The 72,089-nt window shown below is 44.8% G+C and overlaps 2 protein-coding genes across 2 annotated transcripts; both read right to left on the minus strand.

Moving 5' to 3' along the window:
- Window positions 1-3,515: 3,515 nt before the first annotated feature.
- On the minus strand, window positions 3,516-20,508 carry LOC137346585 (cytochrome P450 2D17-like). Its single transcript, XM_068010104.1, has 9 exons — window positions 20,198-20,508; window positions 13,327-13,495; window positions 11,785-11,937; window positions 10,338-10,498; window positions 7,648-7,821; window positions 6,246-6,387; window positions 5,569-5,756; window positions 4,796-4,937; window positions 3,516-4,322 (listed from the first exon to the last, which is right to left on the minus strand). Exons 1-9 carry the CDS (start codon window positions 20,405-20,407, stop codon window positions 4,141-4,143), a joined length of 1,521 nt encoding a protein of 506 aa, XP_067866205.1. The 5' UTR covers window positions 20,408-20,508; the 3' UTR covers window positions 3,516-4,140.
- A 32,664-nt stretch (window positions 20,509-53,172) lies between these two features.
- On the minus strand, window positions 53,173-71,612 carry LOC137346586 (cytochrome P450 2D15-like). The gene is made up of 9 exons (XM_068010106.1): window positions 71,282-71,612; window positions 62,649-62,817; window positions 61,034-61,186; window positions 59,600-59,760; window positions 57,198-57,371; window positions 55,795-55,936; window positions 55,141-55,328; window positions 54,374-54,515; window positions 53,173-53,950 (listed from the first exon to the last, which is right to left on the minus strand). The coding sequence occupies exons 1-9, from the start codon at window positions 71,489-71,491 to the stop codon at window positions 53,769-53,771; spliced, it is 1,521 nt and encodes a 506-aa protein (XP_067866207.1). The 5' UTR covers window positions 71,492-71,612; the 3' UTR covers window positions 53,173-53,768.
- Between the last annotated feature and the right edge of the window lie 477 nt (window positions 71,613-72,089).

Raw genomic sequence — 72,089 nt, forward strand, 5'->3', positions numbered from 1 at the left:
TCAACAGGAAAAAGAAAATGCAATAGCAATAAGAAAACTTGAACTTCAGACAGTGAAAGAGAAGAGAGGGAATTTAGGCTAAAAGAGATGGAACTAAGACAAAGGGGTAGTCTTAAATCCAGGGAAAATTCGGGTCCGGAAGAATCTGAATTTAGATTAGGACCCAGTGAGAAGTTGTTTAAACTTATATAGGCTCTTCAAAGGTTCGAGGAAAGGGACGTAGAGGCATTTCTCATATGTTTTGAAAAAATAGCCAAACAGATGAAATGGTGAAAGAAAGCTAGACATTGCTCATATAGGGCAGGCTGGTAGGCAGAGCTCATGAAGTCTGCTTTCTGAAGAGGCTTCTGCAGATTATGAGATGGCAAAAAAAGCTATTCTCTGCATATGAGTTAGTCCCTGAAGCTTACCGTCAGAATTTTAGGAACTTACGGGGATTGACTGGGCCGACATATTGAGAACTTGAGAGGGTGAAGCAAATGAATTTTGACGGTTGGATAGGGGCATTAAAGATAGAAACCACAAATGAGAACCTTTGAGAATTGATTCTCTTAGAGTTTAAAAACCCCATTCCTTCAGTCGTGAGAACGCATATAGATAGCCTGAGAGTTTTGAAAGCTAGGCAAGCAGCAGAGATTGCTGATGAATTTGAGCTTGTGAATAAGCCAACTTATTTTGTCCATCACCCCCATAAACCCGAGAAGGATAGAAAGTGGGAGAGTAAAAGGAAGGCAAGTAGCTGGGGACAAGAAGGAACAGCTGGGATTGCCCCAGGATCACCTCCTGAGGCCAGAAAGGAAGGTGCTGAGGGTAGAAGTGAGGTGTGCAAGCCGAAGTGTCATCATTGCCACAAAACAGGTCATCTTCGTTCAGAGTGCTGGAAATTGCGAGGTAAACCCATAGGACTTGTTGGGGTCCGCAAAGTTAGTGCAGAGGAAAAGACTCAGAATATAGCAGACCAGGCTATCGCTTTAACAACAGCTGTGAATGTGAAACCAGATACTAAAACTAAGAGGAGTGCAGAGGCTAAGAATAAAATACCTGAGAGTTATAATGATTTTTTGTCAAAGGGGAGAGTAACTCCATATCCCGTAAGTGAGGGAGGAAAACCGATCATTATACTCAGGGATACAGGAGCGATCCAAACACTCTTGCTGGGGAAAGATAAGAAGTTTTCTCCAGAAACCGTCTTGAACGCTAAAGTTTTAGTTAATGGAATTGGCGGGGTGTGTACACCCGTACCTTTGTATTAAGTATGCCGAGAGAATGACTTAATATCTGGGGTAGTAACTGCAGGTGTTGTGCACAGTTTACCAGTAAAGGGAATTGATCTACTCCAAAGAATTGATTTAGCAGGATCAAAAATATCAGTTACTCCTATGGTTACAGAGGGACCATGTGAAATTAAGGAAACGGAGCAATTACAGGAGCAAGCTCTGAGAATATTTCCTGCGTGTGCAGTCACCCGAGCAATGGCTAAACAGGATCCATTGTCGGAAGTAAAAGGGGAACGACAAATAGATAATCAGGCATCTGAAACCTTATTTGGGGATTTAGATAATCCAAATGAGATGTTTAACAAATCATCTATCATTGCAGCACAGCAAGCTGATCCAGCGGTCTACCAAATAGCACAGACGGCTCTGAGAGAAGCTGAGATGAAAGGATTTCCGGAAGGCTATTATATGGCAAACGGGGTTTTGAGGAGGAAATGGAGACCACCTCATAGACCTGCTGACGAAGACTAGACAGTTGTTGAACAGATGGTGGTACCACCTAAATATCGCCAAGGATTAAGGTTAGCACACGACATTCCTTTTTCAGGACAAAGGGGAATTCGGAAGACCAAATCACACATAAGCAAACATTATTACTGGCCAGGTCTTGCAAAGGATGTGAGATAATTTTGTCGGGCATGCCACACTTGTCAAATGGTGGGAAAACCACAACCTACCATAAAACCAGGGGATGAGGTATTAATGTTGTTACCATCACAGGGATAACCAGTGAAAGCACGGTTCAGTCGTACATACAGAGTGATCAAAAGAGTGGGCAAGGTAGATGACTTGATTGACACCCCTGATCACTGGATGAAGAACCATTTATGTCACATTAATTTGCTCGAACCATATGACCGCAGGGAGATCGATGAACCAGTACAGGTATGTCAGGTAATCGGAACTATGGAGAAGGAAAGGGACAGTGAGGATGAGGCAGAAGTAGGCCGAGGAAATTCTCAGATTGATCCTTCAACTATCCAATCAACAAATGGAGAATGGCTAAGAAAATTAAACAGTAGGCTTTTACACCCAGAGGTGAAACAACGTGAAGTCCTAACCAGGTTTTTCACAGTGTTTCAAAAAGTTTGTAGGGATAAGCCAGGATGTACAACCTTAGCTACACATGATGTAGGTATAGGGAGAGCCATTCCTTTAAAAGGACATCCTTGTTGCTTAGGTCCAGACAAACAGGCCCAAGTGGAAGCAGAGGTACAATGCATGCTGAAGGGCAGCTTAGTTGAACCTAGTCAGGACAACTGGAGTGCGCAGATGGTCTTGATGACTAAACCTGGTGGCATAGTCCAAACTTGCATAGACTCTAGAAAAGTCACTGTGGTAAAGAAGGCAGACTCCTAACCAAATTCTCATATAAAGAACTTAAGGACAGAGTGGGCAACACAATGTGTCTTAAAGAGACAGATGTGTTGGAAGGCTACCATCAAATTCCTTTGACACCCCAGGGTAAGAAAAAAATCAGCTTCTGTTACACCGGACAGGGTTTTCCAGTATCAAGTGATGCCACATAGGTTAAGGGGTACTCAAGACACTTCTCGGAGAATAGTGAACCCAGTAGTGGTCAGTGCCCCTAGCTGTGCAGCTCATCTCGCTGAGGAGATAGATAATAGGGACACTTGGAACGAAAACACGAAACAATCGGAAGACCCCTATGCTTGTAAATTTAAAATGGGTTAATTGGAACAACCTTTTGAAAATTTAAAGCTGAAATGTTCTGGTGGAACTTGTTGCTGTAGTCTAAACATTTTTTTTTAAAGAAATGAGTATACCTGTAAAATGCGTGAAAAAAAGGTTAGCATTTTTTCAATTTGTCTTTTTTTAAAAACCCGTTGTAATGAAATGCATTACAGAAATGGCGTTTCATTCCGCTGGGGCGGATGTGTCATGGTCCTGTAGTTTTTTTTCGGAATATGCGGTTTGCCTTTCAGGCTTGCAAGGGATCAGTATTGCTTTTAGATCCGGCAAGCCTTAGGAGATATAGAAAGGTGCATTTTTGTTGCCTTCGAAACAGCCATTTGGAGACTGCGATTCAAAGGGTGCATTCTATTTACCATAGAAACAGCCACTAGGAGTGAGCCTGACACGATACATTTGTTACAATTCAGTTTTGAACCGGCTGTTAGGAAGACAGTTTGTGCGAACAGAACACACACACTGACAGATACAGAGGACACAGTTGTGATGAGCACACCTGAAAAAAAGAGTACTCAACCATTTAAACTGAAGGAATAGGAATTTAGTCTGTTTAATTATTATATCTCAAAATTCGAAAAACATCAAGCCAATACAGAGATCACTGGTAATTGAAGTTGAAGAAAGGGAAGTTAGACTGTGACAATCTTTTATCCTTCAAAAACTCTAAAGTCAGATTGCTTCTGTTGAAAGTGTTTGCAAGTCGTTAATTGTTGAAATTCACTGGAGAAGGAAAGCAACATTCTGTGAGGACTTCGAGGAACATCCTGTGAAGACTTCGAACAACATTGGACTGTAAGTTTGCAAGGACTCTAATTTTTCCTATTTTAAATGTTGCTTACATCTTCACAGTGTTCAAGAATTTAGTCCTTCTAATTAAAGAATTAATTTATTGATTTAAAGACACCTGGTTTGGTTAGCCTCATTCACGGGTTAATAGATGGTCCAATTTAGTTGGGTCTTTCTTTATTTTGGAAAGTTTTAAATGATATGTTCGGTGATCTGTGGAGCAACGGCATTGAATTATCAGTGCGTCTCTCCCACCACAATCAGAATCGTAAATTTTGAGTGGGGGCTTTGACAGGAGCGGTTAGTCGTAACAAGTGGAGAAGGTGTACCTCTGCTCATTGCTCCTGGACATGCCCCATACACCTTATCTGACTTTAACACACAGTCGATAAGGAAGTGGACTCAGGGTAATTCCATATTTGGCTTCTGTATAGCTTGGTCTTGGCTCATTTTCTGGGAGAAGGAATGTGAAATGTTGGAACATGGACGTGAAGAACAGGAAGAGTTCGGCCTTTGCCAGCTGCTCCCCCAGGCACACACGACGACCTACAGGGTGAGAACAAGATTAGTTAGTGCCCGCAGGAGAGAGGCTGGAAGGTCACTGCAGGGTCACACTGATTGAACAGCAACTGGTTCTTTCACAGTCTTAAATTCCTAATCTCACTCTGGCAGCACCTGTGGAAGAGTCTGTCGCTCTAGAATTGGCCTTTATAGCCACTCCAGGTGCTGCTCCACACACCACTGACCACCTCCAGGTGCTTACCCATTGTCTCCTGAGACAAGGAGGCCAAAGAAGAAGAAGAATATAAAATTAACTTTTTAGAAACAGGGTTCACTATAAGTGGCCTTGAGAGAGGAGTTACATTTAGATCTTAATTTATGAAATTTTACACATCCTTTTTGAGGTTGAGGAGGAGGTTCAGAACCCCACCCCTACATAGAGATGTGGCCAGACATCCATTACTAATCCACAGCTGTATATTTCAGTATATTTAATGATTCCTTTAATTCTACATTACCTGCAGAGAATGGGATGAAGGCTTCCGGTTTCACAAACTTCCCCTCTGAGTTGAGGAAGTGACCCGGATTAAACTGATGTGGAGTCGACCAAATGTTCTCATCAAACAATGTGGAGGAAAGATTCGGAATGATCATTGTTCCCTATAAGTTATTTAAAAAGAGACATATTACCAAGAATATATTTGTAATAGGCCATTAGAGCTATAAGGAGAACCCACAGTACTTTCATTCTGGGAGGAAGATATTGATCCCTCTGTGTTGAGAATCATAATCCCCAGATGCTTGTCTCCCCTGTCATGGACAGATGGCATTCAAAACACGCCCCAAGAGATCTAGACTGAATGCTGGTACCTTAGTCTTCTGGCCACACAGATATATGTTTCCAGCTCATTAGATGCAGAAGTATTTACAGATCCCCCGCCATACACCAAGGTCTCCTCTCATCATCACATCTACCTGTTCCCTGCAGTCTATGAGAACGCCATGGGAAATCAACTCATTATCAATAAAAACAACTGAGACTCTCGTGTCAGGAGATACACATCTACTCCAAAGGTCTCTGTTTTAGAGAGGTTCAACTCTTCAAACAATAGGGAGCAGTTCTGCTAACTCAGAATCTTCATATTTCCTGTTATTAAGGGCTCAGTTCAGCAGTGAATGACCCTTAAGAAACTCAACCATTATAACTGGGAAGTATTTGTGCTTTCAGAGAGGGACAGGTTTTGGTTGTGGAGGAGGAAGCTGTATATCCAAGATTCATTCCAGAATGTACCTTCGGGATTGTGTATCCCATGACCTCCGTATCTCTGTATGTTTGATGAGGAAGTGAAATTGGGACAATATTTCCGAAGCGTTGGATTTCATGGATAACAGCATTAGTGTACGGCATTTCCTCACGGTCTTCCAACATTGGCTTTCTCTCCTTCCCAACTACTCTGTCAATCTCTTCATGGACTTTAGCTGCAGAAGCAAAAGGACAAATTTTGAGTATCAGGCAAAAGAAAGAAATTATATTTATTTAGAACCTTTCTAAACCTCAAGATGTCCCAAAGAGAAAGAGCTTTATCACCAATGAAGTAATTTATCATGTGTATTCACTGTTGTAATTCAGGAAATATAGCAGCCAGTTTGTGCACAACAATGTCGCACAAGCATCAATGAGATAAATACCAAATAATCTGTTTTAGTGAATAGCAAAGGGAGGATTCAAAACCTGCCTTACTGATCATGGGATCATTTCAGTCAGTGCTGTCGGCAGAAAATGACTAATTGTTACACGACTTCCAAACGCACAAATGCTCTTCTCTTCCCTCCCTCATTTGATACTGGGGTGCTCTCCTTCCCCACTCCTCCATCTCAGTTCACAGTATCATCTCCTTCCTCCCCTCTCCCACAGTTCAGAACTGTATCTATGACCCTGCCAGCTGTTTGAGGTCTATTTATACTTACACTGCAGATCTGGATGTAGCATCATGAAGAGCAGGGCCCAGCGCAGGGTGGTGGAGGTGGTCTCTGTACCAGCTGCAAAGAGGTCAGAAACCGTCCCCATCAAATTGGATTCCAAGAAACTTGTCTTGGGGACGTGCTTCATCTAAAAAGCAGTTAACAAAATCATTGATAACATATAGAATTATAAAATGAAACAGCACAGAAATAAACCATTTGACCCATCGTGCCTGCGCCAGCTCTTTGTTGAATTACCCAATTAGTTCAAAGCCCCCACTCTTTCTCCATTGCTCTGCAATGATTTTCCCTTCAAGTCTTGATCCAATTCCCTTTTCAAACTTATCACTGAATCTGCTTCCACCGTCCATTCAGGTAGTGCCTTCCAGATCATAACAACTAGGGGCTGGATTTTACTGAGCTCTCAACATTGGGCTCCGTGGCGGGGTGGGCCAGAGCATGGTTCCAGCTGAGGCCTGCCACGGAGGCTGACACCTGGGAGGGACCGGCTGGGGAAAGCAGGTGAGACACTGGTGGGGAGGGAGGAGGATCTAAGTTTTTCTCTGTTGGGGGAGCAGGATCAAATAAGCATCATCAGTGTAGGAGATGGTGGGAAGGGGGGGTCTTTCAACACTTTATAGTCTGTGGGGGGAAGGTCAGAATTCAAAGATAAGGGCGGGGAAATGGTAAATGCCTAATGTAATTATTATTGGGCGGTTGGAAAGGGGCGTGACAAATTATTTTGTAAACTTTGGGGTGGTGATTCACTTTAAAAATTCAAATTAGCCGGTAAGGCTGGCTGTCCTTTATAAATGGTGCCAGAGCCTGTGCACAGACAGCTGACACCATTGCCGGTGACAGACAGCCCACCCCCTCCATGTGTTTGTAGGGGGAGGATTGTGGATGAGGGGCCGCGCTGGTTTTTTAAATGTGCTGTCAAGGGAGTCACCACAGGTTGTAAGAGAATCACAGAATCTTACAACATTGAAGGAGGCACATTCCATTATACTGGTGCTGTCTCTTTGAAAGAGCTAACGAGTTAGTCTCACACTCCTGCTCTTTCCACAAAGCTCTGCAATTTTTCAATATCCAATTCCCTTTTGAAAGTTTGATTCCATGTGGCTTCCAATAGCTAGTTCAAAAGCACCAATCGGCAGAGACCAGATGAACACTTGGGTGGAGAATGACAACTGGCTGTCAAAAGGGATCAGAGGAGAGCAGAAAATATCTTCAAAACAGGGACGGGGTGGCCTAACAACAAATGTAAAGGATATTGGCTTTAATATGCTCCAATTACCTTCTCCTTCTCTGCGAAGAAGGCAACACCCATTCCCGAGCACAATGGAATGTGAATTTAAAGCACATCTGTAAACACTGTCTGTAAAATACTCCAATATCCATCACATACCTTCTCCTGCTCTGCCAAGAAAGCATCAATGAAGTCCCTCGGCTCATTTGGATCCCATAATTTTTTATGCTCCGAGACTATTTCCTGGAAAAAGTGAATGGTTTTCTCTTGATTTTCAAATATCTTATTGTGTGGGCCCGGGAGGTGACGAATAAAGGGGAATGTGTTCACAAGCTTCAAAAAACACAGGGTTTGAAATTAGATACATTCTTTTACAAGACTTTTCTAATTTTGATGAAAATAGTGAACACAAAAATTTGTTGCGTTATATTTACAATGAAACCAACACAAAGAGGAATTATTTCCCCGGTATCTAAATCTGGTTTCTCAGTAAATAATAATCAATAATATCAACGAGATCAGTCTCTATCTCTGTTAATCCTCAATGTGTTTCAATGAGTTTCTTCACAAACACATTCCTTTCAGAACCCAGTGTTGGTTTGGTTTTACTGCCATTACTGTGATTAGGGAAATATTTTAATATTTTCTAACTGCAGTGAAAAAGTAGATATAAATATAACACAAATCTAGTCACTGAGTCGTATAGAGTCAGAGATATACAGCACAGAAACAGGCCCTTCAGCCCATCGTGTCTTTGCCAGCCATCAAGCACCTAACTATTCTAGTCCCATTTACCAGCACTTGTCCCGTAGCCTTGTACGCTATGCATTTCAAGTGCTCTTCTAAATACATCTTAAATGTTGTGAGGGTTCCTGCCTCTACCATCTCATCAGGCAGTGTGTTCCAGATTACAACCACCCTCTGAGTGAAGTTTGTTTTCCTCAAATCCCCTCTAAACCTCCTGCCCCTTACCTTAAATCTCTGCCCCCTGTTTATTGACCCCCCCCGCCCCACACAGGGAAAATGTTTCTTCTTACCTAACCTATCAATGCCCCTCATAATTTAGTATACCTCAATCATGTCCCCCCTCAGCCTTCTCTGCTCTAAGGAAAACATTATATTAGGGCAGGTGACGAAATGCTCAAAGAAGTAAGTTTTAAGAAGGGTCTTAAAGGAGGAGAGAGGAGTAAAGATTAGGGAGGGAATTCCAGAACTTCCAGCCTGGGCAGCTGAAGGCACGGCTGCTAATGGTGCTGCGATTGAAATGCACAAGAGGTAACAATTGGGGGAGCGCTGAGATTTCAGAGGGTTGGAGGGTTAGAGGAGGTTACAGAGATAGAGAGGGGTGAGTAGATGGAGCAATTAGAAAACAAGGATGAGAATTTTAAAATCGAGGCCTTGCCGACTGGGACCCAATGTAGGTGAGCGATCCCAGGGGTGATGAGTGAACTGGACGGTGTGAGTTCGGACAATGGCAGCAGAGTTTTGAATCACCTCAAGTTTACAGAGGGTGCAAGGTGGGAGGCCGGCCAGGAGAGCACTGGTAGAGTTGGACAATCTGAAGGCCATAGATATATCAAACAGGTGACTGAGATCTTCTGTGTCTGCATTAACAACATCACTACTTTTCCCATAGAAAACTGGCGACAGTAAAAACCGCTGTTGTAGTTTGTTCAGATAGCCTCAAAGTCCTCAGCAGTAATGATAGGCACCCATGTGACACTATACACTCCTGTACAATTGGCGGTGCATTCAGAAGTCAGATGACCAATCACTCCAGTCAGGTGAAGCTTGACAGTGACTATCAGGTCAGGATTATGCAGGTGAATTCCCTTTTCCCAGGCAGTCGTCACAAGTCTTTATTTTAAACTCATCCACAGTCCCACTTGACCCAGTTGGAAAACGGAAAAGTTATCTCCCACGGAGACCAAGGCTGACCTCTGGATCCTCAGCTTATGAATGTTCTAGGACAGCAGCATAAACCTGCTGAGCACAGGGTACAATCAGCTGCATTCATCTATCAGATCATCATCAAACATACCAGAGCAATGTTAAAGTACTGCTTCAGGTGTGTAGACAGATGAAGCCTGCTGTATGCTCCTCAACTTTGCCGTTCAGTCAGACATAAATGTGGAACATCCAGAGAAGGTGGACAATCAGCAGGAGCAGGAATACAACCAGATGAGTATTTCCAGGCTAAACGAACAACTGTGTATTTGCCAATTGCTGGAGCTGATGAGTCTTTTTGCTAAGTGCCCAATTGCTTCAACAATCCGCCTTATATCCTCATCAGTACCCTGAGAAATACCTTCATCTACATTGTGTTTATCTCCAATTCAACCACCAGAGATACCCAGGACTGAAATTCTCATTGGTCCATTCACGGCTGGAAGTGTGGTGAAAGAGGTTGTAAACACAGGTATCCACACCCAGGATAATCTATGTTATACTGTCTATGCTCATGTATGAAGATTGGTCACTTTGCTGAGGTAATGAAAGATAATCAGAGCCTGTGGAAACTGCAAGAAGTCCAAGAGCGGAGATGGTGGAGCCAAAAAATTGATGAAAAACTTTTCTTGAAAATGAAAGTCAGGAAAGAACACAGGAAGCATGGTCACGTGCAATTCTACAGAGCAAGGGAAAATCACTCATCATCTCAGTTCGAGTTAATTCCGATCACTCATCGCTTCAGCTCCAGATCATCCCAGTATTTTATTGAACCTTTCTCTTACACAGTTGAAGAATGTAACCCAGCTTTGTCTTTATTTCATTTGAGATTGATTCTGATATCCAGAACCCTACAAGACCCACACTTTCTGCTGCATTAATTATCCAATGAATTGCCTTACCTGACCCCAAAATGCTCCTTCCAAAACAAAACTTTCTTCAAGTATTTGTAAAAATCCAAGGAATTTTTTATCTTGATATTCAAAACGTTCTCCAAAGGTAATGGAACAGATAATATTTGAGGTCGCACAGTTTATAATGAAATGTGGATCAAAAGGAAGTCCTGTGTAAAAAATAACAAATGATGATATTTTTCAGAGAGATGATCTTAGTACGAATGCATATTTTGAAACTCTTCCATGAACAGATTGCAGTGAGGGATTTAGTAGCTGACTGAAGGCTGGATGTTCATTGCAGATCTAAATCCCTCCATTCTGGTGGATTCAAATCAAGCCACTCCTTCCCCTTTATGGGACAGCCAGGATCTCCATTTCTATTTATTGCAAAACAACTGTGAACAAAGCAAACAGGATTCTCAGCTTTGCAAATTCTACTATTCAAATACTCTCCTGGCCAGCCTCCCATGTTCCACCACCGCTCCCCTCCCCCACCATTAACTTCAGCTCATTCACAACTCTACTGCCCATAGCCTAAGTTCTATTCACCCATTAGTCCTGTTACTCACTGACCTACACCAGCTCCCAGTCCAACAACACCTCAATTTTATAAATCTAACTCATGTTCAAATCCATCCATCTGTGGCCTTTCCTCTCACTAACTCTGGAACTTTTTCTAGCACTATAGCCCTCTAAGAACTCTGTGTTCCTCCAACTCTGGCTCCTTGTGCATCCCTCACTTCCTCCACCCCACCACTGGTGGCCGTACATTCAGCCACCTCGGCCCTAAACTCTGGAATTCACTCACATACCTCATTGCCTCACCCATTCTCCTCCTCTGAAATACTCCTAAATTCTTAGATCATTGACTAAGCATTTGGCCACCAGTCCTAATGTCTCCTTATTTCACTGGCTGTCAGTTTTTGTCTGACTACACACCTGTGAAGCACTTTGGGACATTTTATAACATTTGAGAGGCTATATAAATACAAGTTGTTGTTGTTAGATTCTGGGATATCATCAGAAACAGCTGCCAGGTGGCCTCCAGGCCTGTAACGGAGCCCGGCTGCAATTTAGATGACAATGGGAAACCTTACCTCAGGTGCTAGCAGGTTGCCGGCAGCTCCTTTACAGACCCTCCGATCTGAGGAGACTGGCCGACCCCCTCTGGCTCCAAGCTTCCTTGGGGGTATTTCTTTTCTGTCAAACAATGGAGAGAATTCTGGAAAATTACACAGGAGTTGGTTTGAATTGAAATGACCCCATCGCAAACAGTTCAGAATGTTCTATGAAATTCCCATTAAGAGCAAAGGGGGAAAAGCTCCAAAGCTCTAACCCTCACCCAATTTTCATTCTATCAAACAGTCCAGAGTCTGCAGCACAGAGGGTGCACTGAAGGATAAAATCACCTACCATGGTCTGAAATCGAGATAAGACCTTAGAATCTGCTCACCTCTTTCATCTTCAAAAGCTTTGTTTAAAAATCCAGCCTCTTCCACAATTCGCATCTCCAGAGATTTCTTCCCGAGCCCAAACGTTCTCAGTGTCGAAAGTGAAAACTTTCTCTGCTCTCTCCACCAAGGGCCATATTTTGCTAAGACAATACCTCGAGGGGTACAACAGAAACAGTGATTTATTTATCTTATTCATTGAGATATGTCTGAGATTGCTGGGACCTGGTTACGTTTACCAAAATGTGGCAGGAGATAAATACAATAGCTCCCACATAGCTTTGTTTCTTGTTAAAATTGAACTCAATATTCATGCAGTCCCAGAATTTCCTTTCACTTTCCTGTCTAAATGATCAGGAATGGGCTGCCTACTGGATTTTCAGTGGCAAAAGATCAGAAGAATGTGCAAGGGTGGAGAGGATCACTCAGCCACCTCCTCTTGCACTCATCAAGACAATTCTCAAGAATACCAATGTAAGGGAAAGCAACAAATTTATATTGTATGAGAAGAGAGTTCTGATTGGCTGGCAGTGGGACTCTGGTAGAGGCGTTGCCATGGAGAATGCACCAGTTTATGGCGACTGATAGTTAACTGCCAAGTGGGAGCTTGTCATTAATTCAGGTATTTACAATAGGTTGCATATTGAAATTGGGCTCCCGTTGCTGAGCGGCGGAGGGGTGGGGAGTGACACTACGAGTCCTCATCGTCGAACAGTGGTGGGGGCCGTCACGGGCCTCGTTGCCGTCATCGATATGCGGCTGGCCCTTTCTGGTGTCGAAGTCTGTGACGGGCTTCTCCCGGAGGCATTTTCCAACCCACAACCCCCACCCCCCATCCCCCCTCAACCGCCACGACTCCCGATGTCAGGTCGGGTGGGGCGGGGGAACTGTAAAATGTAGCCCTTAGAGTGTGCCTTATTTCCTCATTTATCCATCGTGTCTCATGTCCCCTCTATTGTTGGGCTTTGTATGTTCTGGGTGGGATAGGAATCCTGCACACATTGTTTTCTAACTCCATATCCCTGTATCCCTCTCACTACCATTTCTTACCAGTTCAATTCTGGGCGATTAAAATCTCCCATGATTATTCCACGTCCTTTAGTCATTTTCACATATTTGTTTATGTATTTTCTTCTCCACTTCCTTTCTACTATTAGGCACTCTGCGATATACCGCTGTTAGCGGGAACAATCCCTTCCTATCTCTTATTTCAATCTCAAGGGCACACTGCCACCAATCCCCCTGGACCGCACTGATGCCAGTCCCCCTGGATTGCAGATACTGGTTCCTCTGGACACACTGAGCACCGGCTCCCCTGGACACACTGAGCACCGGCTCCCCTGGACACACTGAGCACCGGCTCCCCTCGGTCTTTACAGAATCCCCTGCAGGCTGAGAGGATGATGACGTGTGGATTATCAGCAGAAACAACTAATGTGAATCAGAATCATAGAATTAAAGCCACAGAAGGAGCCATTCAGTCCATATCATATCCCACTGCCCCTGGTTCCTGAGGCTGTCTCTGAAGCCTGGTACATAGTTACCTGCTCCTATGCGCTTTATCTGATTTTCAAATATTGGAAAGTGTGGCCGATCAGCAAAATCTTCTGATTTCTTCACCAGAGCCTCTTTTAGTGTTTCGTAGCCGTTCAGTATCACCATGTTTGTCCATCCAAACTGTACACTGACCACATTGCCGTATTTCTTCCACAGCTTAACAATAAAGAAAGGAATTAAATGGGGAATAGCATGATCCCATTATTGTGGCTTCATTCTCTTCGATCAGATACAATAGTGATCAGAGATAGTGCAGTTTGGAATGATTCCAATCAGACACATCACATCTGGTAACGCAGTATGGAATTGGTCAACACCCCTCTCCCAGTTAATGCTGGGCTCCAGGGAGATTACCATTCCAGCCCATGTGTCATTGCATGTGATGTTAAGGGTAGGGCTGGATTCTTCATGTGTATTGTTTGCTTCCATTGGTGACTCACTCATCAACCGACTGTGAATCTAATACTGATAAATGCTGCAATACCTCAGCTTGGCCGATAAAATACATGCGTGTTTAAGTAACATGCCAAATAATTGGTTGCTAGGCAGCAGTCTGTATTAAAGGCATCATTTTACTATTGATTTACATGTCAGGACTGATCTTTCTGTTCCTCACCTGTGGTGAGGTAGCAGGCCCACTGAGTGCAGATCCAGTTATGTTGTGGACCCCTGGTGCCTTGCCAAAGGGGAGGACTCTGAAAATCTATACAGTAACACACTTAGCAAAAGCTGTGCAGCGGCTTCAAGAAAACCAGCACAGCCTTTAAATAGTGACAGAGTTTCTCAATCTACCCTGAATATGGGCCCATGGCCTGTGATTACACCAACGTGAGAGTGGGACACAGGTCTGTCATTTTTAAGCTGTAGGTATATTCAACATTCTGTCATTTATAGAGCAGAAGATTGTGGGGTTTCCCCCTCATTTCTTCTGGAGAAGTTTTGGGCTATTGTATCAGTGCTGCTAAATGTTTTGTTATGTTGATTTATGATTGTCACGGTGACACAGAGGCATTCATCACCATTTCTGCATCAGTTTACAGAAGCACTCTATTTCTCCCCTTCCCCCCCAGCTCACATTGACACTCTTTACCCCTTCCTTTAGTTCACCCTTGACTCACCTAGTTCAATATTGGTGATACAGGTGCTGTTTTGGTACCAAAATAATGTTTGCGCTGAATGTCATCTTGGTCAGGGTGTTAGCACAGGTGTTAGTAGCATGCACAGAGTAGGCATATCATGACACCGGTCAGCATATAACCCGAATTGACACCAGCGCTGCCATTTTCGACCTCGCTGCTCCAGCTAATGCCCCTGTTATGACCAGGTGTGAAAGGTGTCTAGGAGTCCCTCTCAGCCTTCACCTTGTCTTACTGTAACAGGGTTTAATTTTAAACACACCACGTTTGAGCTCCCCATTGGTGAATCGTTGTTCACCACTTTCCAATTAAAGAAGAAGAAAAGTGAAATTTATTAATTCGCTGAAAGCCTTTGGATATATGACACGCCCACACTAGCATGCACACACAATATACACTCTCACAAATAGGGACAGAAAAGAGCAGAAGAAAAATAAAGTGAAAATGTTTGAGGCAATCTCTCAAGGGGGTTTGTAACTGTGCCTCAAACTCGCTGTAGAGTCCTTGATTGGAGGTAGTCTTGCTGTTCATTGGGACCCAGTATTCTTCTTAAACCTTGTCCACTATAGGAGACTTTTCTCTCTTGCCGTTCCTGTGTCTTCATTGGGCTTCAGTTCCGTGAAAAAGCTATGAGCAGGCAGGAGAAAGGCAGCTGCAAGCCAGCCACAAGAGCTCTTTTCCAGTCCAGGAGCTAATAGCTTTCTGAGTTTTAAAACTCTGTGGCAAGTTCAAATTAAAAAAAACTCCAACAACCAGTTAGTCATGTGACTAAACTGGTCTGACCACGTCTGTTTGTGTATTCGGCCATCTTAGCAGTTAACCTGGAATGCTAGGTCATCCACCTTCAACGTCTGGTAATCAAAGGTCCATTGTGGATTCAGTTGGAGCAGGGAGTAGCCCTTTTGGCCTTTCCAAGTACTCTCTGTTACTCTGCAAATGTCTTTCCAGTCAAGGGTCTGGTGTTTCTTTTTAAAAAGTTGTTTACTCCAGTAACAGTTTAAAAATCAATGTTCATGGGATCAAATTAATGTGTCTGATTCTTGGCAGGTGGGGACCTGCACGACATTCCTCTTAAACACGGGTTCAGCAACAGGGAGGAATCCTCCCCCAGCCACACAAAACCCCAGCAATATTTAAATGGTTTATCAACAACTTGCAGGTTAATCGCTGGTTAATTTCTACTGGCTCTGTTTGAGTTTGAGGAAGTGCTTGGTGGTTTGAAGGTCTGGTTAAAGTTTGTGAAGTTGACAGAGAATGATGCTACACCTGGGGAAGGCCTTGGTTGTGACTTCAAATATTCTGGTCAGACCACTTTCTCCCAGTTATGGGCTCTAGTTGCAATCCTTTGGGCTGCACCGTGAGATGGAGGTTGACAGAGACAGCAAAGGAGAAGAGAAGCTGCTCGCAGAGGGAGGGGAAGGAGGGGTAGAGGCGTTCTTAACAGGAAGCCTTATCCACCCAGGGTCTTCAGGGTGCATTTCTCTTACAGCAGATTCAATTGTGGCTTTTAAAATAAAATTGGGTAAACAATTAAAGAGAACAAATTGTAGGGCTATGGGGAAAGGGCGGGAGAGTGGGACTAGCTGAGTTACTCTTCTATAGAGTCAACATGGAAATGACGGGCCTCCTTTTGTGCTGTGATTCTATGATCCTATCATTCTAACTCCATTAAGCCAAGAGCTGTGTGTGCATCATCTGTGCTTTACAAAGGAGGAGCTCACAGAACTCTGCCACCTCTTGCAACTGGAGCTGCAACCTCAGAGCAGGGCAAGGACGGCACTGCCAGTGGCTGTGGAAATAATTGTAGCCATGAATTTCCTCACCGGGATCCTTCCAGGCTAGAGCAAGGGACATCTGTAACATCTCCCAGTTCACTGGCAATTGCTGCAACAGAGAGGTGATAGAGGCTCTTTGTGCCAGGAGAAGGGAATTCATTGTGTTCTCTCTGACCAGAGAGATCAGGCAGAGCGAGCAAATGGCTTTGCCAGGATAGCCGGTTTCTCCATGGTGCAGGGTGCCATTGATTGCACACAGGTGGCTTTGTGGATGTCACGTTTAAGTGCTGAGATAGATCATAACCTCAAAGGGTTCCACTCCCTGAATGTGCAGTTGGTGTGTGACCAAGCTCAGCACATCATGCTGGTGAATTCCTGATGCTTTCTGCACCAAGCCGCCATTCTCTCAGTATTGGAGCAACCACGTCAAACCAGAGAGTAGCTGCTGGGCGAGAAGGGCTTTATACCTGGCTTATGACTCCACTCCACAACCCAACCACATGTGGTCAGCCTATGTACAATGACAGCCATGCAGCCACATGAACTATCATGGAGCAGACCACTGGGGTACTGAAACACTGGGGTTCCGCTGCCTGGACCACTCTGGAGAAGTCCTCCAGTACTCACTGGAGCAGGTGTTCCAATTTGTGGTGGTCTACCCCACACTCTGGCCATCATGAGGGACAGCCCTTGCCACCAGACATATGGTGAGCAGCTCAGGAGCAGGAAGAGGAGGAAGAGGTGGAAGAGGAGCAGGAGGAAGGGAGGAGGCACCCGATATATCCCCTTTCCAGCCAGGCTGTCTGTGAGCGCATCATTCGACTTCGGTACCACTGAACACAATCCCAAATCCCCATTTTAAAGCAGTCACACACACCTTACCATCCCTGTTACTGCCCATCACAGTGTCTTGACTGCAATGCTGGAATAAAAGGCACTATAAATAGCCATTGCAAAGCAACTTTATCCAACAAGCTATCCAATATTCCATTCAAAAGTCAACGAATCACCCTGTGCCTCTCTAGTGGGTGCCTTTGCCTTTTCCAAATGGCTGCAGTATGGCAAGTGGAAGGCGACTGACTTCCACTGAGGGAGACTGGAGATGACCATGCAGGACACCCTCACGTAGCTCTGGGCCTGGAAGGCCCGGCTTGGGACTGCACCACCTCGGCAGGGCAGCAGCAGTCTGTGCTGACTGGCTGGAAGGAAACAGTAAGGGCATTGGTAGAGTGGCAGTGGTGGGAGCAGAAATACTGTCATCCTAAGAGAGGACAGCAGGCTCACTGAGCACAGAGCCACAGTCACTCCCCTGGGATAACTCTTCAACATTCCTAATAATCTGCTGGAGCAGAGATTGCTGGACTGCTGTGACACCCGACATGTCCCATTGACACAGGTATGTGCAGCCAGGATAGCAGTAGTTTCAGCTTGCATGGCACCAAGCTAAGATCTCATGACCTCTGTCAGAGCTTCCACTGCAACACTCATGGCCACCACTTACACACTGGCAATGACAGGCTACAAGCTCTGTGCTAAACCCTGTGCCGAGCTGGAGCTGGACTCCTCCATGCTTCTTCAGTGTGGCATCAGGCTTTCTGGCAGGCCTGCCAGTGCACCAAGTATTTCTGTGCATATGACCATCAGCCTTCTTCTGTTCGCTACCCCACTGAAGGGCTCACCTGAGTCCGCTCAGCAGAACTCCTGTGCAACTCTTGTGGAACAGTGTGTGTGAGGCTAGTGGTTTATTTGTAAGGACATGGCATTTACTGACCTTCACTGCTCAAGTCTGCTGCAAACCACCATTATTTAAATGAGCAAACAGCACAAGGTTGGTGTGCTGTGATTTGTGTCACTATGAAGAGGCAGTGGTTAATCGCACATCAAAATCCTCACATCCAATTACTGCTCTTATCCACTCGTTCCCCCACACTGTTCTCAATGCACACTCACACTATTCCCATTCCTCCCAGTTAATATTAACAGGTTTAGTTATAGAATTATGGAATGTTACTGCACACATTGAGGCCATTCAGTCCATCGTACCTATACAGGCTCTTTGAAAGAACTGTTAAATTTAATCCCATAACCCAGCTTTTTCCCCATAACTCTGCAAATTAGTCCTCCTTCAGATAAATGTCCAATTGCCTTTTGAAAGTTCCTATGGAATCCGACTCCATGACTCTTTCCGGTAGTCCATTCCCGATCTTAACAATCCTCATTGTGAAAACTTCCTCCTCATTTCCCCAGAGAGAACAGTATGGGAGCAGGAAGAGAAGCCATGGCAGGTGATTCTCTGGCTACGATGAGATAGATTAGAATGGAAGCAGGTGAGCACAGACCCACCCAGCTGGACGATGGTGGAGTGGTATTGGAGGAGGATGGTGTGCTCAACCGTGTCAAAGGCGGATTGGCATTGAAAACTCCATTAACGGTGTCACCTGGAGCAGGTGCTGGTGCCACATTTAAAAGGCCAGCAGCCCTGCCTTTACTCTCCTTGCATTGCAAGGGTAAGGTGGCAGGCCCACTTTCCAGTAATGGCAAGAAGAGTCTGGAAAGAGATTGCAGAGGAGGTTAGTAGCCACAGGTTTACCCATTGTAACTGGGTCCACTGCAGGAAGAGGGTCAATGATCTCCCACGCTCACCCAAGGTAAATTGCACAGTTCCAAATAGCTTGCTGCAATCTGCTTGCTCAAAAGTGTAGAGACGCACAGTTGACACAGCCATTCCAATGATAGCAAGTTCATAGTGTGATGATAGCAGATGACTGACTACATAAGTGACACCAGTCTCCCTCATTTCTGTGTTAGCCAATTGAGACTCATGTCAGATAGAGTCAGTAGGAGAGCAGCGATATCCCCATGTCCAAGAAAATCGGAAACCGGCATTACGGCGTTAGGTTCCGTCTTGGACGAATCCACGCCGATTCTCTGGCCCCCCTCCACCAGAAAACCTGCCTTCCAATGGAGCATAAAATCCAGCCCTATGTTCATTATAAATACTGTGACTGTAATTCAATTTAAGTTCAGAACAAAAGTATATTGAAAACAAAAGTTATACTTGATCCGATTAAAGAAAGAATACGGAAAGAAGAAATAGTCAATAAATAGGATAACATAAGAATAAGTGAAGTAAAAGGAGACAAACAAGATACAATAGAAGAAGACAGAAGAAAAAGCAACCCTGAAAATGAACAAATAGAGGGAAGAGAAATACAGGTGGGGGTGGTGAAAGGTGGTCTATGGAATGGGACCGCTCTCTTTCATTATTTAGTTCTTCACTCAGTATAAACAGGGCAGCACATTGGTGCAGTGGTTAGCACCGCAGCCTCATAGCTCCAGCGACCCGGGTTCAATTCTGGGAACTGCCTGTGTGGACTTTGCAAGTTCTCCCTGTGTCTGCGTGGGTTTCCTCCGGGTGCTCCGGTTTCCTCCCACTGCCAAAAAGACTTGCAGGTTGATAGGTAAATTGGCCATCATAAATTGCCCCTAGTATAGGTAGGGGAATGTAGGAACAGGTGAGGATGTGGTAATATGGGATTAGTGTAGGATTAGTATAAATGGGTGGTTAATGGTCGGCACAGACTCGGTGGGCTGAAGGGCCTGTTTCAGTGCTGTATCTCTAAATCTTAAAATCTAAAATCATAAACACGGAAAAGGACAACACTGAACACATAAGTTATACTTGACTCCATTAAAGAAAGAAGGACCTTAAAAAGACAGAAATAAAAAGTCAAATGAGTAATGAAAAATTGGAGCAAAAGAAGAACAGATGGAAAGAAAGTTAGACACAAGTAAAAGTACTAAAATGGAGAAAGACAGGTGAAAAAAAGCAACTCAATAACAGAAGGAAAGAGAAACTGAGAGGGTTAAAAATGATCAACAGAATTGGGCCCCTCACCTTCAGCCATTTCCATTCACTCCCTGTTATTTCACTACTTGTACTTTACCTTTGCAAATGACAGGTGAGGGTTGTTCAAGTCTACCTGAAGAACGTTCCCAATAAAAGGCAAACCCCAGGGTCCGGGAGGGTAGTTCTGACAGTTCTTCCGTCTTTTCATGAAATCAAAGACCAGAGCAAAGACTGTGCAGAACACGGCCAGCACAGTGAATCTGTCAAATGCCATAAACAGGAACTCGGGGAATGCTGAGAACTCCATGTTTCCCAGAGAGACAAATATCTATTCAGCAACCAACAAACAGAGATCAAATTTCTCCCAGTCTGTCAGCTCAGTGTGAGCACGTATTGCTGCAGAGCTTTACGGGGGCTGGCCAGCCACGTCTTTGCTGAAGTTAAAGAGATCTTCCTAAATCCATATACCTTTCAAATTAATAAGGTTTTCACATTAACCCATTGACTGCCAGACATTTGCTGAAATTCTGTGTTGGTGGAATTTGTAACTTCAACTCATACATCCAGAGGGGCCAATTTTGAACATGCCTAAATTGACGAGGGATTCTGTTTGTGACATTCACAGACCATCACTTAACTGATTCTAATGATGTTCCTTGGCTTGTTTCTATAACAGAGGCACAAACCCCTTTATTTTGAATGGATTCATGTTTTAGTTAAAAAGTGCACAGCAGAGTGTGGTACAATTGTTAAGTATTTGACTATATATTTCAAGTAGTGATTGCGATGTGAATTATTATGATCCAAGTTTTTTCCAGATCCTTTACCAACGCCCAACACAAAAGTCCACTCTCATAGGCGAGAATCCTCCCTCTCTATGATTGAAAGACACATCAGTGCAAAGTAAACTGGGATAGTGTGCCCCCAGTGAAGGGAAAGCTAAGCAGAATTAGAAAATATTCAAATCATGGGTCAGCAGGTGCCCTGATTCTTCATCTTCTCTTGTAAAGTTGTTCCCAAGTTATTTTGTTAAGCTACTTTCCAGTTTCACTCTCAGGGCTTTAAGTAAAGTACATATCAAATAATTTGTCCCAGCAATCTGACATTTTATAGTTAGAAATTGGATTGGATGAATTGAATGTGACACAGTTTTCACTTCATAATCAAATCTGTGTGGGCACCCTGGAAAAGCAAGACTGGATTTTGAAGTTCGAGCTGCTTGTTGTCGTGATGTAAAATGGCTGGTCAGGAGCTCTGCTGAATTCCACCCATTTTGAACACCAGAGTAGTTTCTGGTAGGCAGATCCTGTACATGGATTTTCAGGAGCCTGTTATGCCAATTGTAAATGATTTCCTTTCTTCTCCTCAGCACCATTACTGGAACCAATATAAATCCCACTATGAGACGTATTTGACAAATGAGGAGTTCATTTGAAGGGATTCCAAGTCGGGTTAGTTTACACAAGTTGTTCTGTGCTCACCCACCAGGACACACACACCTCCACATCTGCAGAAGGAGGTGAAATACCTTGCTTTGGGATGTGATTAGTGCCAAAGGAAGCTGAGGGCTTCCTTCATTATCATGAAATTCATGTCCTTATTGAGCCTGGCACACTGGTGAATGCCCGACTATGCAGAAAGCTGGATGCTTCCTTGGCAGTAATCCAATCACTGTGGGCTTTGATTTCCTGGCAGGCAAGTCTTCATGTTGGGAGTCTACACTTATTACAGTTATAACAAAAGCTTGGCTAACAAGGTAGATTTTAAGAAATATCTTTGAAGACAGAGAGGTAAATGGGAGAAGAGGTTTAGGGAGGAAATTCTGTTATGTTTACGCTGGGTGCTGGATATAGGATGTATATCTGATTTATCTCACAGCAATGCAGATATCACACTTGTATTAAATCACCAACTGGTTTATTTGCAGCACTTTAAAATAGAATAGTTCTTAGATGATCTGAGTACAATGTATTCGCAGAGCAGTGTGTTTTCTGTAGAAGATCTTAGCTGTGTCTGTTAGTTTCACCTTTTAACTCTTAAGATCCACCTATAGGCTTAAGCAATCAAATGTAGTGAACACAGATAAGTGGACAGACTAATACAATCAAACATAGATGAATCAAAGACCACAAATTCCAGAGATTAAGGCCTTGGCAGCTGCAGGGAAAGCAACCAATGGTGCAGTGAATAAAATCGGGGGTTGTTCAAGAGACCAGAATTGGAGAAGTGCAGATATCTCGGAGGGTTGTAGGGCTGAAGGATGTTAGAGAGATAGGTGGGAGTGAGGCCATGGAGGGTTTGTAAATAAGGATGAGAATTTTAGCAGTTAGCAGAGTTTTGGATGATCTTAAGTTTATGCAGGGTGGAAGATTGGAAGCCAGTCAGGACTGTGTTGGAATAGACAAGTCTGGAGGTGACAACAACATGGATCAGGGTTTCAGTGCTGGTGAGTGGAGGAATGGGTGGAGTTGGGCAATGTTATGTAGGTGGAAATAGGTGGTCTCAGCAATGCCATGTGTATGTGATCGAAAGCTCATCTTGGGGTCAAATATAACATCAAGGTTGCAATCAGACTGGTTCAGCCTTAGACAACTGTCAGGGCGAGGGATGGAGTCGCCAGCTAAGGAAAGGAGTTTGTGTCAGGGACTGAAGACTACAGCTGATCCCAATGATCCACTGCACTTTGAGAAACCCTGCAGAATGGAGAAATTAGGCAGTCTTGTCGTGTTGCTGTGGCTGTTCAATCCCAAAGGAGAAAAAACCATTAGCCCTGGTGAATGAGTCATCAGTCACCTGATTCATGCATTCATGAAAAGAAAATCAATCAAAACTGCTGCTGTCCTTTGAGCTTGCCTGGAAGGATCCAGAGGAATAAAGGTAGATTGCCTTGAATACATAGTATTTTACAGCAAAGGAAAAGGTCATTTGAGCCCAACTGGTCTTTGTCTGTAAAGCACTTTGGGATCTCTTGAGGATGTGAAAGATGCTATATAAATGCAAGTCTATCACTCTTCCTTTCTTCTATTCCATTCTCCCTCATGCACTTCTCTTGTTGCCCTGAAGTGCTGCCTCGATGATAGAGCTTGGCAGTGGGACACTAAGGCAGAGGGTAACATCTCTACCTCCCAAATGAAGCAGAGACAGTTCTCTGTCACTGCCAGCTAGCTGCATGTGGGTCTATGGTTGGTGAAATAAAGGTATTGGGATGCTGCCAGTTTGTTTCTGGTACCCTGATATCCCATCCATTCCTATGGGGCCAATGAGGTGGGAGCACTGACATCAGTCCTCTGAGCTTGGAAGTGTGTGAAGAAATGAGCAGTGTAGCTCAATGGGAATTTGCTGACATGCAAACACCTGGCACATGGAAAATGAATGGGATTAACACACTACACAAGCACTGTGAATGGACAGAAGTCACAGGCTCCATAACGATGAGGTGTTTAGGACAGATAATCTTTCTCCATATGAACAGCCTGCTCTGATAGTACTCTTCTGCTTACTCTGAAGAAAGACTTGCATTTGTCTAGCGCCTTTCACTGCCCCGGGCCGACCCGAAGTACTTCACAACCAATGGAGTACTTTTGAACTGTAGTACCTGTTGTAATATAGGAAAGATAGCAGCCAATTTGTGCACAGCAAGCTCCCACAAACAGCAATGTGATGATGACCAGATGATCTGTATTAGTGATGTTAGTTGAGGGATAAACATTGGTCAGGACAGATTTATGCCCATCTTACTGGTGGCTTGTGAGGCCAATTCCAGAGGGTAGTTTAGTAACACAGGCCAGACCGGGTAAGGACACCAGGTGTACTTCTCTAAAGGACATTAGTCAACCAGTTGGGTTTTTACAACATTCCAACAGCTTCCTGGTCACTTTTACCAGTATGTTGTCCAGGGGCTGTAAGAAACACAGAATCAGTTACAAACTGCTGGGATTGTTTGACCTGTAGTAACCTGGAGCTCGGACATTAGCCTGTGTTGGTAAAAACCAGTTTGAACTAATTACTTTATGGGACGACAAAGAACAGGACACAGGAAAAGGGCCTTATTTGGACACGGTGTGATACCGGGGTCTTTGGACCTGGGCCAATTAAGCGAAGCTGTGAGCGAGGTGAGCAAGCTTAAGCCAACCGGAAAGACACAGCTCAGATTTGGAGAGATAAGCAACAGGATAAGAATAGAGCTTTTTGGGCATAGAGCCAGTGAAAACTCTGGAGATCAACCATCGTGGTAGCGGAAGACCCTGCGTGAGCGACGCGGCGACGACGTAGAAGAGAGAGAGAGGGCGGTACGCCTGGCCAGCTTTAACTCTCCCTTTTTCGGGTAATATCCTTTGTATTCTGTGACTAGGTCAGGGAAAGGTCAGAGGAACCGAGTGGTTGTTCTTATGAATTCTAGCTAGTTTTGTTATTAACCGTGTAATTCAGTGGGAGTTGTATGTTTTTGTCTAACTAAGTGTATAAGCCTTATTCTTACATTGTACAACAATGTGAATAAAGTAAATTGATAGTGAAAGAAAGGACTGAGTTCCTCCTCTTTGTACTAAGCCATTAACTGTAGCTGTGGATTAAGCTGGAGGGTGGCTTTCTTGAAACCTGATATCCCAAACACTCAGCCTGAGCCTGAATTAAGTCCCACGTGACGGCCAGGATCAATTGGGTATAGGGAATAACGGGGACAAGGGGGAGTTGACTCCGCTCCACGGTTTACATAATTGGCGTCCCTGTGTGGGCTCGAGGATAAATCTCTCCGTTGAATCAGCGGGAGACTCGAGCCGATCCGAATTGGCAAAGTACAGAGAGAACAGGAACTTAGGGGTTAATTTGTAGCTACTAACATAAGATGACAAAACAAAGGGAATCTCCAAACCTTGCAGACTCAGATTGTTTTGATTGGAGGGGATTCCTCCAAAAATACATAATAGCGAAGTGGCTGCAATACGGAGCGTATGCCGGTCACAATAGCGATGAGAGAAAACCCGTAGGGGAAGTTCTTTGGAAGATTGCACAAGCAAAGATGTCAGCTAGGAAATTTAAAAAGATACAGAAGTCAGTAGCTATCGGCTGCTTACTTGAGGAATAGATAGAATGCCAACAGCAGGCTAAAAATGAGCAGAACAGACTCGAGGAGGAGATTAAAAAACTCTGTGAGGAGGCAGCCCGCCTTGGTGAAAAAGTAACTGATTTGCAGGGACAGAGAAGTGCGGATTTGATGTATATGAACCAATATCAGTTACAGTGTGAAAAACTAGTTACGGAAAAAAGTAGGCGAGAGGGAGAAGCCCAAGCAGCTAAAGCTGAGGTGGAAGGATGGAAGCAGCAATGTAGTGATTTAAAAACTGCCATGAATGTGATTCAGAGAGCAGCTCAGGAAAAGAGAAGTAATTCAGGTGACCACACAAAGTGTCAAAAATACATAGCGAGACTGCAAGAGCAGTTAGCCACGCAGAGAGGTATAATCTGTGCTTTTGCACCCGAAGGAAGTGAGGAGAATGGTGAAGGGGACATAGATTGGAATGAGTTAGCAGACGAAGCGGCTAGATACGGCTATGAAGACGGAGACCCTCTACCCGAGGATCTGCCGCCAGCATATGAGCCAGAGCCAAAGGAGTCATCGGCCCCCATGGCCCCCCTTGTGATCACTAGGGCAGCGATAGGAGCAGATGGCCAGGTGGCAGCTGGCCCGCGCATGACATATTCCACTCCAATGGGGGTACAGCAATTGAGAGATATTGCGAAAGATATTGGGACGTGCGCACCCGGGGATGATCCTAGGGAGCTGTTCCAAGCGGTCAGTCAACAGAGAGGAACTCACGGCTTAGATGATGCTGAAGAAAGAAAATTAATTATAATGTGCCTACACCCACACATACACTCTGCCCTACCGGAAGAACAAAAACTCGGTAGAGGCACAAATGAGGATTTAAAAGAACAAGTATTAAATGTCATGGGTGCTAATAGAGGGGACCCAGTGGAGGCGCTAACGAAATGTTATCAAAGAAAAGGTGAACACCCTGTTGCGTTTGCAGCTCGCATCTGGGCGGTGTTTCAAGGGGTATATGGTGCAAACCTAGCTCGAGCCAATCCAACGCCAGAGATTAGAAATCAATGGCTGAGAACGCTGGTGTCGCATGGTACTGAGGAGTCAAGAAGGGCACTAGATCAATTTGATCCCTCTGATGACACACACACAGAGGCTTGGGTACTCAGGAGGATGGTTAGAGCATGGGAGAAGGGAACAACAAAATTCTCCAAGGCCCCTGGAGGAAAGGCAATGCCTGTAAAAGATCAAACGATAACCTGGAGAAATGAAGGGAGGGGAACTGCACAAGGGGCACCCCACCCAGCCTTTCAGGCAGGAGGAAGGGGTAGAGGCATTGGGAGAGGATCTGTCCTAGGAACAGGGAGAACTCCGGGCGGGCCGACCCACTGCGATAAATGTGGTCAGGAAACATTTCAAAAGAGAATGCCGAAACCTGAGATGAGAAAATGTAGGTCGGGGAGTAGGCCAGAACGAACGCCAGAGCCTACCCGTGGAAGGACCCAATAGGTCAAATCCTCAATGTGATATACTAAAGATAGCACCATCTTCGGGGTTGGACCCTGAACCACAATGACGGTTGCAGGCCTCTCCATTATGGGTGTGTGACATGCGGTGGGATAACACAGGGAGACCCCGAGTGAATGGTAGGGTTGGAGGCCGTCCTGTCACCTTCCTTTGGGACACTGGAGGATCCCGAACCACCGTAAACACCACCAATGTTAGTAAAGTAGATTGGAAAATTCAAAGTAAACTTGTTTTATGTGGATTCACAGGACATTCACAAGTGGGATATCTGAGCGTACTGTTGAAAGTCAGTGTGGGGGACGTAGCAATAGAGCACTCAGTGGTTCTCATTGAGTTACCCAGAGAACAAGAATATATATTAGGGTGTGATTACATGGCTAAAGCAGGACTCTGTTTTGACCCTGTTAATTGTGCGATTTGGCAAATGCCCTTGGGCATGGGTAGTATAGATCACACATCCGTCCCGGTGGGGGAATACCAGGATAGGATATGCACGTTCGGGGAATTGTGGACAAGACCAGAAGAAATGAGTAGCAATAGTGAAGTACAACAAATTATCACACGGAATTCAGTAGTATTTGCTCGACATAAACATGATTGTGGGAAAATGACCGGGAGTTTGTGTATACAGGGCCCAGACCCCAAACCACAGAAGCAGTATGGTTTTCCGAAACAGGCAGAAGAGGAGGTAGGAAAGGTGATACAGAGTTTGTTGCTACAAGGGATATTAAGACTGTTAGCCTCCACTAACAACTCACCTATTTGGCCGGTGAGGAAACTGGACGGTTTCGACTAACGATGGAGAGAATTAAATAAGGTAACCCCGTTAACGGCTCCTACCGTAGCAACTAGCCCAGAGGCGGTAGTTAAACAAAATGAGGATGCACAGTGGTTCACTGTTTTAGACATAAGTAACGGTTTTTGGTCTATTCCACTGGAGAAAGAATGCCAATATAAATTTACGTTTACCGTTCAAGGACAACAATCTACATGGACCGCCCTGCCACAGGGATTTCATAATTCCCCGTCCATATTTCACCAATGTTTAAGGGAAGGGTTAAAAAGGTTCTCAAAGCCTGAATGGCTGGTGCAGTATGTAGATGATTTACTGCTACAAACTGAAATGGAACAGGAACATTATAAGTTACTAAGTGAATTACTACAATTGTTACACGAATTGGGACTAAAGGTAAACCCTAAAAAAGCGCAAGTTATGAAACAGAGGGTTACTTACTTGGGAATGATCTTGACACTGGGAAAGAGAGAAATTGACCTGCGAAGGGTAGTAGCGGTTGGCAGACTCCCTGTCCCGAGGGATGTAAAAGAGTTGAGATCTTTCCTGAGTTTGGTGGGATATTGCAGGGACCACATTGATGGATTCGCTACGAAAGCGGCCCCATTAATGGAACTATTGAAAAAGAATGTGGCGTGGGAGTGGAAAACTGAACACACACAGGCCATTTCAGATTTAAAGCAGGCACTAGCTGCTGCACCTGCTCTGAAAACCCCAAATCCAACTGAGCCATTTTCATTGGAGGTAGCTGCCACAGACACCACCCTCTCGGCAGTTCTGTTACAGGAGACACACGGGAAATTGAGACCAGTAGCGTATGCCTCGCGTATGCTTTCACGGGTAGAGCAGGGGTATACGATGTGCGAGAAACATTTGTTCGCAGTTTTTTGGGCAGTACAGTATTTTACTTACATAGTGAGACTGAATCCACTTACAATATTGACAGAACATACCCCTGTACAGTTACTATTAGACAGTAGGATCAAAGATGGGTCAGTAAGTCAGAACCGAATTGCTAGGTGGACACTATTGTTGCAAGGAAGAAACATAAGCGTGAAAGGAGTAAAAACTACCACTATCTTGGCAGCCAATCTAGTGTATCAAGGAGAGAAACATGAGTGTCAAGGCATGATAGCAAATGATCCCAAGGGACCATTTGTATCAAACCAAAAAGGAGGGGGTAGGAGTGGATTGGAGAAAGTAACAGGGACAGAAAGCAAAGATACAAAGGGAAAAGAAGAACCCCACTTAAAAATTTTTGTGGATGGTTCCTCATCAGTACAGGATGGCGAGAGGAGGACTGGGTGCGGGATATATGTAGAAGACGAACATGGTCAGGAAAAGTTTAACGCAGCCTTAAAATTGCCTAAAACCATGAGTGCGCAGGCGGCAGAATTAGCAGCCGTCGCATATGTGGTTGTCCACCCAGAATACTTCCCGCCTGGATCGGTTATATATTCTGATAGCATGTATGTCTGTAATAGCCTCACGGAACATTTGCCCTTATGGGAGGTGAGGGGATGGGAAGCCCGTTCCATCGGCTCCATTATTAAGATACATCTTTGAAGGAGCACAGGGGAAAGGATATGGGATCACGAAGGTAAAAGCTCATTCAAAACTTACTCGGAAGGGAAAGGAAAGCGGATGAGCTAGCCAAACAAGGTGCTGTTAGTGGGCAGGAATGGCAGCCACCGATTGAGGACATTGGGGAACAGAAAGGAAAACAGGTCAAGGTAATGGATTTAACAGAGGAGCAGAAGAAAGATGAAGAATTGAAAAAACTGATAGAAGGAGTAGAGTCAGATACATACAAAGAGTACAAAGGGGTCTATATTCAGGACGGAGTAGTTTTATGTGAAGGAAAATTCGTAGTACCAGAGGAGGGACGAAACCAAATAATCTACTGGTATCATGACTTATGGGGACATAAATGGACAGAGAGTACCCTGGAAAGGATAAAGGAGGTGTGCTGGTGGCCTGGAATGAAAGGTGACGTGGAACACTACGTCAAGAATTGTTTGATCTGTGCACAACACAACCCTGATAGGAATGTCAAGGAAGGGGCCCTCCGACATACTCGACCAGTAGAAGGGCCTTGGACTAATTTACAGATAGACTATGTAGGACCCTTACCCCCCACTCCAGGAGGGTTTAAGTACATTCTAGTAATAGTAGATACGTTTACCAAATGGGTGGAAGCTTTCCCAACCAGAACAAATACAGCCAAAGTCACCGTGAAAATTCTGTTAGAAAGAGTATTCACTCGGTGGGGTTTACCCCGAAGCATAGAATCAGATCAGGGAACACATTTTACAGCCCAAGTAATACAAAATGTAATGACCCTCTTTGGGGTTAAACAGAAATTCCACAGACCCTATAGACCACAGTCTAGTGGAATTGTGGAAAGGATGAATCGGACATTGAAAAACATGATAGCTAAAATGGTACAGCAGCACAAGGCGACCTGGCAGGTTGTTTTGCCCTATGTGTTGATGGTAATCAGGAATACTGTAGCTTCATCAACAGGTTATACTCCCTATAAACTCATGACAGGAAGGGACATGAGAGGAATTGAGGTGTTGGTAGGTTTGGACTTGTCCGAACCCGAGGTGGACAGTATTATATCAGAAAAATGGGTACAACAACTAGTAGAAACAGTGAGGGAAGCAAATTACATGGCAGCTCACCAACAGGGAAAGAAGAGACAGCAAAGTAAGGCTTATTTCGATGTGAAAGCCAGCCTGATAGAGTTGAGCCCCGGACAAAGGGTAATGATCAGAATATACCAGCCCATCTCATTTTTGAGTTCAAAGTTCGCCGGTCCCTATGAGATCGTAGATAAAGCTAGTACATCTGTATACAAAGTATTGACGGCACCAGATAAGAGTGCCTGGTATCACATTAATCAGTTAAAGTTAGTAAGAGAAAAACAAGATAATCACAGTTGGCATGTGATGCTTGATGCTACCGATGTTCCGATCAAAGGTCAGGGAGATCAAGAGCAGGTTCAACTGCGGATCCAAGCGGAAGTGTTTGAAAGACAACCTGAAGTTGTACATCCACATACAGAGGGAAATCGTGGGAAAAAACGAAAGAAAAATAAAGAAAACAGGGAAAGTACGTGGGCTAGGAGAAATGGACGGTTAGAATCAGTAACAAATTGGGAACAAGATATAGACAGTCTGGCTCAGTGTATGGAGAGACTGAACTTAAAATAGGATAAGAAAGAAACTGTAAATAAGAGCAGAAATTACACTTGTATATTACAGGTCCAGCCCACAATGAAGAGGGTGATACATTGCATTGCTATTGGATTGACCATATTTGGGACTATCGGTGAACCCGCATCGGAGCTATCACGACTATCCCGTGGCCAGAAACAACTTTGCTCGACTAATCAAGATAGTTCGAACCAACAAAGGAAAGCGAGAAGATTTAAGTTTGTATTGTGCAGGAGTGGATGGGTTGGCGTGCGCGGAAAAAACATTGGGTATACCGGAGGGAACAGAAGTTTGACCTTAACTAACAGAGTGTTAGGTTACTGTGAAGAGGATAGAGGAAGATATTATGTTGGGGCAGTGTTTCATATTCCCCGACACAGGAGTAATTTGACCTACCCTTTAAAAGAGAGTCCATAACGTGGGCAAGTACCAGGAGGGTATTTGGATATCTTTAAGTAACCCACCATCTCATGCTATTGTAATGGATGGTGTTGAGAAAGGGGTAGATTTGTCAAAATGTCATCAAGGGGGGGAATCACTGGGCCTGTCCGGAAGAGACAACGAGACAAAAACTTACAAATTGCGGGCTCAGCACCTATGAAAATCGTTCATTGTCCATTTTGCCTGTAAATAACCAGACCTTTTCACAATATGCCCTTGTGGGGAAAACATATTACATAGCCACGGTTGCTATGAACTACAACAAGGGATGGAAACAGTGCCCTCTGGAGGGCCACAATGTAGCCATTCACAATGTTACCTCGGACTTGGTTGTTGGTGGACTAGTACTGCCTAAGCCAATAAAGAGGGTAGTGATAAAGGAGAATCTCACGATCCAACGGACTCATACAGATCAAGAGGTACGGGAATATATTGCCACTGAATTACCACCCATCCCACACCTGACAGCAGATTGGGCACAAATAGCAGAAGAGGCAAAAGAGATAATAAAAGAGTGGAATAAACACACTAAAACAATTAGAACTCATGCTGGCAAAGCAAATGAACTGTTGCGTGACCCAGGGTTTTGGAGTAAGTTTTGGAATTGGGGATCGAATGTTCAAATACATCCATGGGTCAGAATTGTATCACATATTGCTGTCATAGTGATTCTATGTGCGCTAATAATTGTTGTATTCAATGTATATCAGCTTAGAAGGTGGAAAAATGAACTTTTGCAAAGATTGGATGATGGAACTATAATGAAACAGAAGGAACGGTTATCAATATAAACAAAAACTGAGAAAAACAACTGTATATACTAAGTTTCATAACGTATCTTTTTATATGTAACAGCATTGCACACTCATTGGGGGACAATGACGTTCTCGGGAATGGTTAATGGAGAAGGGAAACTTGATGATCCTAAGATAAGTATCTTTGGATCATGAGGGGGGAGATGTTGGCCAGGGGCTGCAAGAAATACAGAACCAGTTACAAACTGCTGGGATTGTTTGACCTGTAGTAACCTGGAGCTCGGACACTGACCTGTGCTGGTAAAAACCATTCTGAACTAATTACTTTATGGGACAAGACAAAGATCAGGACACAGGAAAAGGGCCTTATTTGGACACGGTGTGATACCGGGGTCTTTGGGCCTGGGCCAATTAAGAGAAGCTGTGAACGAGGTGAGCAAGCTTAAGCCAACTGGAAAGACACAGCTCAGATTTGGAGAGATAAGCAACAGGATAAGAATAGAGCTTTTTGGGCATAGAGCCTGCGAAAACTCTGGAGATCAACCATCGTGGAAGCGGAAGACCCTGTCTGAGCGACGCGGCAATGACGTAGAAGAGAGAGAGAGAACGGAATGCCTGGCCAGCGTTAACTCTCCCTTTTTCGGGTAATATCCTTTGTATTCTGTGACTAGGTCAGGGAAAGGTCAGAGGAACCTAGTGGGTGTGATTATGAATTCTTGCAAGTTTTGTTATTAACTGTATAACTCAGTGGGAGTTGTATGTTTTTGTCTCATTAAGTGTATAAGCCTTATTCTTACATTGTACAACAACATGAATAAAGTAAATTGATAGTGAAAGAAAGGACTGAGTTCCTCCTCTTTGTACTAAGCCATTAACTGTAGTTGTGGATTAAGCTGGAGGGTGGCTTTCTTGAAACCTGATATCCCAAACACTCAGCCTGAGCCTGAATTAAGTCCCACGTGACGGCCAGGATCAACTGGGTATAGGGAATAACGGGGACAAGGGGGAGTTGACTCCGCTCCACGGTTTACCAGTATCAGCATTTTATTTCCAGATTTGTTAAACTGAAATGAAACTACAATGGTGGAATGTAAACTCACGGCCTTTGGATCACCAGTCCAGTAAGATAACAACGATGCTCCCGGTACCCAAAACGCTGATGGACCAGTTTTTATTGGTGCCACTGGGCAGAATCTGGGCCCCTAAACTGGGGCAGATCCAGCTGGCACCATCTTCAGAAAGGCCTAATGCCGGATGGCCAGAGAGCTGCCTGATTCAGACTCCCTCTTACTGCCGTGAATGGTCCCAACTTGGACCATTTGGGTTCTTCTCGGGATTGTCTGATATCGTCAGTCAATCTGGGAATATTCTCTTGTCCCAAATTAAACAATTTATTTGGCAGCAGTTACAATGATCCAACACAATCTATTCTATTCCTAATACTATCGCTACTAAAACTGCAAGTTCATCCAGACTTTAAATCACACAGGGCACTAATTAGCAATAAAGATTTAGGAGCATGATGCAGCTTCCTGGCCCTGACTCCAAAGCAAATGCAGGTGAACTTTCTCGAGGCTTCTCCCACGCTGGAAATTTGGTAGATTCCCCATTTGTATGTTTAAAGTGAAGTTGCAAGGAAATTCCCCCCAACTGTGTGTGCACCTCCACCTGGAGAGAAATTCACTGTTGATGCCCAGTGGGTGGCAGGTTAACCTTTCTGTGCACCAAAGGATGTTGCTGTTTGCTGGTATTTCTCAGGTTACTGCAAAGAGTGAGTAACATTTATGGCACAGATTCAAGAAACTTAGCTGAGGTTCAGGATACCAGCAAGGGATCTCCTGAGGTGAATCAGGGATTAGCAATTAGGTGACACCAGGCTTGGGTTTTAGAAGGAAACTTTGGGAAAAGGGGAAGACAGTGAAACATGGGGTGTGAGATTTATGGGGAGGTGAGGAGGGTATGGAGGAGCAGCTAGTGAGGGGGAAAACTGGCAAGGCCGGAGTCATGGGGGTGGTGCTGAATTTAATGTGTTTGCAGGCTGCAGTTTGGGACTTGTGGGGTAGGGGGAGGGTCGGTGATCACAGAGGGGAAGAGAGAGAGACACCGATTGGCAGAAGGAAGGTCGAAGGCTGCCTTGAGGATCTGCGGGGAGCACTCCTGCTCCTCCTGGCCAATGAGGAATATTATAAAAACCTTTACACCTGGAGCCAACAGCTCCCGTCTTCATTTCACTGTCCGGTTTCTGAACCCTGGGGAACTCAGTCGGCAGCTGTTAAGTTTAACTCAGGTTCCAAATTGCACTGCAGGAGACTGATTTAAATATATCAATTAATTGTCCCACGTCTCCAAGATGGGACAATCACATGCCACCCAACCCAGCGCCTTAAAAATGGCAGCAGGTCTCAAAGCGAGTGTCAGGCATTGCTCAATTTACCACACCCCCATCACTCACCTACCAGCAATCTCCAATCATTACTCATACCTCACACTCATAGCTTCACCTCACCCTCACACATTTAGCACTGCTGCAACCCTCACATCCACATCTCACAGCTTGCACACACTGCCATCTATTCACCATGACAGTCACATCATCCAAACAGATTGCACCACTCTCACAGATTCACTTCCCTCTCTCTTGCAAGACAAGCTGGTGCACAACCACAGGCAGCAGCACCTAATTGGCAGGGGACATGCATATTTGTATGTCCTCACCTCAATGGAGGAGACTGTGGCATCTGGCATGGCTAGCGCTAGATGTGCGTACATACATCATGGCCACAATGTTGTCGACAAAATGGCAGCCATAGCATTGGGAAACTGAGCAAATACAGAGTTAAATTTCATGGCCCATGAGTTCTATTACACCAGCATGAATTGGTTTTGCAGTTTTAACTCCCACATCATATAGCTCAAAAATACCGATTAGAATTATATCACAGACATGCCAAGCTATCAAACTAGCAAAATTTGACCAACAGTTCCTTGCATTTATATTGTGCATTTAAAGTAGAAAAATCCTAAGATGCTTCAAATATAAATGGACGGTTAGCAAAAGGAGGAGATATTAGGAGTGTTGACCAATAAACCTGGTCAGTATCTGCTTTGGGTGCAGTTGCTGGCCAGGAGAATATTGGAACAGTCAAGTCAGTCAAATGAAACAAACATAATGTCATGTATGTTGGAGCACTGACACAGAATATACTCTGAATTAAAATTTTCTTTTTATTCATTCTCGGGTTGCAGGTAAGGCCAGTGTTTATTGCCCATCCCCAGTTGCCCTTGACGGTGGTGATGAGCTGCCTTGTTGAACTGCTGCAATGCATATGGTGAAGGTGTTCCCACAGAGCTGGGAGCTTCAGGCTTTTGATGCAGCGATACAGGAACAGTGATATGGTTCTAAGTCAGGACAGTGTGACTTGGAGTGAAACTTGGAGGTGGTGACATTCCTATTTGCCTGCTGCCCTTGTCCTTCTAGGTGGTAGAGGTAGTGGATTTGGAAGGTCCTGAAGGAAGCTTGCTGAGTTGCTGCAGTGGATCTTATAGATGTTACGCACTGCTGCCTCTGTAAATATTTAATGTGTTACATGGGATGCCAATCAAGCAGGCTGCTTTGTCCTGGATGGTATCGAGCTTCTTGAGTGTTGTTGGAACTGAACTCATCTAGTCAAGTGGAGAGTATTCCATCACACTCCTGACTTGTGCCCTGGAGGTGACAGAAAGACTTTGGGGAGTCAGGAAGTGAGTTCCTCATCGCAGAATACTCAGCTTCAGACCTGCTTTTGTAGCCACAGTATTTATATGGCTGGTCCAGATAAGTTTCTGTTCAATGGTAACCCACCCCACCACCCCCTCCCGCCCCCGCACGGCCCACTCTCAGATGTTGGAGGGAGATTCAGTAATGGCAATGCCATTGAATGTCAAGGGAGGTGATCAGACCCTCTCTTGTTGGAGACTGTCATTTCCTGGCACTTATGTGGCACGAATGTTACTTGCGACTTATCAGCCAAAGCCTGGGTGTTGTTCATGGGGGTTGCTGCATGTGGGCACAAACTGCGTCAGTATCTGAGGAGTTTTCTGGGCAATTTACCACATTGTCGGGTAGATGCCAGCATTGCAGCTGTACTGGAACAGCTTGGCTAGTCTGGAGCACAAGTCTGCAGCAATGCAGCCAAGATGTTGCTGGGACCCGTAGCCTTTGTTGTATCCAGTGCACTCAGCTGTTTCTTGATATCACGTGGAGCCTTTGCACTGGTGGGGACCTCAGAATGAGGCTGAGGTGGATCATGCACTCTGCATTTCTGGATGAGAATGGCTGCAAACGCTCCAAGCTTTTCTTTTACACTGATGTGTTGGGCTCCATCATCATTGAGGATGGGTAAGTTCATGGAGTCTTTTCATCCCATGAGTTATGAGTCCACCACCATTCAAGACTGGATGTAGCAGGACTGCCAAGCTTTGATCTGATCCATTGGTTTTGAGATCGCGTAGCTCTGTCTATAGCATGCTGCTTCTGCTGTTTAGTATGCACGTAGTCGAGTGTTGTAGTTTCACCAGGTTCACCCCTTATTTTTAGGTATGCCTGTTGCTGTTCCTGGCATGCTCTGCTGCACTCTGAACCAGAATTGGTCCCTGTGTTTTATTCCAGAAAGCCAGTTGTTGAAGGTTAGAACTGGAGCCAATCTTTACATCTTTTTATATTTATTTACACGTTGTTACACAAGACAAGCAAACACCTCATAAATCAACAACCACACTTTTAGGCTGTGTCTATTTATACCTCTTTTGGACCAACCTGAAGGTTGTCAATCAAGAGGAACTTAGTGCCCCTTCAGAAAGCGGCATCACTAAAACACTAACAGCAAAAAAACTTTAATGGAAATTTAGCTAACTCAGATTGAGGTGGTGTTACCAAGGTTGATGATGCACTCCAAACCTCCCGGTGCCCACAGCTTGAAGTGTACCAGTGGACACTACATGCACCCAGTCCAGGGACACCTGGGTGCAGATATAGCTGCGGAAGCGAGGCTGGTAGTCGGGCCAAATTACCCCCGAACCACCCACTGCCTGGACCTGTTGATGGCCATTTGGCCGGGTGTTTCTACTTATAGGGGATAAAATGAATTTCAGGCTCAGAGACCTTTGTGGAGTCACACAGTCAGCAGTGCACCGCTGCACCAGGGAGGTCAGCGATGCCCTATACCGGAGGGAAGGTGACTATGTCTGTTTCACTACAGACCCTGAAAGCCAGGCCTAGAGGGCCAACGGTTTCGGCTCCATCGCAGGATTGACACAGGTGCAACAGGGTCATAGATTGCACCCATGTGGTCATCAAGGCTCCAGCTGGGTGACCAGCTGAATGCATAAACGGTAAGGGCTTCCACTCAATCAACGTACAGCTGGTATGTGAACATTGTAAGAGCTTCATGCAAATCTGTGCCCGCTTTCCAGGCAGCTGCTGTGACGCCTTCATCCTGCGCGAGTCCCTGGTGCAATTGCTGATCACTGAATGGCTCAGATGGAGGGGTGGCTTCTAGAAGACAGGGACTACCCCTTGCCGACATGGCTCCTGACACCAGTGAGAGACCCCAGCATTGCTGCAGAGGAGAGATACAACACCACCCACGGAGCTACAAGAGCCACCATTGAGCAGGCGATCGGCATGCTGAAAATGCGCTTCCACTGCCTGAATAGATCAGGTGGTGCCCTGCAGTACGAGCCGGATAGAGTAGCTCGTTTCATTGCTGTTTGCTGTGCTCTGCACAACTACTCACTCAATAGGGGGGAGGCCTTGCAGGATGAGGAGAGACATCAGCAGGACTCCTCCTCGGATGATGAGGATGCTGATGACTTACAGCAGGAAAGGCACATGGGAGGACAGAGAGCATCCAGGCAGCGCATGCAGGGTGAGCAGCGAGCTAGGGATGCACGGCAGCACCTCATTGATGAAATATTCTAAATGCCATAGGAACCACCATGAGCTCTACAATTCACACAGCACCCTCGTTCATCTGTCCTGCAGCATCCACATCTGCAACATCTTTGTCTCCACCATTACTGGCAGCAGCAGACTGAGCCATTGTCCATGTTACTGCAACTGTGGAGATGCACATGAGTAATACTGGCATGGCAGTGATGTTATTCCATACATTGGCAGTTCTGTAACGGGAGGAGACATGATCAGTACATGCTGGCACACGTCATTCACAAAAACAACACACATGTTAGTGAAGAAGATTTTGATTTCAGCCTTTCCACATTGTTGTGTCACCTGTGAAGACCCATTTGTGTCACAGTGTTTTTTGGAAACGTTTGCAGGTGCTCCTTCACAGTTCCACTTCTGCACTAGCAGCCTGACTGGAGGAAAGCTGCTGATATCATTGCCCTTTGGTTGTGGATGACTTTGGCGGTTGTCCTCTATGCGCACGAGACCTGGAGGGCCCGGGCTGGCTGGGAATCCTGCGTCAGTGCAGAACTCTCCTTAGACATCATGGCTGTTGGAGCTTGACTCAGCAGTGGAGGGGTCAGCATCCACATTGGAATCACCTAGAGGGACCCCAGATATGACGCGCAGTCTCGTCTCATCCAGCTCAATGCTCATTTGAACCTCTGCTCTCCCGGGAAGGACCAGGGACAGGGACAGTCTCCATGCCCCTGGTCGCTCTCTCGCCTTGCCACTGATTTGAGGATCTAATGGCTCGGCAAGGGAATGCAAGTCAGTGTTTATTAATGGAATCTGGCTCACCAGGAGGGTCACCGCCAACTCCATGTATGCCGCCATGCGCTCAGTTGCCTGGGACATGGCAGCCGTCAGGCCTGGATGGACTCCCCCATCATCTGCTCAAGGCTGCACATGGCCTGTGGCATCTCCACCAGATGTTGCCACGACTGCTGCAGCAGCTCCAGCATGTCCTGTGCTGTCAACAACAGAGGGACATCAGTAGCCTGGGGCTCAGCATGGACCTGGCCACCCACAGCCCTCTGACTGCCTGGGGCTGCGGCTGTCTCAGCCTCAGGCAACTGCTCAGGTGCGTGTGCAGTGCTCTCACCAGTTTGTGACCCAGACTGTAGGGCTGACCGGATTACCACCAAGGTGACTGTATCTGCGCTGGTGGACGGTGCGGGAGTGTCATGGGGCGTTGCTTCCTTGGAGCATTGTGGGCCCTCTTTGCCCAGAGAAACAAGGTGGCAGAGATTAAGGATGGCAAGGCAACAACCCGAAATAGGGGTGCTGGGCCCAAAGTGGGGGAAAGATCGGTGTGGACTACTGAGTGAGCTACTTCAGTAGGTGCCAAGTTGTGAGCTGCAGACAAGGGTGAGTTCTTTCATACTTTCATCCATTCATGTCATGTCATTCATTCCTGCCCAACCTCCTTGTCTTTGGCCTGGCAGTGGCACATATGTGTCACTTGTGTGGGGACACCCAGGTTCAGTGGGGCCATGATGCAAAGTGCCACTTACTTTTGCGGAGCGGAGGAGATTGTTCATCCTCTTCCAGCATTGGACCCTTTCACACCAGATGGTCCCACGACTTCTGGCCTCCTCTGCCACCTCCAGCCAGGCTGCCTTGGTCTTACCATCGCTGGGGAAAAGGACCTCCCGCCTTGCTCGCACAGCTTGGAGGAGAGTGAGCAGCGAGGCATCGCTGAACCATGGAGCCACCTTCGAGTGCCCCTCTGCCATCTTCGGTTTTTTGTCTGGTTGTTTAAATGCGAAGGCTATTCCACAGTGTAACTGCTCTAACTTCTGGCTGCAAGATTTTTTTGCACGCTTGACAACTAATGCAGGACTAGTGAGGAAATCTGTGCTGTTGTCCTGGTTTTTCATCGACGACAGATAGACACAGATATAGATGTTCACGTACACTTTGTTTCTGCAGCAGTTCATCATAATTATTGATGTAATATTTCTGGTTTGCAATGCAGCTAGAATATCAACATATTTTCCTGGTTCATTAATTCAGTTTCATGATGCCAGACCTGTTGAGTTTCTCCAGCACTTTCTGCCAGGTTGCCAGCATCCACAGTCTTCTATACTGTGGTAAGTATTTATTTGGCATCTGTCAGGAAACAGGTGCCGGGGTGCTTTAAATAGGGCCCCAGCACCTGCCCCTCAGCTGATGTCCCGCCTGCTCCCACCACATAATTTGGGGAGGCGGTGCGTTGCCGTGAAGTTAATGAGCAGCCACGCTGAATATCGCGGCAGCTCCACGACGGCCGGTCCGTGTGGGCGCACCACCATCTTCAAAGAGCATCGCCTAAAATCAGGCCAACCTATTTTCAGCAAAACAGATCTCACTGAGAAATACCACACCCTGGAAGCATCATTCAAGTCATAGAAGTATTTGTTTAGTTTCCCTAGTTTTCTTTCTGCATCTGCTGCCTCTAAGGGCAGTTTCAGAAACACTTCTCTGAAAGTATGGCTGGAGTTTTATGCCACCCCAATGAGCGGGATGGTGGCGGGTTGTGGGGGGGGGGTGCATAAAATGGAGCATGAGGCTCCGGGGGCCCTTCCCAACCCACTCCTGCCTCTGCTGCCACTTTACACATGGCGGCAGGGGCGAGAAAAGGCCGGCCCGCCCCAGGCCAATTAAGGCCCCTAAGTGGCCACCTGAGGGCCTTCGCCTGCCTCCATGGGGATTTTACCTGTGGTTGTGAATGAGAAGCCGCTGGACAAAACCAAGCGGCTCTCGAACTTCCCGGGGGGCCCTCATGATCGGGCACCCTGTGCCCAGTGGAGGGCCGCTCTCGCTACTCCAACCACCCCCAACACCCAACATGCCCCCTTTCCCCCAATTGACCACCCTTGCCTTGCCAGGGCCAGACCAATTACCCCTTGGTGAGGCAACCAAAATTTACCTTTGCTCCAGGCTCCCCGACATCTTTTCTTGACATTGGGCTGTAGTCCCAGCAGTGGCCACCGCTCCTGGTGGCGCTGCTGGGACTAAGAGCTGCCAGCCAATCAGCGGGCTGGCAGTTCCATTAGGCTGCACTTCCTACTTCAAGTGGCTGGAAGTCCCACCTCACACCAATTGAAGCCTCGTGACCCACAAAATATGGATTGGATCCCCAGTCGAGGCAGAATGGGCTCGCCACCGACTTTTCAGTTAGTAGCCGGATCCCATCTGCCCATGGTATAACCCTGGCCCACATCACCATGCAGAAATGCAGCTTTTATGTTATTTGATCTTCACCTCAAATGAATATGCAGCCAAAAGAGCTAAAAGTTTCAAGACTACTTTTCAGCTGTGGGAGAGTCCACTCTCACATCTGTATCACCAAGTCACTCTTCAAAACCCCTCACAACTAGCCTCGCTTTAGCCTTATAAGTCCCATTTGCAAGGACTTTTTCAGGACAAATCCATCTGTGTGACAAAGCTGATTGCCTCTTATGTGGCACTTCAGAATAAACTCCAAACTCTCTCCAACTATCCATTTCCATTTGTTTTGCCTCTCTTATTAGTTAATCCTCAAGTTTATTGTTAGTCACCAAAACTTCACAATCATGAGTTCTCAGAGTGATACAGCACTGAAACAGCCCTTCGGCCCACTGAGTCCATGCTGAGCATCAACCATTTATACTAATCCTACATTAATCCCATACCACATCCCCACAATTCTCCTACCACCTACCTACACTAGGGGCAATTTACAATGGCCAATTTACCTATCAACCTGTAAGTTTTTGGCTGTGCGAGGAGACCAGAGCACCTGACGGACACCCACACGATCACAGGGAGAACTTGCAAACTCCACACAGGCTGTACCCAGGACTGAACCCAGGTTGCTGGAGCTGTGAGGCTGTGGTGTTAACCACTGCGCCACTGCTCTGTTCTGAGGCTGTTCTGTGACCTATATTTCACTGTGTAATCAATTCAAGCTATAACCTTAACTGGCAGTTTTATGGCTGTCAGGACTAATACTGCGAGATCATCCTCTTGCACTGCCGTAGTCTCTTTCTCCAGTACGTGATCATTTTCTGACAGAAGATTCACTTTCTGATCCACTATCAGTAATTGCAATGCACTTTCTTACTCTCCGCTCTTTCACCCCATTCTGCCAGTCCATGGACCTCACATCTTGGCCTTCATCCTGAACATTCAACCAATATTTAAACTTGCCAGTAGCTTTTCCTGCACATCCCACAATTGTTGCTTCCCTCCCTTCCTTAGACCACTCTGGAATATTTGTCACCTGGATACCCACTCTGGGCAATTGACCTATGGATGTGATAGCTCTGTCCTGTGTGTCATGATCTCTCACATTACCACTATTCAGCTCTTGATCATCTGTATTCTGTTCCTCAGGACCCTCATCACAAAACAAGTGAGCAATTGAGGCACAAGATGCCTCGTTTACCTCTTTCAGCTGCTCAGTGTCTGAGATTTTATAATTAATTCTAATTAATTATGAGGAATGAACTTTAAGAGTTTGATGACCATGTTTGTTAAGTACCAAGTACCATCATTACTTATTACCTTAACAGAGTCTTTTCATTCTCCATGACCCTCTCTTTTATAATATACCAAATCTTCTGTATTAAATTCTGTCTCAGATGGTCTTATACAATGCATCAGAGCTCTCTGAATATTCTCTGAGACCTCAGCTCTGATGAAAGCTCTTTTCTCTGCAAGTAAAGCAGTAAAATGTGCAGAAGAAAATTGAACTAATTCTAGCGCAGGAGGACTATCGCACAACACAGAAGGTGACTTTGGGATTTTGCCCATAGACTAATTGATAGGGACTATACCCTCCAAGCATCTGGAATGAATTATTTGCATGAGCTGCCTATGCCAGGGCCATTGTCAACTTGCAGTTTGTTTGATCAGCTGAAATGTTGTGCAGAATATCTTTGGTCCTTGCATGATTCCTTTCACAGAGTCCATTGCTGATAGGACTTTCAGCTGTGTTATTCATGACCATAATGTTCATATTTTCACACGTCTCGAAACTCTTCGGCTGGAATTTTTTACCCTCCCCCCACCCACAACAAAACGAGTGGGCTGTTGGCGGGCAGGAGCGTAAAATTGAGTGGGAGGCTATGGGGGGCCTTCTCGACCCCCTCCTTCCTGTTGCAAATTTGCACATGGTGGCAGCAGCAGCGAGAAATGGCCCTCCTGCCCCAGACCAATCAAGGCCCTTAAGTGGCCAATTAACTGGCACTTAAGGGCCTCCGCCTATCGCCGCGGGTATTTTACCCTTGGCTGGCGGGCGGCTGAGGTCTCAAAAAAACCTGCCTGATGAAACTAGGTGCCCTTCTTGCGTGCTGGGGGGCCCTCCTGGTCTGGCAACCTGTGCCCCACTGAGGGTCACTCCCAAAGCCTCAACTGCCCCTTACGCACAACAACCCCCTGCCCCCCTAACCGACCCCCCTCCCTTGCCTCACCAAGGCCCGACCAATTGTCCCCTGCGAGTCCCTAAAAACTTACCTTTTTTCCAAGCCGTCCTTCATCTTCTTCGGATGGCTGGGTGTAGACCCAGCAGTGGCCACCGCTCCTGCCGGCTGATTGGCCGGCAGCTCCATTCGATGAGACTTACTGCCTCGATGAGGTGGAAGTCCTGCCCAAGAACAATTAAAGGCCTGGGGATCGTAAAATCCGGTTTGGCTCCCCAAACTCGGCAGAGGCGGGATTGCCACTGACTTTTCAGCCGGTGGACAGGGCACCCTGCCCAACGAAAAATTCTGGCCATCATTGGCAAATTCTCCTTCATTGTCAGTCAGAAACTTCACTGGTGCCCCAAGTGTGATCTCTATTCATTTCTCCAGGATTTTGGTCTCTCGTAGTCTTTTTGTCCTTACAAAGTATTATCAAAGTGTTAAGACAGTGCTTCCATTATTTGTTGAATTTTTGAGGAATTATATTTAAATTGTGCAAATGGATTTTTCTTTCATAGTTACTGGACTTTGTTTTTTAAAGTTCACCGAGGGGACACTTGAGATATTGTTGTTGAAAACAACATTTTGCTGGAAATCATGTGATTTCTGCAGAGAGAGAATTTATATATTTTTTTCAAAGTGAGTGTGAGTGTGTGAGGGCCTCATTAAAAAAGGGAACTTTCATATTTCAATCAGTGTGCTAATGCTTTGGTTCATTACTAGCTAAGTCTTGTTTTGATAATAAACAGATAATTTTGTTATTTATTAAAGAAAGCTGGTTGGTGTATTTTATTCTGGGATAAAGAGCAGAGTATATGATTGACCGCATTGATATCTGGGTAAACATTTAAATATATGTTGTGACCTGTGGAGAAGTGGAATTAGAAATGACAGTGCACTCCTCCCACCTCGGTTGCAACAGTAGAAAGACTAATTCTGGTCACCAGGTCTACAAATTTAAAATGAAAGTATTTTAGTCTTGTCTAATGCATTTAGATCCATAGCGTCTACCTTGTTAAAGTCACGTGCCAATGTGCCAAAGAAGGCAATAGGGCATGGCGGCTTCTGATACTTCTTATGGATTTCACATTTCTCACTAATTTCTTCCATTAGCATTGTATCCTCTCCATCAACAACACCTGCATGTATCTACAGATTTTTAATCTTTGACAAGTGGGGTGAGGAAATTGTTTTTGTAATTTTAAGACAGTGTGCGTTTTCTTCTGATTCTTATCACCTGATTCCGTTAATGGGAATGATCGAATTGCCATAACGGAAACGTGGCTACAGGGTGACCAAGACTGGGAACTGAATATTCAAAGATATTCAACATTTAGGAAGGACAGGCAAAAAGGAAAAGGAGGTGGTGTTGCACTGAAAATAAAGGGTGGGATCAGTAAATTAGTAAAGGAGGAACTCAGATCAGAAGAACAAAATGTGGAATCTGTTTGGGCAGAGCTAAGAAACAGCAGTGGGCAGCAAACATAGGTAGAAGTTGTTTATAGGCCACCAAGCAGTAGTGGTAGTGTGGGGCATGGTATTAATCAGGAGATTAGAGAAGCATGTGGCATGGGTAATAGAGTAATTATGGGTGACATCAATCTGCATATAGACTGGATAAACCTAATGAGCGGTAATGCTGTGGAGGATGAGTTTCTGGAGTGTGTTAGGGACAGTTTTCTAGAGCAGTATGTTGAGGAACTTACTAGAGAATAGGCTATTTTAGATCTAGTACTATGCAATGAGAAAGGGCTAATTAATAATGTTGTTGTAAAAGAACCTTTCGGGATGAGTGAGCATAATATGAAGAATTTTACATTATGTTTGAAAGTGAGGTCGTTCAATCTGAAGCCAGGGTGTTAAATTTGAACAAAGGAAAGTATGAAGGTATGAGGAGCAAATTGGCTGAGGTGGATTAGGAAAATACATTAAAAGTATGACAGTGCTTGGGAATGGATAGTATTTCAAGAAATATTACATAGTTTACAGCAACTATACATTCCTTCAAGGCACAAAACCCCCAAAGTAAAGACAGTCAACCATGGATAACAAAGGAAATTAAAGATTGTATAATATTAATAGAAAAGGCCTACAAATTTGCCAGAAACAGTAGTAAACCAGAGAATTGGGAGGATTTTAGAATACATCAAAGGAGGACAAAGAAACCGATAAAGAAAGGGAGAATAGAATATGAATGTAAATGAGCAAAAAATATAAAAATGGACTGTGAAAGCTTTGATAGGTACGGAAAAAGGAAACGTTTTGCTAAGACAAATATGGGTCCATTACAGTTCGAGACAGGAGAATTTATAATGGGGAATAGAGGAATCGTTGCCAAAGAAACAGCCACTGGTAGTGAGCCTGATGCGATACATTTGTTACAATACAGTTTTGAACTGGCTGTTAGGAAGACAGTTTGTGCTAACAGAACACACACACTGATAGATACAGAGGACACAGTTGTGATGAGCACACCTGAAAAAGTGCACTCAACCACTTAAACTGAAGGAATGGGAATTTAGTCTGTTTAATTATTATCTCTCAAAATTCTAAAAAAACCTCAAGCCATGACAGATATCTCTGGTAATTGAAATTGAAGAAAGGGAAGTTAGACTGTGACAGTCATTATCCCTCAAAAACTCTAAAGTCAGATTGCTTCTGTTGAAAGTGTTTGCAAGTCGTTAATTGTTAAAATTCGCTGGAGAAGGAAAGCAACGTTCTGTGAGGACTTCGAGAAACATCCTGTGAAGGCTTCGAGCAACATCCTGTGAGGACGTCAAGCAATATTGAACGGTAAATTTGCAAGGACTCTAATTTTTTCTATTTTAAATGTTGTTTATATCTTCATAGTGTTAAGAATTTAATTCTTCTAATTAAAAAGAGTTAAGTTATTGATTTAAAGCCACCTGGTTTGGTTAGCCTCATTCAGGGGTTAATAGATGGTACAATTTAATTTGGAAAGTTTTACATATTATCATAGGTGATCTGTGGAGCGATGGGATTGAATTATCTGTGAATCTCTCCCACCACAATCAGAATTGGATATTTTGATTGGGGGCTTTGACATGAGCAGTCGGTCATAACATATTAATTGGGGGCTCACTCAAGATTTGAATCACATATTAATTGGGTTTCTGAATTTGAATCATACCTTAATTCGGTGGCTCACATCTGGGATCAGAATCAGACTAATCTGGAGGGCTCACATTTGGAATTAGAGTAAATTACTCGTCTCTGGGATAACATATTTAAATTGGGGTCTTGTGATTGGTATATTAATTGCTCTCGAGTCTGGGATCTTATCAATTGGAAACTTGATTGTTAGGATTTAAATCTGACACCAATTACAAAGAAATTAAAAGAACCAGGTCTCTTGTACATTAAAAGCAAAATACTGCGGATGCTGGAAATCTGAAATAAAAACAAGAAATGCTGGAAATACTCAGCAGGTCTGGCAGCATCTGTGGAGAGAGAAGCAGAGTTAACATTTCAGGTCGGTGACCCTTCTTCAGAACTGGCAAATATTAGAAATGTAAAAGGCAGTCCGTTAACACCCTTTCTGTACTAATGCTTTGTCTTTCAACACACCATTAACATATCTTTGCTCTATGACTTTCTGGTCAGTTATTCTGTGACCTCGTCCTATCTACGCGTTCTCCTTTGTTATCCCTTGCCCCACCCCCACTTTACTTGTTTATAACCTTTTACATTTGTAATATTTGCCAGTTCTGAAGAAGGGTCAGTGACCTGCAACTCGACTTCTCTCTCCACAGATGCTGCCAGACCTGCTGAGTATTTCCAGCATTTCTGGTTTTTATTTCAGGTCCCTTGTACAACAAGGTACAGTCTATACCATTGTTATGGCATTAATGGTTGTAGCAGAGTTTTTGGGAAAGCAGAATGTTTCTCTGAGTGACTTGATAATTTTAACTCAGCACAAATTCAAAGAATTGGCAGCAAAATTGGGGTTGGAATTGAAATTAGGTGCCAAAAAAGCAGAGTTAATTGACATAAGTCTGTCGGCACAGTGGCGCCGTGGTTAGCACCGCAGCCTCACAGCTCCAGCGACCCGGGTTCAATTCTGGGTACTGCCTGTATGGAGTTTGCAAGTTCTCCCTGTGTCTGCGTGGGTTTTCTCCGGGTGCTCTGGTTTCCTCCCACACGCCAAAAGACTTGCAGGTTGGTAGGTAAATTGGCCATTATAAATTGCCCCGAGTATAGGTAGGTGGTAGGGAAATATAGGGACAGGTGGGGGATGTGGTCGGAATATGGGATTAGTGTAGGATTAGTATAAATGGGTTGTTGATGGTCGGCACAGACTCGGTGGGCCGAAGGGCCTGTTTCAGTGCTGTATCTCTAAACTAAACTAAACATCATAGCCTAGCATCTGGAATTAATAGAAGATGATGATGGTAATACAGATGAAGGGCAATACAAGGGACAAGACAGTGAATAAGAAAGACGTGAATGTAGTAGGTCCGAGAGTGATGCAGTGGAATCGGCTAGGATTCAGTTAGAAATGAAAAAACTGGAACTTCAACAGGAAAAAGAAAAAGCAATAGCAATAAGAAAACTTGAACTTCAGACAGTGAAAGAGAAGAGAGGGAATTTGGGCTAAAAGAGATGGAACTAAGACAAAGGGGTAGTCTTAAATCCAGGGAAAATTCGGGTCAGAAAGATTCTGAATTTATATTCGGACCCAGTGAGAAGTTGTTTAAACTTATATAGGCTCGTCAAAGGTTCGAGGAAAGGGACGTAGAGGCATTTTTCATATGTTTTGAAAAAATAGCCAAACAGATGAAATAGTGAAAGAAAGCTAGACATTGCTCATAAAGGGCAGGCTGGCAGGCAGAGCTCATGAAGTCTGCTTTCTGAAGAGGCTTCTGCAGATTATGAGATGGCAAAAAAAGCTATTCTCTGCGTATGAGTTAGTCCCTGAAGCTTACCGTCAGAATTTTAGGAATTTACGGGGATTGACTGGGCAGACATATTTAGAATTTGAGAGGGTGAAGCAAATGAATTTTGATGGTTGGATAGGGGCATTAAAGATAGAAACCACAAATGAGAACCTTCGAGAATTGATTCTCTTAGAGTTTAAAAACCCCATTCCTTCAGTCGTGAGAACGCATATAGATAGCCTGAGAGTTTTGAAAGCTAGGCAAGCAGCAGAGATTGCTGATGAATTTGAGCTTGTGAATAAGCCAACTTATTTTGTCCGTCACCCCCATAAACCCGAGAAGGATAGAAAGTGGGAGAGTAAATGGAAAGCAAGCAGCCGGGGACAAGAAGGAACAGCTGGGAATGTCCCAGCATCACCTCCTGAGGCCAGAAAGGAAGGTGCTGAGGGTAGAAGTGAGGTGTGCAAGCCGAAGTGTTATCATTGCCACAAAACAGGTCATCTTCGTTCAGAGTGCTGGAAATTGCGAGGTAAACCCATAGGACTTGTTGGGGTCCGCAAAGTTAGTGCAGAGGAAAAGACTCAGAATATAGCAGACCAGGCTATCGCTTTAACAACAGCTGTGAATGTGAAACCAGATACTAAAACTAAGAGGAGTGCAGAGGTTAAGAATAAAATACCTGAGAGTTATAATGATATTTTGTCAAAGGGGAGAGTAACTCCGTATCCTGTAAATGAGGCAGGAAAACCTATCATTATACTCAGGGATACAGGAGCAATCCAAACACTCTTGCTGGGGAAAGATATGAAGTTTTCTCCAGAAACCGCCTTGAACACTAAAGTTTTAGTTAATGGAATTGGCGGGGTGTGTATACCCGTACCTTTGTATTAAGTATGCCTAGAGAATGACTTAATATCTGGGGTGGTAACTGTAGGTGTTGTCCACAGTTTACCGGCGAAGGGAATTGATCTGCTCCAAAGAAATGATTTAGCATGATCAAAAATATCAGTTTCTCCTATAGTTACAGAGGAACCATGTGAAATTAAGGAAACGGAGCAATTACAGGAGCAAGTTCTGAGAATATTTCCTGCGTGTGCAGTCACCCGAGCAATGGCTAAACAGGATCCATTGTTGGATGTAAAAGGGGAACCACAAATAGATAATCAGGCATCTGAAACCTTATTTGGGGATTTAGATAATCCAAATGAGATGTTTAACAAATCATCTATCATTTCAGCACAGCAAGCTGATCCAGCGGTCTACCAAATAGCACAGACAGCTCTGTCAGAAGCTGAGATGAAAGGAGTTCCGGAGGCTATTATATGGCAAATGGGGTTTTGAGGAGGAAATGGAGACCACCTCATAGACCTGCTGACGAAGACTAGACAGTTGTTGAACAGATAGTGGTACCACCTAAATATCGCCAAGGATTAAGGTGAGCACACGACATTCCTTTTTCAGGACAAAGGGGAATTCGGAAGACCAAATCACACATAAGCAAACATTATTACTGGCCAGGTCTTGCAAAGGATGTGAGATAATTTTGTAGGGCATGCCACACCTGTCAAACGGTGGGAAAACCACAACCTACCATAAAACCAGAGGATGAGGTATTAGTATTGTTACCATCACAGGGAGAACCAGTGAAAGCATGGTTCTGTGGTCCATATAAAGTGAAATAAAGGTTGGGTACTTGAGTGACACCCCTGATCACTGGAAGAAGAACCATTTGTGTCACATTAATTTTCTCAAACCATATTACAGCAGGGAGGTGGATAAGCCAGTACAAGTATGTCAGGTAATCAGGACTATGGAGAAGGAAAGGGATAGTGAGGATGAGGCAGAAGTAGGCTGAAGAAATTCTCAGATTGATCCTTCAACTATCCAATCAACAAATGGAGAATGGCTAAGAAAATTAAACAGTAGGCTTTTACACCCAGAGGTGAAACAGCGTGAAGTCCTAACCAGGGTTTTCACAATGTTTCAAAAAGTTTGTAGGGATAAGCCAGGATGGACAACCTTAGCTACAGTTGATGTGGGTATAGGGGGAGCCATTCCTTTAAAAGGACATCCTTGTTGCTTTGGTCCAGACAGACAGGCCCAAGTGGAAGCAGAGGTACAATGCATGCTGAAGGGCAGCTTAGTTGAACCGAGTCAGGACAACTGGAGCGCGCAGATGGTCTTGATGACTAAACCTGGTGGGACGGTCCAAACTTGCATAGACTCGAGAAAAGTCACTGTGGTAAAGAAGGCAGACTCCTACCCAAATTCTCATTTAGAGGACTTAAGGACAGAGTGGGCAACAATGTGTCTTAAAGAGACAGATGTGTTGGAAGGATACCATCAAATTCCTTTGACACCCCAGGGTAAGAAAAAAATCAGCTTCTGTTACACCAGAGCTAAGCGATCCCATAACCAACAGATCAGATCTAAGCTCTGCAGTCCTGCCACATCCAGCCAAGAATGGTGGGGGACAATTAAATAACTAACTGGAGGAGGTCGCTCCACAAATATCGCCATCCTCAATGATGGGGGAGCCCAGCACATCAGTGCGAAAGATCAGGCTGAAGCATTTGCAACAATCTACAGCCAGAAGTGCCGAGTTGATGATCCATCTCGGCCTCCTCCTGAAGTCCCCAGAATCACAGATGCCAGACTAAAGCCAATTCGATTCACTCCACGTGATATCAAGAAACGACTGAAGGCACTGGATACTGCAAAAGCTATGGGCCCTGACAATATTCCGGCAATAGTACTGAAGACCTGTGCTCCAGAACTTGCCGCGCCCTTAGCCAAGCTGTTCCGGTACAGCTACAACACTGGCGTCTACCCTGCAATGTGGAAAATTGCCCAGGTATGTCCTGTACACAAAAAGAAGGACAAATCCAACCCGGCCAACTACCGCCCCATTAGCCTACTCTCAATCATCAGTAAAGTGATGGAAGGTGTCATCAACAGTGCCATCAAGCGACACTTGCTTAGCAACAACCTGCTCAGTGACGCTCAGTTTGGGTTCCGCTACTCAGGGCTACTCAGCTCCTGACCTCATTACAGCCTTGGTTCAAACATGGACAAAAGAGCTGAACTCAAGAGGTGAGGTGAGAGTGACTTCCCTTGACATCAAGGCAGCATTTGACCGAGTATGGCATCAAGGAGCTCTAGCAAAACTGAAGTCAATGAGAATCAGGGGGAAAACCCTCCGCTGGCTGGAGTCATACCTAGCACAAAGGAAGATGGTTGTGGTTGTTGGAGGTCAATCATCTAAGCTCCAGGACATCACTGCAGGAGTTCCCAAGGGTAGTGTCCTAGGCCCAACCATCTTCAGCTGCTTCATCAATGACCTTCCTTCAATCAAAAGGTCAGAAGTGGGGATGTTCGCTGATGATTGCACAATGTTCAGCACCATTCGTGACTCCTCAAATACTGAATCAGTCTGTGTGGAAATGTAGCAAGACCTAGACAATATCCAGGCTTGGGCTGATAAGTGGCAAGTAACATTCGCGCCACACAAGTGCCAGGCAATGACCATCTCCAACAAGAGAGAATCTAACCATCTCCCCTTGACATTCAACGGCATTGCCATCTCTGAATCCCCCACTATCAACATCCTAGAGGCTACTATTGACCAGAAGCTGAACTGGAGTAGCTATATAAATACCATGTCTGCAAGAGCAGGTCAGAGGCTAGGAATCGTTAGACGAGTAACTCACCTCCTGACTCCCCAAAGCCTGTCCACCATCTACAAGGCACAAATCAGGAGTGTGATGGAATACTCTCCACTTGCCTGGATGGGTGCAGCTCCAACAACACTCAAGAAGATCGACACTATCCAGGACAAAGCAGCCCGCTTGATTGGCATGCCATCTACAAACATTCACTCCCTCCACCACCAACGCACAGTGGCAGCAGTGTGTACCATCTACAAGATGCACTGCAGCAAGGCACCAAGGCTCCTTAGACAGCACCTTCCAAACCCGCGACCTCTACCCACTAGAAGGACATACATGGGAACACCACCTGCAAGTTCCCCTCCAAGTCACACACCATCCTGACTTGGAACTATATCGGCGTTCCTTCACTGTCGCTGGGTCAAAATCCTGGAACTCCCTTCCTAACAGCACTGTGGGTGTACCTACCCCACATGGACTGCAGCGGTTCAAGAAGGCAGCTCACCACCACCTTCTCGAGGGCAATTAGGGATGGGCAATAAATGCTGGCCTGGCCAGCAACGCCCACATCCCATGAATGAATTAAAAAAAAAGACAGGGTTTTCCATGTCAAGTGATGCCACATAGGTTAAGGGGTACTCGAGAAACTTCTTAGAATAGTGAACCCAGTAGTGGTCAGTGCCTTAGCTGTGCAGCTCACCTGGCTGAGGAGATGGACAAAAGGGACACTAGGAAGGAAAACACGAAACAATTGTAAGACGCCTATGCTTGTAAATTTAAAATGGGTTAATTGGAACAACCTTTTGAAAATTTAAAGCTGAAATGTTCTGGTGGAACTTGTTGCTGTAGTGTAAACATTTTTAAAGAAATGAATATGTCTGTAAAATGTATGGTAAAAAAAGGTGAGCAGTTTTTCAATTTGTCTTTTTTTAACCCGTTGGAATGAAATGCATTGCGGAAATGACATTTCATTCCGCTGGGGCGGAGATGTCATGGTCCTGCAGTTTTTTTTCGGAATATGCGGTTTGCCTTTCAGGCTTGCAAGGTATCAGTATTGCTTTTAGATCTGACAAGCCTTAGGAGATACAGAAAGGTGCATTTTTGTTGCCTTAGAAGCAGCCATTTGGAGACTGCGATTCAAAGGGTGCATTCTATTTACCATAGAAACAGCCACTGGGAGTGAGCTTGATACAATACATTTGTTACAATTCAGTTTTGAACCGGCTGTTAGGAAGACAGTTTGTGCTAACAGAACACAGACACTGACAGATACTGAGGACACAGTTGTAATGAGCACACCTGAAAAAAAAGCACTCAACCATTTAAACTGAAGGAATAAGAATTTAGTCTGTTTAATTATTATCTCTCAAAACTCTAAAAACATCAAGCCAAGACAGAGATCACTGGTAATTGAAATTGAAGAAAGGGAAGTTAGACTGTGACAATCCTTTATCCATCAAAAACTCTAAAGTCAGATTGATTCTGTTGAAAGTGTTTGCAAGTCGTTAATTGTTGAAATTCACTGGAGAAGGAACCAACATTCTGTGAGGACTTCGAGGAACATCCTGTGAAGACTTCAAACATTGGACTGTAAGTTTGCAAGGAATCTAATTTTTTCTATTTTAAATGTTGTTTATATCTTCATAGTGTTCAAGAATTTAGTTCTTCGAATTAAAGAATTAATTTATTGATTTAAAGACACCTGGTTTGGTTAGCCTCATTTACGGGTTAATAGATGGTCCAATTTAGTTGGGTCTTTCTTTATTTTGGAAAGTTTTAAATGATATGTTCGGTGATCTGTGGAGCAACAGCATTGAATTATCAGTGCGTCTCTCCCACCACAATCAGAATCGTAAATTTTGATTGGGGGCTTTGACAGGAGCGGTTAGTCGTAACAAGTGGAGAAGGTGTACCTCTGCTCATTGCTCCTGGACATGCCCCATACACCTTATCTGACTTTAACACACAGTCGATAAGGAAGTGGACTCAGGGTAATTCCATATTTGGCTTCTGTATAGCTTGGTCTTGGCTCATTTTCCGGGAGAAGTAATGTGAAATGTTGGAACATGGACGTGAAGAACAGGAAGAGTTCGGCCTTTGCCAGCTGCTCCCCCAGGCACACACGACGACCTACAGGGTAAGAACAAGATAGTTAGTGCCTGTAGGAGAGAGGCTGGAAGGTCACTGCAAGGTCACACTGATTGAACAGCAACTGGTTCTTTCACAGTCTGAAATTCCTAATCTCACTCTGGCTCCATCCCACTGCATCTCTCTGAATCACAGTCACTTCCAACCTTTTTCAAACTCAAGCAGATGTTATACTTCATTTTGTTTAATGAATATAAAATTAACTTTTTAGAAACAGGGTTCACTATAAGTGGTCTTGAGAGAGGAGTTACATTTAGATTTTAATTTATGTAATTTTACACATCCCTTTTGAGGTTGAGGAGGAGGTTGAGATCCCCACCCCGACAGAGATGTTGCCAGACATCCATTACTAATCCACAGCTGGAAATTTCAGTATATTTAATGATTCCTTTAATTCTACATTACCTGCAGAGAATGGGATGAAGGCTTCCGGTTTCACAAACTTCCCCTCTGAGTTGAGGAAGTGACCCGGATTAAACTGATGTGGAGTCGACCAAATGTTCTCATCAAACAATGCGGAGGAAAGATTCGGAATGATCATTGTTCCCTATAAGTTATTTAAAAAGAGACACATTACCAAGAATCTATTTGTAATAGGCCATTAGAGCGAAAAGGAGAACCCACAGTACTTTCATTCTGGGAGGAAGATATTGATCCCCCTGTGTTGAGAATCATAATCCCCAGATGCTTGTCTCCCCTGTCATGGACAGATGGCATTCAAACCACGCCCCAAGAGATCAAGACTGAATGCTGGCACCTTAGTCTTCTGGCCACACAGATATATGTTTCCAGCCCATTAGATGCAGAAGTATTTACAGATCCCCCGCCATACACCAAGGTCTCCTCTCATCATCACACCTACCTGTTCCCTGCAGTCTATGAGAACGCCATGGGAAATCAACTCATTATCAATAAAAACAACTGAGACTTCCTCGTGTCAGGAGATACACATCTACTCCAAAGGTCTCTGTTTTAGAGAAGTTCAACTCTTCAAACAATAGGGAGCAGTTCTGCGAACTCAGAATCTTCATATTTCCTGTTATTAAGGGCTCAGTACAGCAGTGAATGACCCTTAAGAAAATCAACCATTATAACTGGGAAGTATTTGTGCTTTCAGAGAGGGACAGGTTTTGGGTGTGGAGGAGGACGCCAAGATTAGTTCCAGAATGTACCTTCGGGATTGTGTATCCCATGACCTCTGAATCTCTGTATGTTTGATGAGGAAGTGAAATTGGGGCAATATTTCCGAAGCGTTGGGTTTCATGGATAACAGCATTAGTGTACGGCATTTCCTCACGGTCTTCCAACATTGGCTTTCTCTCCTTCCCAACTACTCTGTCAATCTCTTCATGGACTTTAGCTGCAGAAGCAAAAGGACAAATTTTGAGTATCAGGCAAAAGAAAGAAAGAAATTATATTTAGAACCTTTCTAAACCTCAAGATGTCCCAAAGAGCTTTACCACCAATGAAGTAATTTTTCATGTGTATTCACTGTTGTAATTCAGGAAATATGGCAGCCAGATGGTGCACAACAATGAGATAACTACCAGATAATCTGTTTGAGTGAATAGCAAAGGGAGGATTCAAAACCTGCCTTACTGATCATGGGATCATTTCAGTCAGTGCTGTAGGCAGAAAATGACTAATTGTTACACTACTTCCAAACGCACGAACACTCTTCTCTGCCCTCCCTCATTTAATACTGGGGTGCTCTCCTTCCCCACTCCTCCATCTCAGTTCACAGTATCATCTCCTTTCTCCCCTCTCCCACAGTTCAGAACTGTATCTATGACCCTGCCAGCTGTTTGAGGCCTATTTATACTTACACTGCAGATCTGGATGTAGCATCATGAAGAGCAGGGCCCAGCGCAGGGTGGTGGAGGTGGTCTCTGTACCAGCTGCAAAGAGGTTATAAACCGTCCCTAATAAATTGGATTCCAAGAAACTTGTCTTGGGGACGTGCTTCATCTAAAAAGCAGTTAACAAAATCATTGATAACATATAGAATTATAAAATGAAACAGCACAGAAATAAACCATTTGACCCATCGTGCCTGTGCCAGCTCTTTGGTTGAATTACCCAACTAGTTCAAAGCCCCCACTCTTTCTCCATTGCTCTGCAATGATTTTCCCTTCAAGTCTTGATCCAATTCCCTTTTCAAACTTATCACTGAATCTGCTTCCACCGTCCATTCAGGTAGTGCCTTCCAGATCATAACAACTAGGGGCTGGATTTTATTGAGCTCTCAACATTGGGCTCCGTGGCGGGGTGGGCCAGAGCATGGTTCCAGCTGAGGCCTGCCACGGAGGCTGACACCTGGGAGGGACCGGCTGGGGAAAGCAGGTGAGACACTGGTGGGGAGGGAGGAGGATCTAAGTTTTTCTCTGTTGGGGGAGCAGGATCAAATAAGCATCATCAGTGTAGGAGATGGTGGGAAGGGGGGGTCTTTCAACACTTTATAGTCTGTGGGGGGAAGGTCAGAATTCAAAGATAAGGGCGGGGAAATGGTAAATGCCTAATGTAATTATTATTGGGCAGTTGGAAAGGGGCGTGACAAATTATTTTGTAAATTTTGTGGTGGTGATTCACTTTAAAAATTCAAATTAGCCGGTAAGGCTGGCTGTCCTTTATAAATGGTGCCAGAGCCTGTGCACAGACAGCTGACACCATTGCCGGTGACAGACAGCCCACCCCCTCCACGTGTTTGTGGGGGGAGGATTGTGGATGAGGGGCCGTGCTGGTTTTTTAAATGTGCTGTCAAGGGAGTCACCACAGGTTGTAAGAGAATCACAGAATCTTACAACATTGAAGGAGGCACATTCCATTATACTGGTGCTGTCTCTTTGAAAGAGCTAACGAGTTAGTCTCACACTCCTGCTCTTTCCACAAAGCTCTGCAATTTTTCAATATCCAATTCCCTTTTGAAAGTTTGATTCCATGTGGCTTCCAATAGCTAGTTCAAAAGCACCAATCGGCAGAGACCAGATGAACACTTGGGTGGAGAATGACAACTGGCTGTCAAAAGGGATCAGAGGAGAGCAGAAAATATCTTCAAAACAGGGACGGGGTGGCCTAACAACACATGTAAAGGATACTGGCTTTAATATGCTCCAATTACCTTCTCCTTCTCTGCGAAGAAGGCAACACCCATTACCGAGCACAATGGAATGTGAATTTAAAGCACATCTGTAAACACTGTGTGTAAAATACTCCAATATCCATCACATACCTTCTCCTGCTCTGCCAAGAAAGCATCAATGACGTCCCTCGGCTCATTTGGATCCCATAATTTTTTATGCTCCGAGACTATTTCCTGGAAAAAGTCAATGACTTTCTCTTGATTTTCAAATATCTTATTGTGTGGGCCCGGGAGGTGACGAATAAATGGGAATGTGTTCACAAGCTGCAAAAAACACAGGGTTTGAAATTAGATACATTCTTTTACAAGACTTTTCTGATTTTGATGAAAATAGTGAACACAAAAATTTGTTGCGTTATATTTACAATGAAACCAACACAAAGAGCAATTATTTCCCCGGTATCTAAATCTGGTTTCTCAGTAAATAATAATCAATAATATCAACGAGATCAGTCTCTATCTCTGTTAATCCTCAATGTGTTTCAATGAGTTTCTTCACAAACACATTCCTTTCAGAACCCAGTGTTGGTTTGGTTTTACTGCCATTACTGTGATTAGGGAAATATTTTAATATTTTCTAACTGCAGTGAAAAAGTAGATATAAATATAACACAAATCTAGTCACCGAGTCGTATCGAGTCAGAGTTATGCAGCACAGAAACAGGCCCTTCAGCCCATCATGTCTGTGCCAGCCATCAAGCACCTTAACCATTCCATTCCCATTTTCCAGCACTTGTCCCGTAGCCTTGTACGCTATGCATTTCAAGTGCTCTTCTAAATACATCTTAAATGTTGTGAGGGTTCCTGCCTGTACCATCTCATCAGGCAGTGTGTTCCAGATTACAACCACCCTCTGAGTGAAGTTTGTTTCCCTCAAATCCCCTCTAAACTTCCTGCCCCTTACCTTAAATCTCTGCCCCCTGGTTATTGACCCCCCCCCACTAAGGGAAAATGTTTCTTCTTACCGAACCTATCAATGCCCCTCATAATTTTGTATACCTCAATCATGTCCCCCCTCAGCCTTCTCTGCTCTAAGGAAAACATTATATTAGTGCAGGTGACGAAATGCTCAAAGTAGTAAGTTTTAAGAAGGGTCTTAAAGGAGGAGAGAGGAGTAGAGATTAGGGAGGGAATTCCAGAACTTACGGCCTGGGCAGCTGAAGGCACGGCTGCTAATGGTGCTGCGATTGAAATGCACAAGAGGTAACAATTGGGGGAGCGCTGAGATTTCAGAGGGTTGGAGGGTTAGAGGAGGTTACAGAGATAGAGAGGGGCGAGTAGGTGGAACAAGTAGAAAACAAGGATGAGAATTTTAAAATCGAGGCCTTGCCGACTGGGACCCAATGTAGATGAGCGATCCCAGGGGTGATGAGTGAACTGGACGGTGTGCGTTCGGACAATGACAGCAGAGTTTTGAATCACCTCAAGTTTACAGAGGGTGCAAGGTGGGAGGCCGGCAAGGAGAGCACTGGTAGAGTTGGACAATCTGAAGGCTATAGACATATCAAACAGGTGACTGAGATCTTCTGTGTCTGCAGTTGGAAAACGGCAAAGTTATCTCCCACGGAGACCAAGGCTGACCTCTGGATCCTCAGCTTATGAATATTCTAGGACAGCAGCATAAACCTGCTGAGCACAGGGTACAATCAGCTGCATTCATCTATCAGATCATCATCAAACATACCAGAGCAATGTTAAAGTACTGCTTCAGGTGTGTAGACAGATGAAGCCTGCTGTATGCTCCTCAACTTTGCCGTTCAGCCAGACATAAATGTGGAACATCCTGAGAAGGTGGACAATCAGCAGGAGCAGGAATACAACCAGATGAGTATTTCCAGGCAAAAAGTACAACTGTGTATTTGGCAATTGCGGGAGCTGATGAGACTTTTTCCTAAGTGCCCAATTGCTTCAACAATCCGCCTTATATCCTCATCAGTACCCTGAGAAATACCTTCATCGACATTGTGTTTATCTCCAATTCAACCACCAGAGATACCCAGGACTGAAATTCTCATTGGTCCATTCACAGCTGGAAGTGTGGTGAAAGAGGTTGTAAACACAGGTATCCACACCCAGGATAATCTATGTTATACTGTCTATGCTCATGTATGAAGATTGGTCACTTTGCTGAGGTAATGAAAGATAATCAGAGCCTGTGGAAACTGCAAGAAGTCCAAGAGCGGAGATGGTGGAGCCAAAAAATTGATGAAAAACTTTTCTTGAAAATGAAAGTCAGGAAAGAACACAGGAAGCATGGCCACATGCAATTCTACAAAGCGAGGGAAAATCACTCATCATCTCAGTTCGAGTTAATTCCGATCACTCATCGCTTTAGCTCCAGATCATCCCAGTATTTTATTGAACCTTTCTCTTACACAGTTGAAGAATGTAACCCAGCTTTGTCTTTATTTCATTTGAGATTGATTCTGATATCCAGAACCCTACAAGACCCACACTTTCTGCTGCATTAATTATCCAATGAATTGCCTTACCTGACCCCAAAATGCTCCTTCCAAAACAAAACTTTCTTCAAGTATTTGTAAAAATCCAAGGAATTTTTTATCTTGATATTCAAAACGTTCTCCAAAGGTAATGGAACAGATAATATTTGAGGTCGCACAGTTAATAATGAAATGTGGATCAAAAGGAAGTCCTGTGTAAAAAATAACAAATGATGATATTTTTCAGAGAGATGATCTTAGTACGAATGCATATTTTGAAACTCTTCCACGAACAGATTGCAGTGAGGGATTTAGCAGCTGACTGAAGGCTGGATGTTCATTGCGGATCTAAATCCCTCCATTCTGGTGGATTCAAATCAAGCCACTCCTTCCCCTTTATGGGACAGCCAGGATCTCCATTTCTATTTATTGCAAAACAACTGTGAACAAAGCAAACAGGATTCTCAGCTTTGCAAATTCTACTATTCAAATACTCTCCTGGCCAGCCTCCCATGTTCCACCACCGCTCCCCTCCCCCACCATTAACTTCAGCTCATTCACAACTCAACTGCCCATATCCTAAGTTCTATTCACCCATTAGTCCTGTTACTCACTGACCTGTCCAACAACACCTCAATTTTATAAATCGAACTCATGTTCAAATCCATCCATCTGTGGCCTTTCCTCTCACTAACTCTGGAACTTTTTCTAGCACTAGAGCCCTCTAAGAACTCTGTGTTCCTCCAACACTGGCTCCTTCTGCATCCCTCACTTCCTCCACCCCACCACTGGTGGCCGTACATTCAGCCACCTCGGCCCTAAACTCTGGAATTCACTCATATACCTCATTGCCTCACCCATTCTCCTCCTCTGAAATACTCCTAAATTCTTCCATCATTGACCAAGCATTTGGCCACCAGTCCTAAAATCTCCTTATTTCACTGGCTGTCAGTTTTTGTCTGACTACACACCTGTGAAGCACTTTGGGACATTTTATAACATTTGAGAGGCTATATAAATACAAGTTGTTGTTGTTAGATTCTGGGATATCATCAGAAACAGCTGCCAGGTGGCCTCCAGGCCTGTAACGGAGCCCGGCTGCAATTTAGATGACAATGGGAAACCTTACCTCAGGTGCTAGCAGGTTGCCGGCAGCTCCTTTACAGACCCTCCGATCTGAGGAGACTGGCCGACCCCCTCTGGCTCCAAGCTTCCTTGGGGGTATTTCTTTTCTGTCAAACAATGGAGAGAATTCTGGAAAATTACACAGGAGTTGGTTTGAATTGAAATGACCCCATCGCAAACAGTTCCGAATGTTCTATGAAATTCCCATTAAGAGCAAAACGGGAAAAGCTCCAAAGCTCTAACCCTCACCCAATTTTCATTCTATCAAACAGTCCGGAGACTGCAGCACAGAGGGTGCACTGAAGGGTAAAATCACCTACCATGGTCTGAAATCGAGATAAGACCTTAGAATCTGCTCACCTCTTTCATCTTCAAAAGCTTTGTTTAAAAATCCAGCCTCTTCCACAATTCGCATCTCCAGAGATTTCTTCCCGAGCCCAAAGTTTCTCAGTGTCGAAAGTGAAAACTTTCTCTGCTCTCTCCACCAAGGGCCGTATTTTGCTAAGGCAATACCTCGAGGGTTACAACAGAAACAGTGATTTATTTATCTTATTCATTGAGATATGTCTGAGATTGCTGGGACCTGGTTACGTTTACCAAAATGTGGCAGAAGTTAAATACAAAAGCTCCTACATAGCTTTGTTTCTTGTTAAAATTGAACTCAATATTCATGCAGTCCCAGAATTTCCTTTCACTTTCCTGTTTAAATGATCAGGAATGGGCTGCCGACTGGATTTTCAGTGGCAAAAGATCATAAGACTGTGCAAGGGTGGAGAGGATCACTCATCCACCTCCCCTTGCACTCATCAAGACAATTCTCAAGAATACCAATGTAAGGGAAAGCAACAAATTTATACTGTATGAGAAGAGAGTTCTGATTGGCTGGCAGTGGGACTCTGGTAGAGGCGTTGCCATGGAGAATGCACCAGTTTATGGCGACTGATAGTTAACTGCCAAGTGGGAGCGCGATTGTCATTAATTCAGGTATTTACAATAGGTTGCATATTGAAATTGGGCTCCCATTGCTGAGTGGCGGGGGGTGGGGAGTGCCACTACGAGTCCTCATCGTCAAGCAGCGGTGGGGGCCGTCACGGGCCTCGTTGCCGCCATCGATACGTGGCTGGCCCTTCCCGGTGTCGAAGTCTGTGATGGGCTTCTCCCGGAGGCATTTTCCAACTCGCACCCCCCATCCCCAATCAATTTCCACGACTCCCGATGTCGGGTCGGGTGGGGCGGGGGAAACTGTAAAATTTAGCACTTAGTGTGTGGCTTTGTCTTTAGTTTCAATTTTGCCCTTAATTCCTTATTTATCCATCGTGTCGCATGTCCCCTCTATTGTTGGGCTTTGTATGTACTGGGTGAGATAGGAATCCTGCACACGTTGTTTTATAACTCCATTCCCTGTATCCCTCTCACTACCACTTCTTACCAGTTGAATTCTGGGCACTTAAAATCTCCCATGATTATTCCATGTCCTTTAGTCATTTTCACATGTATGTTTTTGTATTTTCTTCTCCACTTCCTTTCTACTATTAGGCGCTCTGCGGTATACCGCTGTTAATGGGAACAATCCCTTCCTATCTCTTATTTCAATCTCAAGGGCACACGGTCACCAATCCCCCTGCACCGCACTGATGCCAGTTCCCCCTGGACCGCACTGATGCCAGTTCCCCCTGGATTGCAGACGCTGGTTCCCCTGAACTGTGCTGATATCAGTTCCTCTGGACCGTATTGACGCTGGTTCCTCTGGACACACTGAGGACCGGCTCCCCTGGACACACCAAGGACCATTTTCCCTCGGTCTTGACAGAATCTCCTGCAGGCTCAGAGGATGATGGCGTGTGGATTATCAGCAGAAACAACCAATGTGAATCAGAATCATAGAATTAAAGCCACAGAAGGAGCCAGTCAGTCCATATCATATCCCACTGCCCCTGGTTCCTGAGGCTGTCTCTGAAGCCTGGTACATAGTTACCTGCTCCTATGCGCTTTATCAAATCTTCATATGTTGGAAAGTGTGGCCGATCAGCAAAATCTTCTGATTTCTTCACCAGAGCCTCTTTTAGTGTTTCGTAGCCGTTCAGTATCACCATGTTTGTCCATCCAAACTGTACACTGACCACATTGCCGTATTTCTTCCACAGCTTAACAATAAAGAAAGGAATTAAATGGGGAATAGCATGATCCCATTATTGTGGCTTCAATTTCTTTGCTCGGATACAATAGTGATCAGAGATAGTGCAGTTTGGAATGATTCCAATCAGACACATCACATCTAGTAACCCAGTATGGAACTGTTCGACACCCCTCTCCCAGTTAATGCTGGGCTCCAGGGAGTTTGACATTCCAGCCCATGTGTCATTGCATGTGATGGTAAGGGTCGGGCTGGATTCTTATTGTATTGATACAGCACTGAAACAGGCCCTTCGGCCCACCGAGTCTGTGCTGACCAACAACCACCCATTCATACTAATCCTGCAGTAATTTATGTCATTTATAGAGCAGAAGATTGTGGGGTTTTCCCCTCATTTCTTCTGGAGAAATTTTGGGCTGTTGTATCAGTGCTGCTAAATTTTTTGTTATGTTGATTTATGGTTGTCACGGTGACACAGAAGCATTCGTCATCACTCCTGCATCCGTTTACAGAAGCACTCTATTTCTCCCCTTCCCCCCAAGCTCACATTGACACTCTTTACCCCTTCCTTTAGTTCACCCTTGACTCACCGAGTTTATTCTGGTGCCCTTTCTGGTTCTGACTCACAGGCCACAAAATTGGGCTCTTTAGTGCCCATAATTTTGGTGATACGGGTGCTGTTTTGGTACCAAAATGATGTTTGAGCTGTTGGCGCACTCCCAGCACGGCCTGCGCTGAATCCCATCTTGGTCAGGGTGTTAGCGCAGGCGTTAGTAGCATGCACAGAGTAGGCATATCATGATACCAGTCAGCATATAACTTGAATTGACACCAGCTCTGCCATATTCGACCTCGCTGCTCCAGCTAATGCCCCTGTTGTGACCAGGTGTGAAAGGTGTCTAGGAGTCCCTCTCAGCCTTCACCTGGTCTTACTGTAACAGGGTTTAATTTTAAACACACCATGTTTGAGCTCCCCATTGGTGAATCGTTGTTCACCGCTTTCCAATCATGAGGTAAAGAATCCAGCACACCAGGTTTTCTCCGGTTTAAAAAAGAAAAGTGAAATTTATTAAAACTTAAACTCTAATTCGCTGAAAGCCTTTGGATATATGACGCACCCACGCGAGCATGCACACACAATATACACTCGCAAATAGGGACAGAAAAGAGCAGGAGAAAAATAAAGTGAAAATGTTTGAGGCGATCTCTCAAGGGGGTTTGTTACTGTGGTTCAAGCTCGCCGTAGAGTCCTTGATTGTAGGTGGTCTAGCTCTTCGTTGGGACTCAGTATTCTTCTTAAACATTGTCCACTATAGGAGACTTTTCCTCTCTTGGTGTTCCCTTGTCTTCAGTGCACTTCAGTTCCGTGAGAAAGATATGAGCAGGTAGGAGAAAGGCAGCAGCAAGCCAGTCACAAGAGGTCTTTTCCAGTCCAGGAGCAAATAGCTTTCTGAGTTTTAAAACTCTGTGGCAAGTTCAAATTAAAAAAAACTCCAACAACCAGTTAGTCATGTGACTAAACTGGTCTGACCACGTCTGTTTGTGTATTCGAATATCTTAGCAGTTAACCTGGAATGCTAGATCATCCACCTTCAACTTCTGGTAATCAAAGGGCCATTGTGGATTAAGTTGGAGCAGGAAGTGGCCCCTTTGTCCTTTCCAAGTACTCTCTGTTACTATTCAAATGTCCTTCTAGTCAAGGGTCTGGTGTTTTTTTGGAAACAAGTTCTTCCTTTACTCCAGTAACAGTTTAAAAATCAATGTTCATGTGATGAAATTAATGTGTCTGATTCTTGGCAAGTGGGAGCCTGCACGACATCCCTCTTGAACATGGGTTCAGCAACATGGAGGAATCCCCAACCCGCCCCCTCCCCCCCCCACCCAAAACACCAGCAATATTTCAAAGGATTATCAACAACTTGCAGGTTAATCGCTGGTTAATTTCTACTGGCTCTGTTTGAGTTTGAGGAAGTGCTTGGTGGTTTGAAGGTTTGGTTAAAGTTTGGGAAGTTGACAGAGAATGATGCTACACCTGGGGAAGGCCTTGGTTGTGACTTCAAATATTCTGGTCAGACCACTTGCTCCCATTTCTGGGCTCTAGTTGCAATCCTTTGGGCTGCACCGTGAGAGGGAGATTGACAGAGACAGCAAAGGAGAAGAGAAGCTGCTCGCAGAGGGAGGGGAAGGAGGGGTAGAGGGGTTCTTAGCAGGAAGCCTTATCCACCCAGGGTCTTCAGGGTGCATTTCTCTTACAGCAGATTCAATTGTGGCTTTTAAAAGGAAATTGGATAAACAATTAAAGAGAACAAATTGTAGGGCTATGGGGAAAGGGCGGGAGAGTGGGACTAGCTGAGTTACTCTTGTATAGAGCCAACATGGAAATGACGGGCCTCCTTTTGTGCTGTGATTCTATGATCCTATCATTCTAACTCCATTAAGCCAAGAGCTGTGTGTGCATCATCTGTGCTTTACAAAGGAGGAGCTCACAGAACTCTGCCACCTCTTGCAACTGGAGCTGCAACATCAGAGCAGGGCAAGGACGGCACTGCCAGTGGCTGTGGAAATAACCGTAGCCATGAATTTCCTCACCGGGATCCTTCCAGGCTGGAGCAAGGGACATCTGTAACATCTCCCAGTTCACTGGCAACTGCTGCAACAGAGGGGTGATAGAGGCTCTTTGTGCCAGGAGAAGGGAATTCATTGTGTTCTCTCTGACCAGAGAGATCAGGCAGAGCGAGCAAATGGCTTTGCCAGGATAGCCGGTTTCTCCATGGTGCAGGGTGCCATTGACTGCACACAGGTGGCTTTGTGGATGTCGCGTTTAAGTGCTGAGATAGATCATAACCTCAAAGGGTTCCACTCCCTGAATGTGCAGTTGGTGTGTGACCATGTTCAGCACATCATGCTGCTGAATTCCTGATGCTTTCTGCACCAAGCCGCCATTCTCTCAGTATTGGAGCAACCACGTCAAACCAGAGAGTAGCTGCTGGGCGAGAAGGGCTTTATACCTGGCTCATGACTCCACTCCACAACCCAACCACATCTGGTCAGCCGATGTACAATGACAGCCATGCAGCCACATGAACCATCATGGAGCAGACCACTGGGATACTGAAACACTGGGGTTCCACTGCCTGGACCACTCTGGAGAAGCCCTCCAGTACTCACTAGAACAGGTGTTCCACTTCGTGGTGGTCTACCCCACACTCTGGCCATCATGAGGGACAGCCCTTGCCACCAGACATCTGGTGAGCAGCTCAGGAGCAGGAAGAGGAGGAAGAGGTGGAAGAGGAGCAGGAGGAAGGGAGGAGGCACCCGATATATCCCCTTTCCAGCCAGGCTGTCTGTGAGCGCATCATTCGACTCCGGTACCATTGAACACGATCCCAAATCCCCATTTTAAAACAGTCACACACACCTTACCATCCCTGTCACTGCCCATCACAGTGTCTTGAATGCAATGCTAGAGTTAAAGGCACTATAAATAACCATTCCAAACCAACTTTATCCAACAAGCTATCCAATATTCCATCCAAAAGTCAACTAATCACCCTGTGCTTTCCCTTACTGCCTCTCTACTGGGTGCCTTTGCCTTTTCCAAATGGCTGCTGTATGGCAAGTGGAAGGCTACTGACTTCCACTGAGGGAGACTGCAGATGACCATGCAGGACACCCTCACGTAGCTCTGGGCCTGGAAGGCCCGGCTTGGGACTGCACCACCTTGGCAGGGCAGCAGCAGTCTGTGCTGACTGGCTGGAAGGAAACAGTAAGGGCATTGGTAGAGTGGCAGTGGTGGGAGCAGAAATACTGTCATCCTAAGACAGGACAGCAGGCTCACTGAGCACGGAGGCACTGTCACTCCCCTGGGATGGCCCTTCAACATTCCTAATAATCTGCTGGAGCAGAGATTGCTGGACTGCTGTGACACCCGACATGTCCCATTGTCACAGGTATGTGCAGCCAGGATAGCAGTAGTTTCAGCTTGCATGGCACCAAGCTAAGATCTCATGACCTCTGTCTGAGCTTCCACTGCAGCACTCATGGCCACCACTTACACACTGGCAATGACGGGCTTCAAGCTCTGTGCTAAACCCTGTGCAGAGTTGGAGCTGGACTCCTCCATGCTTCTTCGGAGTGGCATCAGGCTTTCTGGCAGGCCTGCCAATGCACCAAGTATTTCTGTGCGTGTGACCATCAGCCTTCTTCTGTACGCTACCCCAATGAAGGGCTCACCTGAGTCCGCTGCAACAGAACTCCTGTGCAACTCTTGTGGAACAGTGTGTGTGAAGCTAGTGGTTCATTTGTAAGGACATGGCATTTACTGACCTTCACTGCTCACATGAGGTCATTGAACTTTTTGTGGTGCTGTATCCAGGCCCTTGGATCTAGACTGCTGACAATCACAGCGATGCCTATCTGTTCCCACTGCCTTCACAGTGTCTGGCTGGAGACCCTCCTGACCCCAAGGGAAGAGGACCTCTCTCCTCCTGTCCATCTCTTGCACTCAGGCCTCCACTGCTATGGAAAATCGTGGGACACGCTTTCTGATCTGTTGCGCGATTTCCACTCCTCTTTCTACTCAAACTCTTCATCAGTCACATCCAGCACCTGCTGCAGCCAGAATGCTTCTCCCCTTTAAGAACTGCAGGCTAATTTTAAGTGGAGTTAAGTTGGGCCCATTTCTGAGGTGTGCAGCCACTCAGCTGCGTGCTGAGCACTTGGCTGTAAACCACCATTATTGAAATGAGCAAACAGCACAAGGTTGGTGTGCTGTGATTTGTGTCACTATGAAGAGGCAGTGGTTAATCGCACATCAAAATCCTCACATCCAATTACTGTTCTTATCCACTCGTTCCCCCACACTGTTCTCAATGCACACTCACACTGTTCCCATTCCTCCCAGTTAATATTAACAGGTTTAGTTATAGAATTATGGAATGTTACTGTACACATTGAGGCCATTCAGTCCATCGTACCTATACAGGCTCTTTGAAAGAACTGTTAAGTTGAATCCCATAACCCAGCTTTTTCCCCATAACTCTGCAAATTAGTCCTCCTTCAGATAAATGTCCAATTGCCTTTTGAAAGTTCCTATGGAATCCGACTCCATGACTCTTTCCGGTAGTCCATTCCAGATCTTAACAAGCCTCAGTGTGAAAACTTCCTCCTCATTTCCCCAGAGAGAACAGTATGGGAGCAGGAAGAGAAGCCATGGCAGGTGATTCTCTGGCTACGATGAGATAGATTAGAATGGAAGCAGGTGAGCACAGACCCACCCAGCTGGACGATGGTGGAGTGGTATTGGAGGAGGATGGTGTGGTCAACCGTGTCAAAGACTGAAAACATGGTGGAGATGAATGAGCAGGATAGTTTACATTTGTCACAGTCACACAGGGGGTCATTTGTGTCTTTGATAAGAGCTGTTTCAGTTCTCCGGTCATATCGAAGGAAGGTTGAAAGATTGTGGTCAGAGCGTCTTTGATCTCCACCCCTGCTTCCCTCAACGACTGATGGTGCATCCCATCTGCACTGGGTAACTTGTTAACTTTGAGTAATGTCAACCTACTTTGCACCTCCTTTCTGTTTTTATCCTATCCGGTATCTGTATAACCCTCTCCTCTGATGTGACATTAAGTTTAACTAACGTTATCCTTTGTATATGTTCATAAAAGATTTTTAAGTTACTTTTTATGTTACCCGCATATTTTTTCCCACATTGTTGCCTTGACTCAGTTGGTTGCACTCTCACCTCTGAGTCAGACGGCTGTGGCTTCAAGTCTTACTCCAGCGTGTGAGCGCAATAATCTTGGCTGACACCCAGTGCAGTACTGAGGGAGTGCTGCACTGTCAGAGCTGCCATATTTTAGATGAAAGAACCCTGCCTGCCCACTCAGGCGGATGTAAAATATCTCATGGCACTATTCTGAAGAGTTATCCCCAGTGTCCTGGACAATATTTATCTCTCAATCAACATCACAGAAATAGATTATCTGGTCATTATAACATTGCTGTTTGTGGGAGCTTGCTGTGTACAAATCGGCTGCCGCATTTCCTACATTGCAACAGTGAGTTCACTTCAAAAGTACTTAATTGGCTGTAAAACACTTCGGGACGCCCTGAAGTCTTGAAAGGTGCTATCTAAATGCAAGTCTTTCTTCTTTTTTTAAACATACTGTCTTTGCCCTTCTCATATCCTTTTCAAATTTCTCCCCCACCTCCACCCCACCCCCGCACTTTGTGTGTTTTCCTGGGTTTCTGACTTAATCTGTATCTGACATTTGTCATCAACCTGCTTTTTCTGTTTTATTTTATCCTCTACCTCAGTTATCATCAGGGAACTCTAGCTTTGGACACCCTACCTTCCCTCCTTATGGGAATATGCCTGACTTGTACCCAAAGTATCTCCACCTTAAAGACCTATGTTAAAATATTGAATGGTGGAGCAGGCTCAAAGGGCCAAATGACCGACTGCTGTTCCTATTTCTTACCTTCTTGTGTTCCTATCAGGGTAGGACAGCTCAAAGCAGAATTAAAGCAGAGGTTGCTTTGGTAACTGTGCCATAACTTTGAATATAAACTTTTATAGCTGTTCCAAGTCTTCTGGAATTATTTAGACTCTCATGGAGGCAGTCGAAGATGATATATCTGGTGATGGAACTTTCAACCATCAGTCATGGTTTCAACTGGTTAAACTCTAACAGTGCTCCTGTGCACACTGAGCTCTGCCAATATGCAGCTGAACTCTTGACTTAGATAAGTGGGACGGTTCCCTCTGGGGAGAGAGTGTGCTCTCCATATTGGTTAACTGGAAACCTGACAGGCAACTTTCTCAGTAGCTTGAATCAGAGACTCATAAATGTAGTGATGGGTTTCCAGAGCTTCCTGACCAAAACCAATGACTGGGATTTGGGAGTGTAGTGCCCATATTGATAACACTGATCATTAAATGATACAAAGCAATACGTGAAACTCCAAAAAGCTGTTGAGGCTGTGGGGGGTCAATTGAAAACTTCAAAACTGAGATTGATAAACTATTGGTTGGCAAGGGTATTAAGGGTTGTGGGTCGATGGAGTTAATATACAGATCAGACATAATGCGCTAGATTTACTGAGGTGGTTTAGAGCAGGAAAGGTGAGATGGGGGCGGCTGGAGAATAGAGTCAGACACAACTGCCTGGAAATTCATCATCGTGACACCGCTTCTGGGTCTAGTTAATGGTGGGAAAGCTCCAAGATGGCTAAGCTTCCCTGACATGATGGGACTGCCATTTTAATTGCTGAACAGATAATTCTAATATAGTTGTGATTCACTGAGAGGTTTGGATTTAAGTTGGTTTCGGGTGGCCTTCACATGCCTTTGGATCCCCAGCTGTTGAAAGGTGGTGGCACCAAGGTGAAGCCTCAGTGCAAGAAGAGGTCCTCCTGCCTGACCAAGCCAGTCTGGACAGAGATTGCAGAGGAGGTTAGTAGCCACAGGTTTACCCATTGTAACTGGGTCCACTGCAGGAAGAGGGTCAATGATCTCCCACGCTCACCCAAGGTATATTGCACAGTTCCAAATAGCTTGCTGCAATCTGCTTGCTCAAAAGTGTAGAGACGCTCGGTTGACGCAGCCATTCCAATGATAGGATATTCATAGTGTAATGAAAGCAGATGACGGACTACATAAGTGAGACCAGTCTCCCTCATTTCTGTGTTCGCCAATTGAGACTCATGTCAGATAGAGTCAGTCGGAGAGCAGCGATATCCCCATGTCCAAGAAAATCGGAAACCGGCATTACGGCGTTAGGTTCCATCTTGGACGAATCCACGCCGATTCTCCTGCCCCCCTCCACCAGAAAACCTGCCTTCCAATGGAGCATAAAATCCAGCCCTATGTTCATTATAAATACTGTGACTGTAATTCAATTTAAATTCAGAACAAGAGTATATTGAAAACAAAAGTTATACTTGATCCGATTAAAGAATACGGAGAGAAGAAATAGTCAATAAATAGGATAACATAAGAGTAAGTGAAGTAAAAGGAGACAAACAATATACAATAGAAGAAGACAGAAGAAAAAGCAACCCTGAAAAAGAACAAATAGAGGGAAGAGAAATCAAGGTGGGGGTGGTGAAAGGTGGTCTATGGAATGGGACCGCTCTCTTTCATTATTTAGTTCTTCACTCAGTCTAAACATGGAAAAGGACTACTCTGAACACATAAGTTATCCTTGACTCCATTAAAGAAAGAAGGACCTTAAAAAGTAAGAAATAAAATGTCAAATGAGTAAAGAAAAATTGCAGCAAAAGAACAGATGGAAGGAAAGTTAGACACAAGTAAAAGTACTTAAATGGAGAAAGACAGGTGAAAAAAGCAACTCAATAACAGAAGGAAAGAGAAACTGAGAGGGTTAAAAATGATCGACGAAATTGGGCCCCTCACCTTCAGCCATTTCCATTCACTCCCTGTTATTTCAATACTTGTACTTTACCTTTGCAAACGACAGGTGAGGGTTGTTCAAGTCTACCTGAAGAATGTTCCCAATAAAAGGCAAACCCCAGGGTCCGGGAGGGTATTTCTGACAGTTCTTCCGTCTCTTCATGAAATCAAAGACCAGAGCAAAGACTGTGCAGAACACGGCCAGCACAGTGAATCTGTCAAATGCCATAAACAGGAACTCGGGGAAAGCTGAGAACTCCATGTTTCCCAGAGAGACAAATATCTATTCAGCAGACAACAAACAGAGATCAAATTTCTCCCAGTCTGTCAGCTGAGTGTGAGCAAGTGTTGCTGCAGAGCTTTACGGGGCCTGGCCATCCACGTCATTTGTATGTACCCTATCAATGAAAGACCTACGAATGACCAATCACTGCTTTGCTGAAGTTAAAGAGATCTTCCTAAATCCGTTCTCCTTTCAAATTAATAAGGTTTTCACATTAACACATAGACTGCCAGACATTTGCTGAAATTTTGTGTTGGTGGAATTTATAACTTCAACTCCTACGTTCAGAGGGGCCAATTTTGAACATGCCTAAATTGACGAGGGATTCTGTTTGTGACATTCACAGACCATCACTTAACTGATTCTAATGATGTTCCTTGGCTTGTTTCTATAACAGAGGCACAAACCCCTTTATTTTGAATGGATTCATGTTTTAGTTAAAAAGTGCACAGCAGAGTGTGGTACAATTGTTAAGTATTTGACTATATATTTCAAGTAGTGATTGCGATGTGAATTATTATGATCCAAGCTTTTTCCAGATCCTTTACTAACGCCCAACACAAAAGTCCACTCTCAA

The sequence above is a fragment of the Heterodontus francisci genome, chromosome 30 (genome assembly GCF_036365525.1).
Source record: "Heterodontus francisci isolate sHetFra1 chromosome 30, sHetFra1.hap1, whole genome shotgun sequence".
NCBI lineage: Eukaryota > Metazoa > Chordata > Chondrichthyes > Heterodontiformes > Heterodontidae > Heterodontus > Heterodontus francisci.

What these genes read in the sequence shown, in the direction of transcription:
- LOC137346585 (XM_068010104.1), bottom strand. Translation starts at nt 20,407, where the DNA reads ATGGAGTTCTCAGCATTCCCCGAGTTCCTGTTTATGGCATTTGACAGA. An exon ending in AAGGAGCATTTTGGGGTCAG is followed by an intron (nt 7,822 to 10,337) that starts GTAAGGCAATTC and finishes TGTTTTTTGAAG; the next exon opens with CTTGTGAACACATTCCCCTT. An exon ending in TCTTGGCAGAGCAGGAGAAG is followed by an intron (nt 6,388 to 7,647) that starts GTATGTGATGGA and finishes ACTGCTTTTTAG; the next exon opens with ATGAAGCACGTCCCCAAGAC.
- LOC137346586 (XM_068010106.1), bottom strand. Translation starts at nt 71,491, where the DNA reads ATGGAGTTCTCAGCTTTCCCCGAGTTCCTGTTTATGGCATTTGACAGA. An exon ending in TGGGATACACAATCCCGAAG is followed by an intron (nt 54,516 to 55,140) that starts GTACATTCTGGA and finishes AATAACTTATAG; the next exon opens with GGAACAATGATCATTCCGAA. An exon ending in CTTCATCCCATTCTCTGCAG is followed by an intron (nt 53,951 to 54,373) that starts GTAATGTAGAAT and finishes CTTACCCTGTAG; the next exon opens with GTCGTCGTGTGTGCCTGGGG.